Genomic DNA, 67,043 nt, shown 5'->3' with positions numbered 1-67,043 from the left:
TCTGTTGCCGCTAATTGTCAGCGAGTAGTGGGATCGTGCAGCACCTGCCGCAGGGAATGGAGCAGCATCGTGGCCGTTGACACGGCCTGTCAGAGAATAATGGGTCCGCCGCAGGGGGTGATGGAGCCGCACGGAATCCGCTACAGGAAGTGGAACAGGATCATGGTTGTTATTGTGATCTGCCAAGGGGCGCGGATCTGTTGATCGAGGCTCGGCAGTGGTCGGAGTTTGGCCTTTGTAGGAGTCCGGGAGGGGTCCTCCTTTCGGTTGAGGTTGTGGGTGGAGTCCGGCTCCAGTAGCTGATACTGAGGTCGGAGACTGAGGGCGAGCCGTCCTACTGTCGATGGCGGAGCCCGGCTCCCGTAGGAGTCCGGGCGAAGCTGTTCTGCTGTCGATGGTAGAGTCTGGCTCCCGTAGGAGTCCGGGCGAAGCTGGTCTGCTGTCGATGGCGGAGCCCGGCTCCCGTAGGAGTCCGAGCGAAGCTGTTCTGCTATCGATGGCGAAGCCCGACTCCCGTAGGAGTCCGGCTGAAGCTGTTCTGCTGTCGATGGCGGAGCCCGGCTCCCGTAGGAGTCCGGGCGAAGCTGTTCTGCTGTCGATGGCGGAGCCCGGCTCCCGTAGGAGTCCGGGCGAAGCTGGTCTGCTGTCGATGATGGAGCCCGGCTCCCGTAGGAGTCTGGGTGAAGCTGTTCTGCTGTCGATGGCAGAGCCCGGCTCCCGTAGGAGTCCGGGCGAAGCTGTTCTGCTGTCGATGGTGGAGCCCGGCTCCCGTAGGAGTCCGGGCGAAGCTGTTCTGCTGTCGATGACGGAGCCCGGCTCCCGTAGGAGTCCGGGCAAAGCTGTTCTGCTGTCGATGGTGGAGTCCGACTCCCGTAGGAGTCCGGGCGAAGCTGTTCTGCTGTCGATTTCGGCTGTGGGTATTTTATACCCAACACCAGTCCCCCTACTTCCGAGTTTGAATTTCAAGCGAAGGAAGTACACACAGAGAGAGATGCGCACAGCCGGGATCGCCCCTTCGAATTCTGCGCATTGCCGCCCCCAGACATTTTGACATTTAATGCGCGCATGTCAGAGTCTGCTTTTCGGTGAAGGCGATCCGAAGAGTCTTTTCGGAATCCCCGTTGAAACGCGATCCCAAGCGTCGTGCTGCGGGAATTTGTGAGCGGTCAACCCTCGATGGTGATGAAGGGGATAAGCGCGACACGTGGCACACACCAGCTGGCCCGGGAATACACGCCGCCATAACTACGCCAGGATCCGTTGGCTATTTAAACCCCTCAGTCCCTTCGTGGCTTCATCCTGACGCTTTCTTTTCGTCTGAGAGTTTTGCTTCTCTCGCCCCAGTCCTTGTCTCCTTCCCTCGCACCATGTCCTCTACTCGGGAGGCTGTTCTTGAGGGAATTTTTAGGGCTTGGAGGAAGGTGAGGAGGAGAACGGCGGCCGGTGAGAATCTCCGTCGTTCTAAAGGGAGCCCAAGGAAGAATTCCTTCAACAACAGAGGTTTAATAACGGGGGCTGTCGGTGAAGTTCTGCCCGTGAATTTCGGAGTGGCAAGGCGGGGTGATACCGGTCAAGAGGGCAGAGCAGTCGTCATAAGCCATGATGGGATCCTTGACGCCGTCAGGGCCGAGAGACTAGAGGCGGTCGGCGTCGACGGTGGGGCAGTAGAACTTGTTGTGGGGGCGATGGAAGTAACGCATGCCGACCTTGCCGGAGCATCTCGGGTGGCGGCCGTCGTGGTGCATTCGAAGATGAGGCACATCTCTGGTGTCGCAACCGCTCCTGAAGTGGCTACGGTTCTTCTTGAAATAGGTCTTCGCTACTGCCGCCGTTGCCCTCATCGCCTCCGGAGATCTATCCCACCCCTTTCCCGCTAAGGTTGGGACTTTGGGGAACAGAATGATGCGAGATGGGGCGAGAGTTGTTACACGCACTGGAGGATGCGACTGAGAAGGATAGAGATGGAGTTCGTAGCTCGGAGCGGCCTCCGGTTCGTCCTGCCCGAACCGTGCTCGCGAGACTTGCGATGACGTGTATCTTCTTTTTCATCTTCTTTTTTCCTGACCCTCCGGGTCTTGTAACGTGTACTTCTGTTAAATGAAAAAGTGATTTTGGTACCTTGTTTGTATCTTGTGTTAAATAGTTGTCTGTCGAACTTCATCATTTTCCTTTCCTTCTCTTTGTCTGTGTTACGTCGTCCCAAGGTCATCGACGACCTCTTCAGTTCATGTGGGGTCGTCATTCGCCGAACTCCTTTTCAGCTTTTATGCCGTTCGGAGATACCCACTTGTCAGGTTTGCTTGGATTTCTCTTCGCTGAAGTCGGGGCGAAGTTCGGCTCCCTTGATGATCCGAACGGAGAAGCCCTCCTAAAGTTGGAGTAGCTCGGCTCCCGTAAGAGTCAGGGCAAAGTTTTTCTGCAATCGAAATCATAAGCAAAGTCTGGCTTCCGTAGAAGTCCGGGTGGAGTTGTCCTGTAGCTGATGTTGGTGATGGAGCCCGACTCCCGTAGGAGTCCGAGTGAAGTCTTTTTTGTTGTTGGAACCCGACTCCCGCAGGAGTCCGGGTGAAGTCTTCTTTGGCGTAGAAACCCGGCTCCCGTGGGAGTCCGGATGAAGTCTTCTTTGGCGTAGAAACCCGGCTCCCGTGGGAGTCCGGATGAAGTCTCCTTTGGCGTAGAAACCCGGCTCCCGTGGGAGTTCGGATGAAGTCTTCTTTGACGTAGAAACCCGGCTCCCATGGGAGTCCGGATGAAGTCTTCTTTGGCGGCGGAACCCGGCTCCCGTAGGAGTCCGGGACTTCCACTTTGCTCATGTCAGGACGAGGTTCTCCTCCTGTTCCTGACAGAGCCGTGGGGGCACATTAGGGCGTTGCAAGGCCTCTCCCCCCATCCGGTCTAAAAGAACCGGGCCTTTGACTTTGCTCAAGTTAGGGCGAGGTTCTCCTCCTGTCCCTAACAGGGCTGTGGGGGCACATATGGGCGTTGCAAAGCCTCTCCCTCCATCCGGTCTAAAAGAACCGGGCCTTCGACTTTGATCAAGTTAGGGCGAGGTTCTCCTCCTGTCCCTAACAGGGCTGTGGGGGCACATATGGGCGTTGCAAGGCCTCTCCCCCCATCCGGTCTAAAAGAATCGGGCCTTCGACTTTTATAAGGTTGTCCTCTTCATTTTTGATACCGTCCGCTCGAATTGTCCCAAGACAAATGGGCACGCATTTTTTGATTAGGACGAAATTATTGGTAGTACATCCGTAAGTTTTCTGAGCTCCAAGGTCATGGAAGGTCGGCTCCTCCGAGCTCCTTAAGTTTCAGGCCGGACTACTTCTTTGACCTCATAAGGTCCCTCCCAGTTTGGGGCAAGCTTCCCCTGGCCCTGTGGTTGTGAGACAGCAGCTCGTCGGAGCACTAGATCCCCTACTTTGAATGCCTTGTTCTTGACTCGGGCGTTGTAATATCGGGCTACTTTCTGTCTGTAGGCTGCCATTCGAACCTGAGCAATCTCCCGCCTTTCTTCCAGTAGGTCGAGGTTGGCTCTGAGACTTTGCGCGTTTTGGGGTTCGTCGAATGCCACGACTCGTGCCGATGGGAGTTTAAGCTCGATCGGGATGACGGCTTCCATACCAAAGGCTAAAGCAAAGGGAGTCTCTCCTGTAGGCAACCTCTGGGTGGTCCGATAAGCCCATAGCACATGATAAAGTTCGTCCGCCCAAGTTCCTTTTGCTTTTTCGAGCCTGATCTTAATCCCCTGCAAAAGGGTTCTGTTTGTTACCTCGGCTTCGCCATTCGCCTGAGGATGAGCCACTGATGTGAAGTTGTGGGAGATGTTTAGATCTTCACAGAATTCAGCAAATCTGGCTCCCGCAAATTGCCGTCCATTATCAGTGATGAGGGTTCTAGGCAAACCGAACCTGCACACGATCGATTTTCAGATGAAATCATGTACTTTCGCTTCTGTGATTTTGGCTAGTGGCTCGGTCTCGACTCATTTGGTGAAGTAGTCGATTGCTACAAGGAGGAATTTCCTTTGACCAGACGCCATGGGAAAGGGGCCAAGAATATCCATCCCCCATTGCGCAAAAGGCCATGGGGCACTCAAGGGTGTAAGCTCGGTAGCAGGTTGTCTCTGGACGTTGGCGTATCTCTGGCATCGATCACACTTTTTGACATATTCGATTGAATCACGATGCATTGTTGGCCAGTAATACCTTTGGCGGAGTAGCTTGTGGGATAGAGACCTGGCACCCAAATGACTTCCGCAAGCTCCCTCGTGTACTTCCCATAAAGCGTAGTCAGCTTCTGAGGGTCGGAGGCATCTCAAAAGAGGCAAGGAGTACGATCTTTTGTACAATTTGCCCTCATAAAGGATGTACCGGGAGGCTTGATTTCGGAGTTTCCGGGCCTCTTTCGCGTCCTGGGGGAGAATCCCATCTCTAAGATAGGTTATCAGTGGGTCGACCCAGCTGGGCTCGTGGTCGATCTCCATTACGAGTCGCGGTTCTTCCGTACTCGGATGTTTTAAAACTTCAAAGAGGACGCCCTTTGGCAATTCGGCCGGAGCCGACGTCGCCGGTTTGGAGAGAAGATTGGCTCTGGTGTTCTCCGACCTTGGAATTTGCCTGATGTCGAAATTGCCAAAGGCAGGGGTGAACTCCTTCACCTTCTCAAGATATTTGGCCATACTGTCCTCCCGCGCTTCAAAGCTCCCGCTGACTTGCCCCACCACAAGTTGGGAATCGCTGTGCACCCGGAGTTGACCTATTTCAAGCTCCTTGGCGATCCTCAATCCTGCGATCAGGGCTTCATATTTCGCTCCATTGTTTGTTGCGGAGAACTCGAACCGCAGAGCGTACTCCGCGATGACTCCCTCCGGGCTAGTCAAGATCAGGCCCGCACCCACGCCTGCCATGTTGGAAGATCCGTCCACATGGAGGGTCCAAAAGCTATCGGGGGAACTGGCTTCTTCGTCGGGGGAGTTCGGTTGAGTCTTCAGGCCGTCAATTTTGCTTTGCTCAAGTTCGGCCTCCTCGGGGATGGTGCATTCTACTATGAAATCCGCCAATATTTGGGCCTTTATTGCCGGTCTAGGTTTGTAGTTGATATCGAATTCTGTGAGCTCGATTGCCCATTTCGCCATTCTCCCAGAGGTGTCAGCTCGGTGTAAAACCGCCTTGATCGGTTGGTCGGTGAGTAACGTCACCGTGTGCCCTTGAAAGTAAGGCCGGAGTCTCCGAGCTGCAATCAACAAGGCGTAGGTCAGTTTTTCTAATTTAGTATACCTGGTCTCGGCGTTCCTCAACACGCGACTAATGTAGTAGACCGGTCGCTGGACTTTCATTTCCTCTTTAACAAGGACAGCTGCAAGGGCTGTGGGAGAGACTGCCAGGTACAAAAATAATTCCTCCTTGGGCTCGGGCTTCGCCAGTAGTGGGGGCGAGCCAAGGTAGCTTTTTAATTCTTCGAATGCCTGTTGGCATTCAGAGGTCCAACAGAAGTTCTTCGGCTGCTTGAGGGTCTGAAAGAAGGGCAGACATCGTTCGGCCGACCTCGCGACAAAGTGATTAAGAGCCGCAACTCTTTCCGTGAGGCATTGAACCTCCTTGATCGACCTTGGGGCAGTCATATTTTGGATGGTGCAAATTTTCTCTGGATTGGCCTCGATCCCACGCCCCGATACCATGAAGCCCAGGAACTTTCCTGAGGTTACCCCAAAGGCGCATTTGGTCGGATTCAGCTTCATTCTATACTTTCGAAGAGCGCCAAAGGTTTCCTCGAGGTCGGCGACATGATTTTTGGAAGACCTGCTTTTCACGAGCATATCGTCCACATAAACCTCCATGTTTCGGCCGATCTGCTCCTTGAAGATTTTGTTCACCAGTCGTTGATAGGTTGCGCCCGCATTCTTGAGGCCGAACGGCATAACCCTGTAGCAGTAAAGGCCGCGATTAGTGATAAAAGCTATCTTTTCTTCATCTTTCGATGCCATTCTAATCTGGTTATAGTCGGAGAACGCATCCATAAAAGTAAGAAGCTCATGGCCCGAGGTAGCGTCCACCAGTTGGTCGATCCTGGGAAGGGGGTAACTGTCCTTTGGGCAAGCCTTATTCAGCTTTTTGAAGTCGATACACATCCTCCACTTGCCGTTGGCTTTCTTGACCAAGACAACATTGGAGATCCACTCAGGATAATTGACCTCCTTGATAAATCCGGCCTTGAGAAGTTTATCTACTTCCTCGGCTATTGCCCTCTGCCTCTCCGGGGCATGACTCCGGATTTTTTCTTTTGTTGGCCGATGTTTAGGGTCGACCGTCAGATGATGTTCCATGACTTCTGTGTCAATCTCCAGCATATCCGCCGGGACCCATGCGAAAACGTCCGCATTCCTTCGGAGGAAATCCACGAGATGCGTCCGCACCTCCTCCTCCAGGTGGGAGCCAATTAACACCACATGCTCCACATTCCCATCATTCAAAGGAATTGGTATTAGGTCCTCGATCGGACCGCCCCTCTCTTCAGCGAGGTCGTCGCGCGCATCCAACCCGTCGACCGGACAGAGGTCCGCTTGATCGCTCCTTTGCAGGGCGATGTTGTAGCAGTGCCTGGCCAGCGCTTGGTCTCCCCGGACTTCTCCGATCTCCTTGTCGGTGGGGAACTTTAATTTCAAATGGTAGGTCGAAACAACGGCTCTGAGGGCATTGAGGCCGGGTCGGCCAAGGATTGCATTGTAGGCAGATGGCGCCTTTACCATCAGGAAATTCACCAGGGCTCTGGACTGCTTTGGATGCTGACCCGCGGTCACAGTTAGAGCTATCATTCCTTCCGTTGGAACGGCGTCACCAGTAAACCCTATCAAGGGAGAGCAAATCGGCCTTAAATGACCGCCAAGAGTGGCCATTCTCGAAAAGGCACTGTAGAATAAGATGTCGGCCGAACTTCCGTTGTCGACGAGAATGCGACGGACGTCATAATTTGCTATGTTCAAGGAAACTATGACCGCGTCGTTATGAGGAAATTGGACTCCCTGGGCGTCTTCTTCAGTGAAGGCTATGGGTTCTTCAACTTTTTGCCGCTTGAGGGGCGCAGCTGATATGCTGATTGCCTCCTGCCAGGATTCCCCCGAGATGACATTGACGGAATCCGGCGGGGACTGGTCGCCTGGCCACCCTTTGTCGGTGACCAGAGCCGGAGGTAGTCGTGCAGAAACCTCGCGAGAGGGCATCGGACGGGGAAAAGAGGATTGGGTGCCGGAAAAGATGACCGGAAGTGGGTCCGCTGAGCGCTCCTTCAAGAACAAGGGTGCCGCGAAGACACAGCCCTTCCTCTAGCGCCAATCCTGTTGGTGCAAAAATCCGCTTGCACCGGAGAAGCTGGAGTCGGGGAAGCCGCGGTCACCGTCGGGACCTGCAAGGGAAGTCTAAACCGGAGATGGGGTTGCTCCGGCAAGACCCTCCGACGCTCAAGTCAGTTCTCTGCCTCAACAAGAATGGAGTGCTCGAACGGAGAATTTAGCAGAGTTTTGAGATAAGAAAAATGAGCTTAAAGAATAACGTATCTGGGTCCCCCTTTTATAGGTAGAGGAGGCAACGGATTGATGGCGACGTTTGTAACCGCCTGGTAGTGGGCTGCCCATGGTCAGGGGAATTGATTGCGAAAGATAGTGGGGTAGACCCGTGGCTATCGTCATAGCCCGTCACGTAGGGCCTGTTGCAAGTAGTGGAGCGGCTTCCGTTGCCGCTAATTGTCAGCGAGTAGTGGGATCGTGCAGCACCTGCCGCAGAGAATGGAGCAGCATCGTGGCCGTTGACACGGCCTGTCAGAGAATAATGGGTCCGCCGCAGGGGGTGATGGAGCCGCACGGAATTCGCTACAGGAAGTGGAACAAGATCATGGTTGTTATTGTGATCTGCCAAGGGGCGCGGATCTATTGATCGAGGCTCGGCAGTGGTCGGAGTTTGGCCTTTGTAGGAGTCCGGGAGGGGTCCTCCTTTCGGTTGAGGTTGTGGGTGGAGTCCGGCTCCAGTAGCTGATACTGAGGTCGGAGACTGAGGGCGAGCCGTCCTGCTGTAGATGGCAGAGCTCGACTCCCGTAGGAGTCCGGACGAAGCTGTTCTGCTGTCGATGGTGGAGCCTGGCTCTCGTAGGAGTCCGAGCGAAGCTGGTCTGCTGTCGATGGCGGAGCCTGGCTCCCGTAGGAGTCCGGGCGAAGCTGTTCTGCTGTCGATGGCGGAGCCCGGCTCCCGTAGGAGTCCGGGCGAAGCTGTTCTGCTGTCGATGGCGGAGCCCGACTCCCGTAGGAGTCCGGGCGAAGCTGGTCTGCTGTCGATGACGGAGTCCGGCTCCCGTAGGAGTCCGGGCGAAGCTGTTCTGCTGTCGATGGCGGAGCCCGGCTCCCGTAGGAGTCCGGGCAAAGCTGTTCTGCTGTCGATGGCGGAGCCCGGCTCCCGTAGGAGTCCGGACGAAGCTGTTCTGCTGTCGATGGTGGAGCCCGGCTCCCGTAGGAGTCCGGGCGAAGCTGTTCTGCTGTCGATGGCGGAGCCCGGCTCCCGTAGGAGTCCGGGTGAAGCTGTTCTGCTGTCGATTTCGGCTGTGGGTATTTTATACCCAACAGTAATCTAAGCTCCAGAAGTGTGTTGCCTTATCCATCACAGAAGCTAAATATATTGTGGTGACAGAGGCATGCAAGAAAATGCTTTGGATGAAGTGATTTTTGCAAGAGCTCGAGATGAAGCAGGATAAGTATGTTGTTCATTATGATAGCCAGAGCGCAATTCACTTAAATAAAAACTCTACATTCCATTCTAAGTCAAAGCATATTGATGTACGCATGCATTGGATTTGAGATGTGCTAGAGCAAAAGGAATTGTATCTTGAAAAGATTCATACTGACATGAATAGAGCTGATATGATAACAAAAATACTTTCAAAAGAGAAGTTGGAGGTGTGCAGAAAGGTTGCTGGCTTGCTGTTGGTGGGTTCCTACTCATAAGTTAGGAGGGGGAGTTTTGTTGAGTTTCATTCCTCCTTAATGAGGATGATTCAATTGATCAGCGTGAAGCCCTTGTGAAAAAATCTGAAGCTCGTCCAGAGGTCAAGGAGTAATGGAAGCAGCCTGTAGAAGGATCAGCCAAAGAGACAGAAGGTTCTGCATCTAAGTCGACTCGATCCAACGTGAGTCGACTCGACTCCATGCGAGTCGACTTGACTCCATGCGAGTCGACTAGATTTCAATTTGAGTCGACTCGATCTCAGAGGAGAAGTTATACAAAGAGCCATAGTTCGAGATCCTGTGGATGGCATGCAGACAAGTCGACTCAATTTCAGCATGAGTCAACTCGGTTCCAAATGAGTCGACTCGATTTTCTTAATGTAGTCTAGGCCAATTTTTTTAGGATTTCAAGGCCTATTTAAAAATGGGTCACGAGGGTTCTGTATGTATGCACTCAGAGCGACGTGAGGAGCCTTTCTTGAGATCAAAACCTAGAGATCTACTTTGTATGTGATAGATCTTTGCCCTCTATTTATTTTTGAGGGATTCTACTTGTAACTATCTTTGTATTGGATCTTTTGAAAGTAGTGATTGGTTTGGCTTGGCTCCATAATTTTTTCTCGATACGGATTTTTTCTCATAAAATCTTGGTGTTCCTCAATTTTTCTTTTACCCTATTGACTTTATCTCTATAATATTATCTCGCCTTCCTCCCAACATCATCATGGAGAGGAGTTATTTGAAGTTACTTATGAGAATCATAATGAGTTTGAGGGTCATAATATTGGCATGCATGATATATTATATGATATTGGATGTGCTAGCAGAATTGATCTCGAAAAAATAAATGGTTCAACGAGAGAAAAGAAATTTGCTACATTTGATCCAGAAAATCCAAATGAGGAAGCTAATAAATTTTATAAATTATTAAATAAAGTAGAGCAATAATTATATCCAAAATGTGAGAACTTCTCTAAGTTGTCATTTTTTATGGAGCTGTTAAACGTTAAATACCTTTATGGCTTAAGTAACACGGCATTTGATACTTTGCTAGCACTATTGATAAAAATATTTTTTATGAATAATAAGATCCCTAAGTCTTACTATGAGGTGAGAAAAATTATTCGAGACCTAGGGCTAGATTATGTGAAGATAGATGTTTGTATGAATGATTGTATTCTTTTTTGGAAGAAATATGCTGAGATCCATTAATGTCTGGTGTGTGGTACTTCAGGATGGATTAATGCTAAGGAAGATAGACAAATAAGTGGTAAGCATACTAAAGGTAAGTTGATTCCATAGAAGATTTTATGTTATTTTCCTTTGACATCAAGACTACAAAAGTTGTATATGTTATCAAAGATAGCATCAAAAATGAGGTGGCATAAAAATAATTCTAAAGATGATGAGTACATGAGACATCCAGTGGATTCTGTAGCATGGAAAAGCTTTGATTCTCAACATCCTTCTTTTGCAGCAGAGCTACATAATGTTATGCTTGATCTAGCAAGTGATGGATTTAATCCATTTGATAATATGAGCACTTCTTATAGTGTATGGCTAGTTGTTCTCATTCCTTATAACTTGCCCCCTTAGATGTGCATGAAAGATCCTTACTTCATGATGTCCTTACTTATCCTTGGTCCAAAAGCTCCAAAAAATGATATTGATGTATATTTCCAACCACTGATAGATGAGTTAAAAGAGTTATGGAATAATGGTGTTGAAACCTATCATGTTTCATTGAAGTATTATTTCAAATTATATACAGCAATATTATAGACCATTAATGATTTTTCTACTTATGCTAATCTATCATATTGGAGCACTAAAGGTAGATTGGCTGGTCCTTGTTACAACATGGATGCACGATCTTATTATTTGAAAAATGGGCATAAGACTTGTTATATAGGTACTCGTAGCTTCTTGCCACTTAATCATCTATGGCTAAAAAATACAAATCATTTGACGGTATGAAAAAATTATGACCATCATCTAAGGTACTATCAAGAGATAAAGTGCTCGAACAGTTAAATAACTTTGCTCAAGTGACATATAGTAAGACCGTAAGAAAAAGGAAGCGAGGAGATATTATTTTGCCTGGTAATTGGAGAAAGAAAAGTATTTTTTTGAATTACTATACTGAAAAACTCTCAAATTACGTCACAATTTGGATGTTATGCATATTGAGAAGAATATCTGCGATAATGTACTTGGCATATTGTTGAATCTCGAAGGAAAGACAAAAGATAATATAAGTGCTCATTTAATCTAGAAGAAATGGGCATATGACATGAACTCCATCCAACTCTTATTGATAATGGTAAGTATCTATTTCATCCAGCTTGCTACACAACGTCGATAGATGAGAAAAGGCTGTTTTGCAAATTTCTGATTGATTTGAAGGTACCTGATAGCTATTCCTCAAATTTCTCTCAATATATGAACACTAAAGAGTATAAAATTTTTGGAATAAAGTGCATGCCATGATTGTCATGTATTTTTGCACTGGTATTTTTCACTTGCAGTACGTGATGTACTACGTAAAGAAGTGTGTAAGATATTGATTGAGCTGAGTTCTTGTTTTAGGGATCTTTGTGCTAAAATATTATGTTTGGATGATTTAGAACAACTTGAAAAATCGATTGTTATAACACTATGCAAGCTTGAGAAAATATTTCTTTCAGTATTTTTTGATAAAATGATACATTTACTAGTTCACTTGACAGGTGAGGTGAAGATTACTGGGTCAGTATAATATCGATGGATGTATCCTATTGAGTGGTACTTGGATAGGTTGAAGTCATATATAAGAAATAAGGCTTGTCCAGAGGGATTAATTGCCGAAGGTTAGATTATTCAAGAATGTGTGGATTTTTATTCAAAATACTTAGATGGAGTTGAAACAAGATTGAATCGAGTAGAAAAGAATTATGAAGGAGGTGATGATACACCCCAATCAGGTCTACAGGTTTTTACAAAAATTGGCAAGCCACTACATGTAAGAAGATATGAGGAGTTAAATTTGACAGAATGGACACAAGCTACGATGTATGCGTTAAAAAATTATAAAAAAATTTTAAAATTTATCAAGTAAGATTTTTTATTTGTATGATTCTTTTCAAATATTATAAATTATATTATTTATTTTTTTATTTATGGTGCTAATTTTATAGCATGCATATGGAAGAAATCAAAAGAGAGAATCTTCATAATATAGAGAAGAGGCATGAGGAGTAATTTTTCCATTGGTTTAGGAGATGTGTGAGTAGATTAATATATATTAGCCTATTATCTTAGCTTATTCATATGTAAATATACTGATTCTTTTATCATTACTTTATAGGTTACTCAATTGCATGAATCAATGAATGAGCTTGCTAGTGACCAATTGCTATATTTAGCTTATGATCTTGATAGACGAGTGTCTCACTATACCACTTATCTTACCAATAGTTAGAAATTTAATACAAAAAAATGTGACATGCAATTAAAAATATAAAATTTTGGTGTATTGGTGAGAGAAGATGAAAATTCTGGTGTATTGATTGCATACTTAGCAATTGCTAGTCGCTAGCTGATGCATTATTGAGAAAATAAATCTTGACTTATGTTATGTTTGACGCTGATTATTGAAATTTAAATGAAGACTTGTATTATAAATATTTTAGAGATGGACATGCATGGATGTGGAGCTATATTTTTTATTGGATAATGCATATTTTATTTTTAAAAAATAATTATAATTATGTGAATGGATATAGCTTTTACAAGTTGTGTATGGTTATTATGTATGTCGATAGAATAAATTTTATTTGCAATAAATTGTACAGATAGAGATGGCTATTATGGATCCATAGATGGAAAAATTAGCTATTATATAAAATTAAAATAGTAACAAATAAAATTATATTTATAATAATAATTACTATCATTAATATTATAATTTTTTTATTATGACATTGGTAATTATCGTCATTAGAAACTAATCCCTTTAATGGCGATAAAAATGGTTACTAGTTATGATTGAGTATTAGTGGCACCAACAGGCTGTTATAATTAGCTCCATATTTAGTGACAAAAAATAGCATCGTAAATAAATTATATATTAGTGGTATGCTGTGTCGTCACAAAAAATAAAACTTATAGTGGCAATAATTCATGTCACCACTTGTATGCATATTAGTGACAGTATTTGATTGCCATATATAGTATGATTTTCTGTGGCGACGAAGCATTAGTCGTCACTAAAACTATTAGTGACAGTCGTTTTACTCACTACCATTTTGGTTGCCACTAATAGTTTTAGTGATGATATTTAGGACTTTGTGTGATGACTTTTGATGCCACTAAGAAACTAAAATCTTATAATATTTATGAGATAAATATATTTTTACCTAAGGGTTTCTTGCATGTATATCATTATAAATATTTGAAATTATATATGCCATTTCAAAAATCTACTATTTATATGAATCACGATAAATATATAAAATTATGCATATATTTTATAAATTTACTATTTATATGTATATCTTTATAAATTATTTTATTTTATATATATCCATTTTTATTGAGTTGAACCTACACATGGAAACAATAAATATACAAAGGCATATATACAAAGAAAGTAATTTATAAGGATACACATACAAATCATATATTTGTAAGGATTGCACATAATTTAGATATTTATAAGGATATGCATATATTTGTGAAAAAAATAAAGATATATACACAAAATAATTTTGTGATGATGTATATATAATTTTAGATATTTATAAGAATTTATACATGCAAAACACTCTTCAAATTCAAGAGCATGCAATTCTCACCTTGATCCACTAAATTCTAATGATCAATGGTATTGAAGTGACGGTGCTATTAATTGGAGTACCATACTCAATAACAAGTTGCCAGTCCCATAAAAAATCTCCTTTCTATAGGCTTCCACTTGTAGAGATAATTAGAGTATACAGTATTCAGATTGTTCTTTTTTCTTTTATTTTTAAAAGATATATTTTTTTAGAACATCCATCAAAAATTATTATGTATTGAATGTAGAAGAAATAAGGATCAAAAATACTAAAAATAGGAAATGGCTTCAAGGTGTGTAGCAATGCCACTTTTCTAAAGGCTTTATTTGCCCCCATCAAGAGAAAATTGATATGTAAAAGGTTACCACAAATAACCTCTATAATACAATGAAGCTCATTTCTATTCAATATTATTTTACACTAATAATATCAAACCATTGAGCAAATAAAAGAAAAGACAGAATTAACAATTTTATGCACTGAAATCTGCAGCAAGACAGCACACAGGATGTATAGAAAATAAACAGAAAATAAGAGGGCTGAAATGTTGTTGTTCCTTTTCGAAATTATTCAGAATGAGTTGTTTATAAATCAAAATAACTGCCAAAACCTTCCAATAACTGTCAAAAATAACTATTCATGTATCAGTTATATCTGATGGTAGTTTACAAAATCTTTAGCAATGATCACAACTTTTGATAATGGACATAACTATTGGCAACAAAAATAATATGAATTTCTGGCTATTTTAATAATCAGTGCCGGTGCCAAGCATCTAAGTGCCAAAAGTAAATTAAATATATACATATATATAATATTTAATTTATAATTAGTCTACTTGGATAATATTATTTAAACAAATTTATTGTTCGTCCAGTGTCCATTCATATAAGTATGTGTTTGATTTTTAGATTTTTTAATATGGGACTAAATTCCTCACATTTTGAAAATACACTTTTCAACATTCTTCCACCATTTTCAAAATGTACTGTATTTTGAAAATTCTAGAAATCTTATGCATAAGTAAACATATCGGCTCGATTTGAACTTTTATATAGTGATCATATATTATCGCTAGTCAGAATTACACAGTAGGCTAAGCTTTGAACTGATAATTCTTTTTAACTAGTTAAGCACATCTCACACACAAGACTTCAATATCTATTGAATGCTCAAAATATGCTGACATATTATGGTCTTGTGTCTGTATCCTTTTTATGAGTAGTGTTAGAGTCAAGTCCTTAGCTTCTAGAAGCGGCCTTACTTCACACTCATATAGATAGATTCTATCAGAAATGCCTCATAACATTTACACTTCAACAGATTATTGTTATAGGTCTATTAAGAGCACCAAGTCCAATCTTCTCTTATACATTACAAGTACCAAGCATTGAATTTTCTTGGGATGAATATATTTTGTACTTCCAATCACCTTTATAATGTACTTTGTCTCATTGAACTCAAGACTTGATGTCACGTTAAACGTTGAGTTGAGGTTCCATCATTGATGATTTTAGATAATGGGCTTGAGTCCCATCTCCATTAATGTTTTAAATATCAAATCTCTTGCAAGTCCTTTTGTTAATAGATCTGTCAAGTTTTGACTTGATCTCATAAAATTTACAGTTATTACTCCATCACTGATTAACTATCTAACATAACTATGTCTGGACTTGACATTATAAACTTGGCTGTATGCTTTTGATAATGTTGCTTCACTATCGCAATGTATAGATATAGGAGACATTTATTTAGGCCATAAAGGCACTTCATGTAACAAATTTTTTAACTATTTTGCTTCTTTACTTGTAGATGCTAGTGCAACAAATTCTACTGTTATGGTGGAATCTGTTATACATGTTTGTTTCTTGAAACTCCAAAAAATTGCTCCCCCACCGAGAGTAAAAATCCATCCACTTGTGGAAGAATGATCTTCTCTATTAGTAATCCAACTTGCATCTGTAAATCCTTCTAAAATAGAAGAAAATCTAGAATAACTTATACCATAGTTCATGATTTTTTTTACATATTTCAAAATTCTATAAACTGCATTCCAAAGAACCTAATTTGGATTACTTGTATATCTATTTAACTTTTCAACAATCAAAGCAATGTCTGGTCTTGTGCTCGTCATTACATATATTAAGCATCCAATTACCCTAGCATATTTTAGTTGTGCTATGGGCTTATCTTTATTTGAAACTAAATTCAAATTTGGATCAAAAAATGTAGAAACTGGAGTACAATTAGATTTACCAAATTTTTTAAGTACTTTCTCTATATAATGTGATTGTGATAATATAATAGAATCATTATCTCTTATAATTCTAATTTCAAGAATCATATCTACTACACCCATATCCTTCATGTCAAAATTTTCAGATAAAAATATTTTGGTATTTTCAACTTGCCCCAAGTCAGTACCAAATATCAACATGTCATCGATATATAAATAAATTATGATATTTTTTTCAGAATTAAATTTACTATAAACACACTTATCAGATTCATTAATCTTAAACCCATTAGCAAGCACAACTTGATCAAATTTTTGATGCCATTGTTTTGGTACTTGTTTCAGACTATACAAAGATTTAATCAATTTGCATACTTTATGCTCTTGCCCTGAAACTACAAACCTTTCAGGTTGTTCCATATACACTTTTTCATCTAATTCACTATTCAAAAATATTATTTTTACATCCATCTGATGAATTACCAACTTATAAATGAAAGCTATTGCAATTAGCACCTTTATAGTGATAATTTTTACAACTGGTGTATATGTATCAAAATAATCGATACCTTATTTTTGTGTAAATCTTTTTGTCACTAATCTTGCTTAGAACTTATCAATGGTTCCATGTACTTTCATTTTCTTTTTGAAAATCTATTTATAGCTTATTGACTTGGAACCAGGTGGGAGGTCTACCAATTTTCATGTTTTATTCTCCATTATTGAGTCCATTTCATCTTGGATTGCTTCTTTCCAAAATACAACATCATGAGATTTCATTGCCTCTTCATGGGTTGTAGGATCACTTTCTATACTAAAACAAAATGGGATATGAGTATTGATTTTTTTCTCTTGTTCCTTTTACTAGAAACATAAAGAAATCTAAACTAAAGGTTTTGGTTTTTCTAATTCTTTTGCTCCTTCTAAGTTTAGAAGTTTCAGTTTTTGATGTTTTTTTTTTTTGAAACTTGATCTAGATTATTTTCTAAAGTGACTTCTTTGGATCTAGGAATCGTATGAAATCTTGTTTCATTAAAGATAGCATCTCTTGACTCAATAACAGTATTTATTGCTATTATGTCATGAGGTTCTTTAACCATGAACCTATATGCCTTGCTATGTTTTACATATCCTATAAAAATGTACTCAATTCCTCTTTCACCCAACTTCCTCTTTTTAGATTCTGGAATCTTTACAATAGCTCTGCTACCCCAAACTCTTAAATAACTGAGACTAAGCTTTCTCTTGTTCCATAATTCATATGGAGTTATTCTATTCCTTTTATTTGGAACTTTATTTAAGATATGACAAGCTGTTAATACAACTTCACCCCAAAAATCTTTTTCTAAACCAGAATTAGAAAGCATTGCATTAACCACTTCTGTTAGCATTCTATTTTTTTTTTCTGCTATGCTATTTTGTTGTGGTGTATAAGGTGCAGTTATATCATGAATAATACCAGTGGACTCAAAAAAATTAGGATCATAATACTCTCCTCCTCTGTCAGTTCTTAAGCATTTTATAAATGTTTCATAGTATAATTCAAGTTCTGATTTATAAATTTTAAATTATTTTAAAACATCATCCTTAGAATGCAGTAAATATATAAAACAAAATCTAGAATAATCATCTATGAAAGTCACAAAATATTTCTTTCCACCCATTGAAAGTGTACTATGCAAGTCATATACATTACTATGAATTAAATCAAGTAATTTGAAACATCTATCAACTTTAAAAAATAGATTTCTTATTATTTTAGTTAACATGCAAGTTCTGCATTTTTTAGAATTATTATCAAAATTTGATATTAATTTTATTTTAACCATATCACATATTCTTCTAAAATTTACAAGCCCTAAACGATTATGCCATAAATATAAAATAGAAGACTCTGCAAAGTAAGCAATAACAATATTATTCTTATTATTAATATTAAGTTTGAACATGCCCTCATACATATAGCCTTTTTCCACAAACATACCACCCTTAGATAGAATAAACTTATTAGCCTCAGATACTAATTTGAAGCCATAATGATTCAACAAACTTCTAGACACAAGATTTTTTCTAACTTCTGGTACATAGTACACATCATTTAGAACAAGATTTTTTCTAGAAGTGAATTCAATTTTCACATTTTTTATGCCCTTAACTTCTGCAGTGGAAGAATTTTTCATGTATAAAACTATTCATTCTTCCACTAGTTCAATGGATTTGAAGAAACTCTTATCTTTGCATACATGCCTGATAGCGCCAGAATCTATCCATCAGTCTGCTTCATCTTGAATCATATTGATTTTTGAAATCATTGCCACAAACTTTTTATTTGCATTTGCTGCATGTTTCTATTTCAGAAATCTACAATCTTTCTTATAATGGCCAAGCTTCTTGTAGTAAAACTATTTGCCTTTCTTTTTTTGTTTAAACTTCTGATCATTGGTGGATACTTTCAGTTTATTCCTTCCAAGTTTGCTGGACTGTCCTTCCTCCACAACATTGATCTTTGACATATGAGCATTCTGCTCTTTGTTGTCATCTTGCTTGTGATACTCTTCTTCAATTTGAAGATGGTTGTCCAACTTTTGAAGAGAGATATCTTTTTGCTTATGTTTTAGATTGTTCTTAAAGTCTTTCCAAGATGGAGGCAGTTTGTCAATGATAGAGGAAACAATATGTCCATGTTCAGATTGTGTTGTTTGAAGTTATTTAGAATGTGTCCAATATCATGTAATTATTCCAAAATAGATTTATTATCAACCATCTTAAAATTATTAAATTTACTAACAAGAAATTTTTTACTTGTAGCATCTTCAGTTATATACCTTGCCTCTAAAGCATCCCATAATTCTTTACAGTAGACACATGTTGGTAAGCATTGAATAGTGCATTAGACATCCCATTTAGAATATATCTACGGCATATGTAGTCATCATGGTCCCACTTCTGCCTGTCATGAGTTTGTGCCATAGTTTCCTCCTCTTGTTCTAATGGTCTTGCTATGTTCAATACATAGACAACCTTCAATATTGTAAGTAGAAAGTGAATCTTCTTCTGCCATCTTATAAAATTTTCTCCTTCAAAGCATTTTAATTTCACAATGCTTGCAGCAATGTTGCCATTATGCAGTAGATAAAGCCTTAAGATTGTAGAAGAAATAAGGATCAAAAACATTAAAAATAAATGGCTTCAAGGCTTGTAGCAATGCCACTTTCCTTAAGACTTTATTTGCTCCTATCAAGAGAAGATTGATGTGCAAAAGGTTACAGCAAATAGTCTCTAGGATACAATGAAGCCCACTTCTGTTCAATATCATTTCGCACTACCAATATCAAACCAGTGAACAAACAAAAAAAAAAGATAGAATTAACAATCTTATGCACTGAAATCTGCAGCAAGACAGCACATAGGATGTACAGAAAATAAACAAAAAATAAGAAGGCTAAAATGTTATTGTTTCTTTCCGAAATTATTCAGAATAGATTATTTATAGACCAAAATAACTATCAAAATCTTCCAATAACTATCAAAAATAACTGTTCATGTATCAGTTATATCTGATGGTAGTTTACAAAATCTTTGACAACAGTCACAACTTTACATAACTATTAATAGCTAAAATAATATGAATCTCTGGCTATTTTAATAGCCAATGCAGTGCTAAGCATCCAAGTGCCAAGTGCCAAGAGTAAATTTTATATATATATATATATATATATATATATATATATATATATATATATATATATAATATTTAATTTATAATTGGTCTACTTGGATAATACTATTTAAACAAATTTATTGTTCGTCCAATGTCCATTCATAAAAGCTTGTGTTTGGTTTTTAAGTTTTCTAATGTGGGACTAAATTTCTCACATTTTGAAAACATACTTTCCAACATTGAATCATACACGGTGACACATCCTAGTTGTACCATCTCCAATCTTGTCCCTCTATTTATTAAAATCAAGTTTTTCATTTGAACAATGTAAAGAAACTAATTTTCCATCTCTAATTAATATAAAAAAATTTATCTAGTTAATTGGAACGATCAATAGCATTTGTGCATAAAATCTATCTTATTTTTATGCATGTAACCACCTCCTTAAATATTAATTACATTAAAAATACTCATAAAAACCTACCAGACACCGACATATATTATAAGAAGAATGGAAAAAGAAGATATTGTTCATAATTCAAGAAGATAATGTACCATATTAAAAACCAAGGAAAGCTGATATAAGCTTTAAAACTAAAGGCAAAATATAATTAAGTAGAACAAAGGCCAACTATGATAAGTGGTAGCCAGCTTTGCTACTAAAGGTCCTATCCATCGGCTAAAACCATCAAGGTTTCTTTGAAGAAGATCGCGGTCCACCAAAATCCGCCAATACATTGATGCACATTCCTAAATATCCATTAGGATTTGCCCAAAAATGCACCCAAGTTTGTGTAGTGTACACAAAAAAAAGGAGTAGCCGCAAGTTAACATGTACCAACTAGATATAAGCTTCATCAATGAAAATTTTTGAATTATGGGGGTATTCATTAGGTTAGGTTCTAGAATGAAGAAAAGTTGAGGTTTCTCAAAACTTGACCCAAGCTCAGCTATTTTGTTAAGCAAGACTTTTTGAATAAGTTTTGCCATAAAGGCATTGACTAAGATTTTAACAAGTGCTTCTAGAAAGAAGACAGACTAAAAATATCAAAAGAAATTATCAAATAATGATATTTTTGTAAGTACTCACCTTTGTAAACAATACGTTAAGGTAGCAATCTTCGATGAAACTATGATAACTTCCTCGTTCGAGCTACAATTGAGATCGCTCGAGATGTGTCGAAAGGATAACTCAATGCTAGATCAGCGAAAGGATAACTCAGTGCTAGATCAGAGAAAATGGAATGAGTGTCAAACTCAATCGATTCTAAATAAAGAGAAGCCATACTTTGGACTAATGATCATGGGATTGCGTGTTGACTTACTATCATCTAACTTTACAAAATTTATTTTTATTAACAAACTTTATATTGGCTAGTAGATCTTTTTCTTTTTTTTTTTTAAAGACTTGTTGTGTTACTATTCATGGCTTTAATAAGGGAATGTTATAATGGACATCGGAGGAATAGGGAGACTAAAATTAATTTTGAAGGGTGAAGTAGAAGAGAGAGGATGCTTTTATTTTTCATGATTTGATTAATTACATAAGTTTAATGAATCTATAATATATATATATATATATTAAAATGGAGGCTCTACATTGACAAAGCTCTTCACTTGCTATATGTTTAAATAGCTCAAATAAGAAAGTCAAATATTTTTCCTTCCTGATATATTTAGTAAATTTCATTCAATTGCTTCCACTCCACCATAATCCTAGTAGGTACTCTTCTTTCCTATTTTATATAATCTTCTAAAACAACAAGGTATGGTGAGGAGGGGCCGATGGTGATGGGAAAGGAGGGGGAAAATGGTGATGAAAAGGCAAGGGAGAAAGAAAGAGGAGATGGAGAGAAGGTCAAGGAGTGGGCACATGGATGGAATCACATTTTGATGGGAAGGATAAGGAAAAAAGAAGAGGAGATGAAAAATGGATCCACGAGTAGATATGTGAATCGAATTAGTTGCAACAGTAAAGAGCAAGACAATGGACAACAGTAATAGCAGCAATTGCTGGCAAAGAAGTGATACTATCATCACACTTCTCATTAGATTCAAGCAATAGAATCGTAAGATTTCTATCATCATTTTTATTTTTTCTCATTTTTTTTCTCATATTTTATATTTTTTTTCATTTTTTTCTTGAAAACAAAAAAAAAGAACTTTGGTTATTGTTTAATTTTCCATTTCTCAAGTTTTTAAATGATGTTAAAAATAGGTTATTTAAGTAATGTCCGCACCCTAATGACATACAACTGCAGAAAATAATATAGAGTAAATGAGGGGCCTATTTTTAGATATTTTATCAGATATGATTAAAATATAAAAATAATTATAAAGTTATATTATTTGCTTTTACAATTGCTATTACTCATAGTTCACTCCATGCGTACCATCTTGTATTCCATGTCCAACATAATACTAGTATGATACTAATGTGGGTCTATTATTGAAACCGTAAATCTTGTATTGTCGTGTATACAAGTTCTGTACATAAATAATTTCATAATTTATTTTATATATTAATATCGATCACTTACAATCATATGCGGTTAACTTCATATATAATATTTAATTTACAAGAATAAAACATTAAGTTTGGCACTACAAAGCAAATGGAACTGAACAATATTAAGTACTATTAAAATAGAAATATTAACTATATTTTTTTAGTAATGATTACGATGTAGAAGAGAAAATATTATTAATTTTATATTAATTATAAGCTAAAAAAATTTATAATTTATATAAAAAATTATTTTTATCATATGAGAAACTTTTTAAAAAATAAAATCATAATATCCATGAAACACAGTCGATAATATTCTATAGGCTTCTCGAAAGGCCGGTATGCAGGAGAAATGCTATTAAAAGTTGTACATTTACAATTTTTTTTTTTGTGTAGGATATTTTAGTAAAATCATTGGGCGTACGATCAAAACACATCCTATATGCCTTCAGGGTGCTATAAGTAGATTTGGACTCTTGTATGGATTTCGGAGCTCCACGGTTCTTCCTTTAGAAGTCCAACCATTCTTTCCAGAACCCACCGTCCTCGGCAGTTGGCATCGGTGGTGTCTCGTCTCTTCCTCTTCCGCCCGGATTCCCAAGCGAACTCCCTCTCCCTTCGCTTCTCCTCAATGGCGTCGGGGGTGTGGAGAAGGGCTGTCCTAGGAGCCTCCGGAGCCGCTGCCGCCGCCGCCGCCGCCCCATCCTTCTTGGGGTCGCCAATCCCTCGCCGGCGGTGGTTCTCGAGCGCGCCCCGGAGGTTCGCGGCGCTTTGGGGGAACGGGGATTATGGGAGGTTGGGGCTGGGTAGCGTGGAGTCGCGGTGGAGGCCGACGATCTGCCCCTTCTTCCAAGAAGATCTTCCAGTCTCGATCGCATGTGGCGGTGCCCACACTCTTTTCTTGACTGGTACTTTCTTCCTTCTTTGGTAGAGTTTCTTCTTGTTTTGTTTATGATAAAAAAACACACTGAAAATTGAAAGAAAAAGATAATCTTTGGAACGATAATGTTTGGCGCCAGCTTCGGGGCAGTTTTAGTGACCTGTAGTGCGATTAATTGCGTTAAATCTGTAAGAACTGTATCTTATACATTCGATATCTGCTGTATTTTTATGATTTTACATCTCGGGTGCCGTCTTGGTCTTTGAACCAATTGATGCGTTGGATTCGAATGTCTTGTAGTTTTTAATTATATTCACTTACCCCAATCCAAATCATGATATATCAATGAGATTGTGAGAGACCGTCCAGTTTGACACCCTGATCCTTCGATGCCTTTAAAATATGAAACATGAATAAGTCTATTTTTAAGGACCCTTTTCTTTGCACTAAGTAGACATAAGATTACAAGAACTTGGATCAGTTTATGGTCAAGCAGTATTGAACTGAGGCCGAGACAGAGAGAAGGTGGTTTGGGCTTGATATTTGCTGATATCTTTAATCCTGTTACCTTTTGTTTAAACGTAGGTGAGTCTGAATTCCTATTTGCTCAGTTGACATTGGATCTTCTTGACTATTTTGGGACTCCAGTTACGTGGAATTTGGAATCTAGAAAGATGATTTCTACCACAGTTGTACTTTTGAGGATGGTTCTGAGTAGAAAATACTGATAACTAATGCTTTTGTACTTAATATTTGGAAAGGCATGATTGATGCATTGTATATGTTCATAATACTTTTCTCCATTTGTTGGACAGAAAGTGGTCGTGTTTATGCAACTGGACTGAATGACTTTGGACAACTGGGCGTTAAATCTGTCAAAAGTCATACACTAGTATGCTTTTTCCTTGATCTTTTCATTTCATTCCATGTTTTACTCATTGATTGGCTACAAATAGTTGTTGTTTCATGTAGTGCAATAGTTTTTTTTGTTGCATCCCATTGCTACTTGCATGTTATTGGTAGGCATGATTCTTACATGCTACTTATAAAACTTGAAGAACAAACAATGGGAATAACCTGCAAAGTTGACTTTGATGAAGGCTTATGGAGATACTGAGATTCCTGTAGTTTATATTGTTATATAGTATGTAAAAAAAGTTATCTAAATCTGCATGGGATATTCCATGACAGTTTATTGCATTGTTGAGATAAAGCTATGAATGGAATGCTATTCGTACATATTGAAGTGAATCTAATTAGACAAAAAAAGTGGTCATGTTTTGTAGTATGTCCAATATCTCACTTCCATTTAACTACAAGTTATACGTGGCTAAGATTTGTAGGTATTGAATCAAGATTAGGTTCCTGAGGTTGGTTTTTAATGTTTGAGGGTTAATTGTTTAAAAGCTACATGAACGCACCCTCCCCCCAAACCAAAATAATAATAATAATAACTACTACCACCACCACCACCACCACCAGTCATGTACGTTGGTTCCTTTTTCACAGTCAAATTCAAAAAATATCAAGGTTAGGATGACTTACTACTATATGTTGAGCTAGATGGAGGTCATATGCCTTGGTAGTTGCAGAAAATTTGAACTTGTATAGATAGCACTATCTTAGAGTTTTACAGAGAAGCTTTTGTAGTTTGGAAATTAAGCAGATGAATACCAAATTAAGATTTATTTTGTAAATTATGTATGGCTATCAACCTAATGTCAACCCTTTGACCCCCTCTTCTTTTTTCTCCTTTTCTTTTTTTTTGGTGGGGGTGGCGGGTGGGGAATATGTATCCTATGCCTTTTCAATTGGGTTTTGGGTTGGCAATGGCAACCATATGGTTATGATTGATGTGTTCCAGTTAGTTGCAACAAAGCGTTGATGGTTATTGTTCTTGTTATGGAATTAAGGAGATGAAACATATTGACAGGGTCTTCTTGGGATTTTACCTTTTTTTTTTTTTGGGCGTCAAGTCCTCCAGTGGTTGTCTTTTGCTGATGGTCATGTTGCCTTATATGGTAGAAAGATGGAAGTGATTGAAGACAATTTGCTTGAGCAGGTGCAGCAGCCTTTTCTTTGAGGCAAGTGAATCAAAAATGGAGTAATCAAAAGGTGAAATGGTATGGTGACTGAAAGAATCTACCCTATTGCAACAATGGGTTGCTTGGGAAATAGGATGCAGATCCAAGTTGGTTAAACAATCAAATTAGTGTCTTGTATTGACATTTCTAGCCGGAACTTCACCCATAACATACAAATCATGTGTTTCGAGTTTGGAAAGATTAATTCTTCATCTAAATTGGATCTGTCAATATCATGCAAGGAATATAATAAGAATGAGATGCATGATAGATGAAGGAGAACTAGTCCATAGTTCAAGGAAGAAACAAAAATCTCTACATACCATGCTTCTGTTGAAGATGTTCAGTATATAACATATTATCTTTGCAGTCTCTCTTCCATGTTTGAATATTCTAATTCTTCTGACAGAATTTATTATAAAGATACTTTATGAAGGATGCAAATCATATATTAGCTGCATATACTCATGCTTCCTTGGTCTGTTCAAGGAACTAGTTAGCTGAGAAGTTCATACATGTATGCTTTCAGGAGCACAAAGATACTCATAGTACCAAATCAGGTGTTTAGAACAAAATTTGTCCAAAAGGAGCACCTTCACAATTGTCCTTTTTGGTTACATTATCAAGTCAAAAATCTGCTGAGAGAAAAAGGCTGACAAAGTGGCTTGTAAAGTTAAACACTAAAGATCATTAATTACTTGCTTGTCCTTTCCTGAGTTGTCCTGTTTTCTGGTTTGCTTTGTGGAAGTTCTTCATTGCTTCATAATAATTTTAAAACTGAAAGATATGTTTATCTTGAGTCCTGTAAACATTCTATCCTAAATGCTTCTATGAAGTCTCGTTGTAACAATTGCCCCCAACACCTTTTTTTTTTTTTGCAGGAGCCTGTTGAAATTTTAGGACTTCCTGAAAAAGTTGCACAAATTTCAGCTGGTTACTATCATTCCTGTGTTATTACTGGTGAGAGAAAAAGAAAACTTGTGAACCACCTTGCTTTCTTTTTGAATTGAATTTGTTTGCAATTTTAGGTATGAGGTGGCTAAGTTACGTCCATTTTGCATTCATCTCTCAGATAGCAGAGAGCAAAGCCGTTCTTTTATTTGTACGAACAATGGACTACATATGAGAAAATACCTTAGGATAACTTGAAAGAAATTTATTTATATCCTTCTATAATGCTTATGTATGTGCTTGTGAAAGAGTCGGGAAAATTGAGTTCATTTTGTAATAAATTTCTGAGATAAAAAAAGACCAACATGGTTTTCTTTGTGTCTTATCATATTACAAATATTTGAGTATGAACCAAGATATTTTGATGTGAATATTTAATATGCCCAGTTATTTCCATTTTTTTTTGTATGTGTGTGCACGTGCACACATGTGCATAGATATACATAAATCATATGGGCAACACTTGGGCAAGCTGTGACATTCTATCTTAATTTTAATGGATATTGCACTGAATAAAGTTTCTAGCTTTTTCTTTAGGTTACTTTCAGAATAAACTGACTTCTGCATGTTATAACTCAAAAAGGGGGGAAAAAACTTCTGCATGTTATATAGCTCTACCAGGGCTATGCTGGTTTTTCTAAATTTGTATAAGCTGAAGATTAAGATTTAAACACTGGAGACCTAGTAATTAAAGTATCACTTCAGGTTTTAAATTTTTTGAAAGACCATAGTGCTGGTGAGTTAACATCATTTATTAAAGAGGTTCTTCAGCTAGGATGTAAAGAAAGGAAATTTATGTTACACCATTTTACATTATGATATGAACACAACAAATTAACTTAACCTCCATGGGACTGATCATAAATTGAATATGGATTATGAGGATGTCGAATCACCAGTTATAGTCATGACTCATGAGTGTGCTAAACCATTCTTCTTGGGTGCTTATGGTGATTTTTTTTATTCCTGATATAACTTGAACATTACCCTCTAGTAGATTTACCAATGTGAACCTTTTTTTGTTTGTTTCATCTAGATTAAGTTTTTATTAAGAACCCAAATTTCCCATTTTCATTTAAGTGCTTGTTCAGCTCATTTTTGATTTGAGTTACTGGATAAATTTCTGTCGGCTACTACTTCTCTAATAATAGACAAGAGAATATCTCATTCTCAGTTTTTTTTTTTTCTAATTTTCTTTTTTGTGCTGATAGAAAATGGAGAACTCTTTGTTTGGGGGAAGAACTCTAGTGGGCAGCTTGGTCTTGGAAAAAGTAAATCCTCTTTACCTTCAACTCATATTGTTGTATTGGTTAATGGTGGTGATCTTGCTATGGTCATGGAATTTCATTTTCATTGTTTTTTATGTAATCATATTCTGTATCGTTTCAAAAGCTTCAGAGACAGCTGCAACCAATGATTAAAATTGCTTACCAGCTCCTATTATAGATTTCTTGAGAGGCAGTATGATTCATTTTGCTTAACTATCTACTCGTTCCATTGTGCATTCCTTTATGATCAACGTTCGCCGAATCGGTGTTGGGACTCATACTAGTTGGCGACCGAAAAGGGATGGTACAAGTCTGTATCGTACTATTCTAGTGGTGAACTATTATTTTTTTTTGAATTTTATGAATTAAAATCAGTATATGGTTTGCCAACTCCATCGTAGCAAGTCAACAAATTATTTGCTGGCTTCACTTAAAAAATAGCAAAAGAATAAATAGGTCCCCTGTTTTTGATCCCTTTCTCCCTCTTTCTGAGCAGCATCTCTCCCTTTGTTGGCTTCGCTCCCTCCTTCTCCCTCTCTCCCTCTTTCTTCCTCCCTACTTTCGTTCCTCTCTCTCTTTTCCTCTCTCTCCTCCTTCCGCTCCCTTCTCCTTGCCTGATTTCCCAAACCAAATGGTGGAATCAAGTTGGTTTGCCCTCTGTATGATTCGGTATGCCTCGAACTAGGCGGTTTGGGATGGTACTACCTTGTTTGTGTTTTTTTAAGGTTTATTTACATGCTAGAATCTGGATTTATTGGTTGATAATTATCTTTTCAGTTAGATCTAACTGGCAACATGAGCTTTCTTGATTTTTTCAAAAAAGACGTATCTGATGTTAATTGTGATAAAAATGTGCATAACTATTACTGCACTATATTGAATCTATTACTTCTTGGAGGTTACTTGTCTCAACATGAGATGTTATCAAAGACTTTGCAAATTGCAACCAAAAGCCAAATTGATAATATTGCCCTCAGGACTTGTTCCCTTGATTGCTTTTAGTTGTCATCAAATGCATGGCTGTAATATGCTTATTCAATTTCCTTTTGTATCTTCAGTGGATATCCAGACTGGACTGCTAATAAAACAGGAACTCATAAAAGCCTCAAAGGCTGTGTAATAGATATAAGCTTACTTAAACCATCTTTTTGAAATGCATATTATTTTGAATTGAGTAATACATATAGAATGAAGTATCTACTGTCAAGGGGATAAAGTGCAGAAGTCTCCTAAACAATATCAAAATTAACATGGCAAGCTTGATGAAGAGTTAACTCCCATTTTACACTTAAAATATGTGAGCATACTCCTTGATGGTATCTTGATCAAAACAACAGTTATTGTTAAAGACTTTGAACCCAAAAGCCAAAATAATTATATTGTCCTAGGGTACTTGTTTACTTGATTGCTTTTATATTTGAAATACATCAACTGCGGTACTATGCTCATTGAGTTTCCTTGTAATGGTCAGTAGGTTTTCAGGTCCAGCCATAAATGAAGCAGGAACTCAAGAAAGCCCAAAAGCATGGATTGAGGATCTTGTTGGTATCGGTCCCACACTGAGCATCTTGGATCAGATTGGTGATGGACCTATCTTGGAACTGGTTGGGACCTTGAAATATATAGAACCAGGCTTTCCCCATTGGTATTGGTGGGCACTGACCTGTGCAAAAGCGGGATGGGGATCGGCACCAAACTTATGGATCAATGCTAGTTGGGACATGCATTTTCACCTTGTTTCCCCTTTTTTAATCCTTTTCCCTGTTGCTGTTTGATCGAGAAGAGGAGGCAAAGGGAAAGGAGAAAGAAGGAAAACAAAGGAATAAAACAACAACAAAAGAGATTATCAGAATGAAAAAAAAAATAAAAAATTTCATCTAATTTAAATTTGTGACGTAAACAATAAAACACATCAAAACAAAATAAAACACAGTAAAACAAAGAAAAAAACAAGAGAATAAAAAACAAAAAATGGCATCCTCATAGTTATCATGATGCCCATACATCCCAGCTGGTATGAAATTGTCTTGTTATTGTTCTGACCATTCACTTGATATACGCATTGGGACTGGGACTTAAACCTTGCTTGAGAGGCTGTGGTATTAGTATATAAGTATAAATCAAGAGTCATCTTTTTAAAAGACATTTCTCTGAAGTGGTGTTAAACCTAGTTATATTGGGTTTCATGATTGCCATAGTGTTATAAGGTAGAGGGTCAGCACTAAAGTGCATAAAATTCAGATTAAAGTATGAAATTGAGAGGGTCATTGCTCACTGGTATGGAAGGCTCTAATTTATGGAGGTGAGTTATTTAATTAGCAGAGCATACAGGGATTTTCCAGTGCCTAGAAGTGGGGGAGGGAGACAAGGCCTCTCTTCCTCCTTGCTCCATCTCTATGTAGTAATTCATTCATGGTTCACTGAACCGTTCCGAATCGGACTATTTAGAGCATTCCGAGCTGTATCGACTGCAAATCGGGATGATTTGGCCTTTTAAATTGGAATATCGGACGAGGGAGAAGGAAAGAGAGAAAGAGAGAGAGAGAGGAGGGGAGGGAAAGAGGGGACGCCGCCATTAGAGGGCTGGCGGTGGCCCGTCGAGGCTGTAGGAGGGCCGTGGAGCCCTTTGCGGGTCCATGGCTCGCTAGGGCATTTAATTGAGAGAGATAGAGGAGGGACTAAGGAGCAAGGGTATCAAGGGAGGCGCAGCCGGCTAAGAGGCTGTGGGAGGGTGCTGTGGCCATCGGGCGGCAGAAAAGACACGGACAGAGTCGCGACCATCCATGTTCATTACATTTTTTTTAAATGATGAGGAATAGTGAAATCAGCAATGGATTTATTGGCTCCATTGCCGGCTTCACTTAAGTGAAGCTGATAAACCCATTATTGGCTTTACTATTTCAGAAATTCTTTTAAAAAATTAGAGAAATAGTAAGCCGGCAATGGATTTATTGGCTTCACTTAAATGAAGCCAGCAAATCCATTGCCCGCTTTACTGTGGTCGGAATCTTTTAAAAAATCCTATGGAATAAGGACAATTGCCCTAGTTTCACGCCCGTGGAGCCACGGGCTGCGATTTTGCCATCCGATGGCCATGGTGGCCAGTTGGAGGCCCTTCGGTGGCCTCTCCGCTGGCTTCCCTTCCTCTTTTTCTTTCCCTCTCCCCTCTTTCTATCTCTATCTCGGTCGTGATTTAGCGGAGGAAGCGGATGCCTTGGCAGGCCCTCTGAGTGTGCCTGCAGCCTGCCTGTGGCCACTGCCGGCATCTCCTCCGGCTATTCTCTCCCTCCCCCTCCCTCTCCCTCTCCCTCTCCCTCTCCTTTTTCTCTCTTTTCCTCTTTAGTTCCTTTCTTCGCTTTTGTGTCGGCTCGCATCGGTCCGATCTGGTATGAATTTGTACTGACTCGTACTGCTGACCGGCCGATACGGATCCCGATACCGGTTCCGCAGATCGTGAACTCATTTTTTCCCTTTTCGCTTCCCGTGACTAAGTTATTAGAGTAGTATACCATCTTGATGACAATTTTTCTAATGGATCCATCCGCATGACCTTTATGGTCGTGTTGGAGATCTTGCATTTACGTATTAGGATTTCTTCTTGATGAGATAGCTACAATCTCTCATAAGACCTGTTTTTCTGTTTTTTTAAAGATTTCATGCAAAATTCTGAGCCTATATTGAAGATTGAAACATTGCATCGCATTATTGCATACGTTATTATTTTATTTCTAGCAATTTACATTAGTTTTTTACCATCCATTTTTTCTGATTTACATCAAACTTTGAGCCTCGTCCTTAGAGGCATTGTGTTCACGGCAAGATGAGATCATAATTTTTATATTTTAGTGCCATGCTTCATTACAATTTATTATGTATTATTTTCTTTCATCAGAATTATTCATAGCATTTCCTATGATCATTGTATTTATTTATTTTTGTTCTCTTAAATTATGCAATTTCATTGACAATCATCGAAGAGACTGTAGAAATATTGAGGTTCCATATTGCATTGTAGGGGCAGAAAGTATAGTTTCCACCCCTACTAGGGTTGATTGCTTGGACGGCATCCGTGTGAAAGTAGCTGAATTGGGTTTGGAGCACTCCATTGCCATCACAGGTGATGAAAGAACAAAAGCAAAATTTTGATATCACCTAATTTTTCTATGTTATGTCTTCTATTTTGGAATCTTTTTCATCATTCATTATTCTTCCCCTGTAGATGAAGGCAATGTCTTGAGTTGGGGAGCAGGTGGCTCGGGTAGACTTGGTCATGGATATCAATCCAGGATTTTTGGATTCTCAAAAAGCTCAAGGTTTGAGTAAGAGAAATATGTGAATTATATATTATGATGTGACTTGATTTTCTTGCTGAAATACTATTTTATTCTTTTTCTTATGAGAATAGCACGAACTTAATAAGATATTTTTCTTTTCATGTTAAGAAATATTCCTTAAACAATGAATGATGAACAGCAGTGTTAAAAATCTAATCTATGCGATTGAATTGATAGCTTCAAGAACTACACACACACACACGCATGCATGCAAACACACACACACACACACACACACACATATATATATAACTTCAAGAACTACATATTCCATTTACTGCAGATCTCCAATTATCTACCAGGAATTTAAATTATCCGAAGATAATATTTTTTTCATTCTGATTCTACAGTGACTATACTCTCTACAATTGAAATTACTGAACAATAAATCACCCTCATGCTCGATGTCTATAGATTCTACTCCGGCAATACTTGATTTGTAATCAACAAATAGATGGAAGAAATAATAAATGACCCCAAAAATGTGCTCAATGACTTGTGGACGTATTAATTTACCTACACAGTAGAAGTGTTGTTGGCTATATGAGCTTATTTTCTCTTATATGACTGCATTCTCATATTTTCCATTGCTTAGCTTGGAAATGCCTGTTATGTGCTTAATCAATATATCCCCTTCCATTGATTTGTCAAATTTTATTTTCTTAATCTATCATCAAGAAGTCCAATGATGACATCTTGCATTGCTTTATCAACCATCTGGAAAATGATCAAAATTCAAGGATTAAAGTACCTTGTGCTCCTCTAGTGCCATGTTGCTCATTATTGTGCTATGACAAACTATGCTAGTCACATGGCCAATTGCATGCCAAGACTCGGGATTAGGAGAATGATTTTTCGCAGGCATGGAGTGACATGGATGATATAGGGGTACATAAATTTGGACCATGCCTATTACTTTGCTGACATGGTACATGCTATATTATAGAAACCAGTGTGGCAGGATACTTTGAACCATGGTAAATTCTTTTTTTTTTTTTTTTTGTGCATATATACCCCTCGAAAATTTCTGTTTTGTGCATATGGCCCTGTAGTTTTGGATTTTCCATAGTGCCCTTTGTTTTGCCAATCTCCATCAGTGGACTATAGGGTAGTTTTATTCCCATTCAAGGTTAACCTTTACCCATTATTGAATGACTCTAATCACTTTTTGGGTTGATAGCTGCTAACGAAGGAATGACAGGCATTGATTTAAAATCAAAATATTCGAATATTTGCACAAAATGCAACATGACAGTGTTGTACATGCAAAGTCACCATTTTAGTGGTCAATCGTGTGTTCATAGAGAGTTTGCCATTAAATTTGAAACTTATGAAGTACTTCTCTTAAAGATCAGTATCATAGGCATAGCCTTCATCCTATTTTCTTAATTTCATTTTTTGCAAACTTAGGTAAATGAAAGCCTCCTTCCCTATGAGGATCACTTGGATTTATGATCATGGTTGTAAGTGGACATGGTGTAAGAAAAAGAATATGAAGGGATAGTGGAAGGAATCTTAGCTTCCTCTTGATATGATTCAAAGGTAGACATTTTTGGAGATGGAAATGGTTGATCCATGATAGCGAGATGGTGATGTTTCTGTTAATTTCTCAATTGTGAGCATTTTAAAGATTATGTTACTTTGTCCATTTCTTGATGATAATCTTCTTGCAAAAAGTTTCTTATTCTTTTTTATTGGATCTGGCCCTCCCTTTCTTCTTTTTATACAAGTCATAGCGTGAACTTTGCTGTGGTTGCAAGGACCTTCATATTGAACTTACTAAAATAAAAACCTTAACGATTGGCATGATATAAAGATCCCTTAATTCTTGAAAACAATGATGGTTGGTCTTGCATCAGAATCATGAGTTCCTTTTTCATTCTTTAATAAACCATTAGATCTTTGAAAGAGCCTTTCTCTGCTGACTGTCATTGCACATTCTTTAAATATATCCCATCATAACTTGAAAGCCTTTATTAATGGCTCATGGGATGTTTATGTACATGTGAATATCCTTCTTCCCTTTTATGCATTATTTGTTAGGGCAACTTGCATCTAGCATCTGGAAATCCTCTCTGATTAGCAAGAATAACATTGTTTCTTATCATACAGAATGATATTTAAAGATCCATTTATGCAGTGAATATACTCCAAGACTAGTCAAGAACCTTGAAGGAGTTAAGGTACTTTTGCCTGTGAAATTTATTCTTGACGTTTGCTTCTGAAGAGTTAATTTGTTGTGTATGATTTGTTTTGTAAATCCATGTGTCTAAACATGCATTTATAGGTCAAGCGTATTGCTGCAGGAATGTTGCATTCGGCCTGCATTGACGGTAAATTTAAACAATTGTTACTGAACTAACAATTCAAGCAAGGTCTATTTCTATTTGCTTTAGCTCCTTCCTTACTGTAACTTACTGATGCACATTGCAGAACAAGGTTCTGTTTTCTTATTTGGGGAAAGGACAACTAATAAGCTGGTATCTTTGCTAGCCACATGACCATATATCCATTGTAGACTTGTAGTGCTTTGTAGAAAATTTATTTTCATATCAGCTTGATTAACTAAATTTTTTTCCTTTTTTTAAATGATAGAGCTTTGGAGCAGCAAAATATGCATCCACACCATCTGTTGTTTTGGATCTTCCATTGTCAAAAGAAGTTGCTTGTGGTGGTTATCACACTTGTGTTGTGACAAGTACTTTCTGAAACCAAATATCAGAATTTCATTGTTTTTATTTTTTTGGGGAAATTCGAAGCTACAATTTTTTTAGAACGATAAATTAAATTGTCTTGTCTGTTGGGATTGCGTATATGCTAGGACTCTATTGGTCCTACGGTCTTAAAAACTATCTATCCATATGAGTTGTATATGTATCTTAGTTGCTGAGTTTGACTACCAACTAATACTCTCTTGTGGGTGACATTGATGGATGGGGTGGTTGTGAGATACAAATGTAGTTGAAATGCAAATTTGCTAGTGTGAGAACAAATGAGAGAGAAGTACCTGTAGAACACAGATCAGTTTGTGTGGACCTGATCTGTGGAGGCTGTGGAGGATTTTAGAGGTCTAAAGCAGAGATAGGAGTTGGGTTGATAGCACAAATTGGATAGGTGATTACTTATAAATAAATGTTACATTTAAAGAAAGTGAGATCATCAAAGGTGGAAAACTGATGCTAAAAGAAGGCTATGTCACTTGAAACCCGTATGTACCTAGATGTGGTATTAGCAATTTAGCATTATATCGTTTATTCATGAGGATCTGCCTGCTTACCGTAAGATAAGAAAAAGAATATAGAAGAAGATAAGAGGAAAGGCGAGGTTGAGACTGTCCATGCCATTTTAAGGTTGTTATGTGATTCAGTTCAAGAATAGAAGGGATAAGAGATTTCAAGATCAATGAATACCATATGTGGGAACCATGGTCATAGAGATTCTACTTTTGAGAAGTAGCATACTTACAAATAAAATTAGCAATTGGGAAGCTTTCAATTAATATAACATGATAGCAACAATGTCCCTTAAAAGGAAAAATTGAAGATAATATTTAAGTGAGTTGACTCGGAATTGCAAAGAGACTAGGATCAGAGGGATAAACTCTGTTAATTTGTTTCAGAATTTTGCAACCATGCAAGGTGTCAAAAATGACCAAACTGTGAATTACATAACCAGGAAGATATGAAAAATGACCAAGTGTGTGATGCCAAATGCCAAAGGTTAAGAAAGGAGGAAGAAGCAGATACTTACCTCCATGAAGGTCCAAAAGGTCCTTATTATCCAGTCTCACAATATGATTTGAAATTAATAAACATCAAGTTATGCTTCTAGATCTAATAAGAATAATATAATGCAATAGTGCTACAAGTTGGTCGAGAGCATAATGTGTATGACAACCTATGGAGCATGAAGCATAAGAAGAGAAAAGGAAGGAGGTCCTAGATTTGATTGTTTTGTGTGAGAGAGCATTGATGTCAACAAAATGTGCTATTATATTTGAAATCTGAAGTGGACCCGGCAAAGATGGACCAGCCTTTACTAAATACATGATGAGATGGGGCTGAATCAAGAACCCGACTCTGAAAGATGTTTAGAATTGAAAAATGCAATCATGGTAATATTCCAAGTGAATTAGAGAATAGGCAATATGGCTACGGATTGGCTTCAAGTTCACTCAATTATTTTAATTGATCAACATGCTAAAGAAGTGGTTAATAGGCCTCCTTATGGTAGTTGATTGTTTTAACTGAAGCTTCCTCCTAGCAAGTGTGGTATGAATTGACTTTCAATGAGATGCATGAGAGAATAATGTTTTGGTAGAACTGTGATACTGAAAACAAAAGTGAACAATGAGGGTATTGGTATCAATATAAGGATGCTATCATAGCCTTGATATGGCTTCATGGCCCTCATCCATGTGTGCAAGAGTAATGTAACATCCAGCTTACAAAGAAAATTTGCCAATTTGTTGAGAGTTACATATGCCAAAATGCCTCCTCCACCCCCAGAGAGAGAGAGAGAGAGAGAGAGAGAGAGAGCACTTAAAAAAGGAGGGAAAGGGAACAATGAGAGGCAATATTCTTTAATGAAGACCTTTGTTTTTGGTATGCAGGGGGTGCAAAAGTGTTGGTCACAGCACCAAGCAATTTATGTGAAATGCCTCAAGGTATGCCAAAAAATCGAGGATTAAATATCGTGCTCATGTAGCTTGCAGCCACATTGTGTACCATGTCGACACCGGTCATGTGCTCAACCAACAAAATGGGTCTGTGCAGGCTGAAGTTCATCAGATAATCAAAGAAGGAAACCAATAGTTTCAAACTGGAACAAGAAGTGCTTCATTTAGGAGCTTACTAGCTAATTATTGGATATGTGAAGGGAAAAGTATGATTTTGACTTGGTGAAAGGAGCTACTTTTTCGTTCAGAAGAGGTGGATGTTGGGGGAGGAGTTGGATGTTAAAAATAGATGGCATGATTGGATATGCAGTTTTTAGCCACCATCCAGCAAAAAAATGGAGAAGAAAAATTGCCAGGGAAGGAAAGATTTTTTGAGCAAATGGATCTTAATTCTAGATGTATCTCATAGAGGTTGCAAAACCCGTATTGCTTCACGGAATAAGGCAACAGAGAATGAATATTTCATTGGATTTTAGCAAAGCTCTAATCAAATTGTCTACCAATGAGTCAAACATGAATAAAGGATTATCTAATTCTAAACATCCATAAGTGGAGATGAGCAATGAAGATATTATTTATTTAGCAAATTTGCTGATCTCAGAAAAGGCTGAAAATGCGCATTGTTAAGCTATTACCTGCTAAACAGGTCATTTAATAAAAGAATCGGGCATGCAATGCATCATTCAACTAATGGGAGCAACGAACTATGTACAGGATATGTAGTTGGTCTCCGCCACAGAACAGTGTCCTATTAGACAAAGGATGAAAAAGGAAAGCCATATATAATATGTTGACATATACTTGTTAACAAAACAAACATAGATTGTTTGAACATGTATTACAAATAGTTTATTTGAAGCTTTGCCTTGGAATTGTGGAAAGAGTTAGTAAAACATTTAATCAGAAAGGATGTAGCCCAAAATATTGATTAATGGTGAAGCAGGCCCCAATTACTTTGATTCTTCTTGCTAGTATAGTTATGCCATACATCTTGGTTATGCTGCTGTTTCCTGTTTGAAATTGTAATATGTCTCAGTATGCAGGTATATAGCAAAAAAGATGAATGGATGGAATCAGTTAATCTAAATATCTCATTACAAAATTCATCCACCAACAAAGTTCTGATTAGCTGTGAATGAGAAAATTGCTTCTATGTTTGCAGTCTGCTATGCAATTTGTCACAAAAACTGCTATCATTTGAAACTTTAGTGCAATCCTATTTGTACAACTCATTATCACATACCTTTGTTATTACGTCCTGAATTTTCCTAGGTAAATTGTGCTGTATCTGAATCTAAATGACTTCTAATATGTCCCCTCTTAAATAAAGCAATTGGTAGGATTTAAAAAAAAAAAAAAAAAAAAAAACTATTGTTTGATTCAAGCAATCCTACAAAATGAGAAATAGAATTCAGCAAATTAGTCATCATGTACCTTTATTATCATTCCCTGAATTTTCCTATTTATGTACTGTATCTGAAGCTAAATGACTTCTAATATATCCTCTCAAATAAAGTAATTGATGGGAGCAAACAACTGTATTATTTGCTTCGAGCATATTTTGTTTTATTTTGAGATGTCAAGAGTTAATTCAATTACTAGTGCTTGTACCTATCATATATATATATATATATATATATATATATATATATATATATATATATATATATATATATATATATATAAAATAAAATACATACTATGTTCATTTACTTCTTTTGATTAAGCATGTCTTTTTTCTATATTTCTGGTCTGGATTTAAATTCTGATAAATTATATGGCCTCCTACAATTTATTTTTTGATTGTTACACTTCCCTTTCTTTTTCGGCTACTGAAATATAAACAGTGAAAAGACTGAAGTTTCATAATTATTGCATTTTACAGGTGAAGGAAAACTATACACATGGGGATCTAATGAGAATGGCTGCCTTGGTCTTGGGTATTAACCTTATATTATTTCCTTGGAGCCTTCTCTGACTTTTATTGGTAGGATATAACTATTACTCCAACATCCATAATTACTAGCTGATAAATTTTCTTTCTTATGCCAGTGGCACAGATGTGGTCAAAACTCCAGAAAGTGTTGAAAGTTCTTTTCTAAAGTTTCCTATAACTGAGGTGGGTGCTGCTTTTGTTAATTCAGCAGTTTCACTATGTAATAAATAGGCTTCTGCTTGCATTGCCATGATCTCATTTCTTTGAGAAATGTGCTTGTTCCCAGGTATCTTGTGGTTGGAAGCACACAGCTGTGATTTCTGGTAAAATATTTTTTATAACAAATTTAAAAAACCAAAAATAATGCTTATATCTGTGTATGCTTTGCTTTTCAATTGTCTATGCTCTGTGATCTCATTATTCAGTGGCTCGTGAAGTTATGCTAGCTTTTCTCAATTTGTGGATTTTATGGATCCCACCATACTATTTCTGTTATGCTAGGTTAACTTCTCTGTAATGACAATCATCTGCAGGTCATTTTTCCCTTCTCCAATTATACTTGGTCCTCCCCTCATTTCAACCTTTAACATGTATTCGTAGACCCGGTCCTCTTAGTGTTCATCATGAGTTAATGCTGCAAATGTCAAATTATCTTAAGCGACCTTTTGTCACTCAATTGTTGCTATCCCTAACCTTCTGAAATGCAATCAATTCTAACTCATTTGTAGTTCTACCATGCATATGTCTCAACTCTCAACATCCTCAGCTCTACTAGACTTAGTTTATGCGTAGATTTTGGTGAGCATAACCTTTAAGTGAAACAAGTTTATTTTATATTATGCGAGGTCTGTGCACAGGGTACACCAATATGATGGAGCAATACATGTCATGTTTTGATAAACAATTTGAGTAGAAATCTCAGTAAAAACCTGGAACTGAGGACAATGGCCTTAAATCAAATGCAAGCCATGGGTTTACAAGTCTTTTCAGCTTACAAGCTAAACCCGCAAATCCTACCATGCTGGATAAGAATTGCTATTTTGTTGGTAGAATTCCATCTGTGCTTGAAAATCTTAACAACTCAACTCTTGAGTCATGAGATTTGCTGGAAAGATAATTTCAAGTCATGGCTTTTAGAGTTTTGGCTTTTAGAGCAATTCATGTACATCTTGCACATAAATCTATTCAGCTTCCAAGCTAAACCTGCAAGTCCTCTTTCAATTTTTGACTTTTTAGAAGTACTATTTATAGTGTCAGTCCCGCTTCAAGATGCTTGTAACTTTTTATGGGATGCACGTTTCATCACAACCATATTTGTTCAGACACCATGTTGTGTATTTTGAGCTACATCAACCAGGACATTTATATTAATTTCTTGAACTTTTTCTGATCATTATAAAAGCTCCACATCTCATTTCCTAAAGTGTTTGCTCCCATCTGATGTCTGAGTCAGCTCTCACCCTTAAAATTACTTCCAGTTCAAGTGTTTTGCTTGACGTTGAAATAACCATTTTAAATTGCTGACATTCAGGTGGCAATGTCTTCACATGGGGGTGGGGAGGTGCTAGTGGAACATTTTTTGAAGATGGTCATTCCTCTGGAGGACAACTAGTAAGTTTCTATTAAATTATCCTAATTACAACTATTTAACAATTTCATTCAATTTCTTGCAATTACAAAAACCAAGAAATTGATTGTTATGTGTGATCATGCTGCAGATTTCAATGATTTATTGCATTCACAATCTTTAATTTATTCGTGTTTTACTTCATTAAATCCATCTAATTCCCCTTATTCTATGTACAAGCAAATGGTTACCTTGAATAAACCTTGGTCATAAAAGAAGAGGAAGATTGGGGGGTGTATACTCAGACTGTGTATGAAAGATTTTAATTATGAAATCACTATTTTCTCTTTTTTTATTGAAATCAATTCCTTGGAAAGGTGATTTTTTAAATGAAATTAACAAGGTGTTTGGTTGTTAAAAGGAGAAAGATTTAAACTGCAGAAGTATTAGCATAGGGAGGAAAAACCATGCACTAGAATAATTCTACACAGTAGAGTTATCCAATTCCTTGATTTCAGGGATTTTATGAATTTCCGGTAAATAGACATACATGTAGATTTGTAGAATCATACTTCATCACTTGAAACATATTGGATTTGAATTGGATTTTGGATCAATCTTATATTGATTGACGGCTTCCATTATATTGTTGCTAGTAAGTACTGCTTTTTTTAGTTTTGGATCTTCCAACATCATTCCTGCAGCAGATGTGGAGTCATTTTTTTTTTCTGATCCTTCCGCAAAAAAGATTCATTCTCTTCATAAAAAAGAGATGATTTTATGGTACGCCTAACGCACCCTTGATATATTGACCATTTTTTATCATCAACTACCTGCTAGTGAATTTAATTGCCCTCGATCTTGTCTAACAGAAATCGTGTCAAACAATGCTTAGGTTTTTTTTTTCCCCCCACGTTATATATCAGCAGAATCAGGTTGTTTTTGCTATTTTATGCAAAAGACAGCTCTTTGGGTTCACATCCAAGTCATGGGCACGAGATTGACATGCATCAGAGCTCCATTATTCAAATGATAGCCCTTAATTTCACCAAATACACAGATCGGAGTAATCAGTATTTTTAGTAAGATTAGAGGATGTTCATCTAACCTGAGTGTCAAGTTTATAACAGAAGATTATCATTCAATCAGACAGCTTTATACACAGCTGTTGAAAATCTTCATCTATTTGCATGTCAATCCTTCAAGATGCATAGTTTTATAATGTCCTGTTTAATAATTGAATTGTTTAACAAGTGACAATTTAAATTGGATCTTCTTTTTTTATTCTGCTTAGAGAGAGAGAGAGAGAGAGAGAGAGTTCTTTTCTCACATATAGTGTTCAGTTCATGCAGGCTTTGTCCTGTGAATACTAACAACTGATCAAATTTCAGGGACATGGAGATGATGTTGACTACTTTGAACCCATGTTGGTGAGCATTGGTCAAAATGTCAAAGCTTTGCATGTATCATGTGGATTCAATCACACTGGAGGAATATTTGAGTACAATGAAACCTGAGAGGATGCAGGTTACACTACCATTAAAAGGCAGTTGCAGATATAACGTTTTCTTTGGATCCATTCATTTCTACACATTATGTATTAGAGAAAGCAGCCGCATGAGATAATAAGATGTGTGCCAAGCTAGACGTACCAATGTAAATTAAAGGCTACTCTCTGCATGAGTAATTAAAGAGGCATAGATTTTTATGTGACACATGTACAACTAGTAATAAATGAAAGCTTCTGCGGTGGTTCTTGCAGATTTTGATCAGACTCAAACAGTGTATTCTTAGAACATGCAATGCTATTGTCCGGAGGTGGGACAGTCTTAGTAATGCCATTTTGGCTATCCATTTCTTAATAGCTATTTCTATCTGTCACATTCGCATTGAGGTCGGCAAGAAATGTGTGAGGAGGGGATGTTCATTTATTCCATGAATTAACAGGATAAACAACTAAGCATCCTCTAAATTATCTTAATGGGCGGTGCTATGGCCATGCTTGGTATTTTTGGGAGAGTGCATGTCTTGACACTCTAGCAACAGATTTATCCTGATCAGGAAAAATCAATTTTGTACCTTGTAAGGATCTTAGATTGATATAAACTTAATATATCCAAAAATAGAAAAAAAAAAAAAAAACTACATTCATATTTTGCAAACAGACTGAAACTGGCTGGCTGGCACCATTGTCTAGCATATGTTAACATATTTTCTATTGAAAATACTTTATTTGAAATCCTGAAAAGCTCGCCATAGCTGAAAGATTTTCTGGTGTGCATCTCATTCTTCGCTTGGTCACCTCGATAATTATCCAAGATGGTGCTTCAAGTCATGCTCTTGTAAATATTGTTCATTCACTAGTCAAGTGGAACACACGGCACTACCTCATCAAACCAGCTGCTTTGATTGCTTTGACTGAACAATTCCACATCATTAGGTGATAGCTATGGTGTGCCAGAAAAAAAGCATTGGGGCTCAGTTACAGCCCCTGATAGCCTGAAACCAACCCTAGACCTGGTGATTGATGCTGAAGCTTCCAGTTATGTCCTTTGGTCTAGTGACCAGACATCTCGATGACATAAGTAGGAACTCAGGACGATTTTATGAGCAACCTACGCCCGCCTGGATCAAAGGCGAGCCGTCAATCAGGCCGATCATGCTTGGGCTTAAACCTTAGTGGCCATAAATCAGACCATGGGCAGACCTGCTAGCATATGATTCTCCAATAATTTTGCATGACTACGGGGTTTATTTGGTAAAGCGATCTCAAAATTGAAAGCTTACCTTCTCCGTGTGCTCCCATCTGTGTTTCTGGACGTTCTTGAAGGACCGTCCAGAAGGACAAGTATTTATGGAAAGAAGTACAATCTGGAATTTGTCCCATAGCAGGACCGAGAATAAATAAAGGAAGACAAATTTGTTAGTGTCTTTAAAAGAGTTCGTACTATAAAGTGCTGAGATCATGTTTGTCAGAAAAAGAAATGGTTCTGATGGTGGAATGGTCAGTCTTTTCTAGAAAAATCTAGATCCAAGCTTCGGAATTCGCCAAATATAACATCCTGAAATAAGATGATAGTTCCAACTAAATGAAAATTTTAACATCAAGAAGCAGAACTCCCATAGGCACTTTCCTTGCATCTTCCAAGAACCCAACAGTAGCCTGGTGGTCGCAACTCCCGGAAACTAAAACGGAGGTTCCAAATATTTGACATTTTTTCGTTCTCAAGCTAATACTAAAGGCGCGGTAGCATGAAACAAAACAAGAAAAGAGATTTCTATGTTGGTTGTAGTCATTAAGCCATCTGATAGAAATTGCATTTACAGCGAGTATGAGACTGAATGAAACAAGAGGATCCATTCTTAAACTACAAAGATCTCTGTATTTTCTTTTTCGTTTTTCTTCAAGAGGAAGCACAGTTCATCAGCCTTACCATCTTCAACCATACAACTGGCTCTAGAAGGGATAATTAGTAATTCTCCAGTACACAATAACAAAGTCATGATGACCATTACAAAATGGTGGTGAAAGAGAGAGAGAAGGATTGATTAGGATCACTGCATGCATGATATATATTATTCGTAATTATGTCAGCAAAGGGGCAAGGAGAAGGAAGAGGAGTGGAGGTGCAGCGACTCGCGCTCGATGAGCCACCGGATGTGGAGGAAGTCTTGGACGGAGCAAGGGAGCCTCAGTGGGCCTGGGGATTCGTAGCCGTAGACCTCTCGAGCCTTGTTGAGAAGGTTGGTGAAGAGAGGGTGGTGGAGATGAGATATGGGGATCATGAACTTCCTGAAACCAACATCTCCTTCTTCTTCGATCCCCACGCGCACCACCAACCATCCCTTCTTCACCTTCATCCTCTTGTCTCCCGCCATCTTTTATTTGTAGATATGGGAGGTCGATGGAATGAGAAGAGGAGGGGTTGGGGAGAGCTTTTTATAGGAGGGGAAGGGATGGAAAAAATGGAGGCCAGAAGTTTTTTTTTTTTTTTTTGGCAGGTACAGTGTACTTGACATGGAGTCTGCGGACCAGATTTTCCATCTGATTTTTTTTTTAATGAGCAATGATATGCCGCTTGTATAAGAGCATAGATCCTTCCTATTACACTGTAAAGTGATTTCTATAAGGTACAGTGTATAGATCCTGTACCTTCTATAATGGTGGGAACTGTTACTCACTGAATCTCGTTATTTCCTTTTATTTTTAATCAAAAGAAAATGGCGTTGCTCCCTCACGTGTCCAAACACGCGTGGCAAGTTTGGAGGTTGGTGAGGTGAATATATCCAAAGTTGTGGCAGAGCCGGCGAGACACCCTCTTCATTAAAATTTTTTTGAACGAATTCTTATTCACTGAAACTAGGGAATCCATTGGTCGATTCCTATTTGATTTGTTAGTCCCCTTCACTCTATTTTAAGAGAGGGAGCACTATCAGAAAGAGGATTAGCGCACTGATGTAAAAGGTCAACATTGGTATCATCCATTTAATTATTACATAGGTGTGCAGCTTTCGCATCCTGTAAGACTTTTCTTGTTCTGTTCATTTCCACTTGCAAGTTTTAATGCTGTGACCTTTTTTGAGTCGGGATTTCTTTTGGTTTTTAAAATGAAAAAAGAGAGACTCATTTGCAGTATAATTGTCGAGTGTTGATTTTCTATAAATGCATGTATTTCATGCACCAGGACATCTGCATCCTAGGTGATCTAGTGCATTGGTGAGGACTGAAAGCAAACCAGATAAAAATTAATTGGATACTAATATATAAAAATTTTTAGTAAGCAGGAATGTGTACGTGGATATTAAACAAGTTATTTCGATATTATTGCAGCCAGGGGTTGGATGGCTGGGTCGGTCTTCATTCCCGTATGTAGAAATATTGTCGACTTCGGCTTTGGCCGTCTTGAATTGTAGTGGGTCCGATGGCTTCGATGGCCTAACGGCTTTAGTGAACTTACAGCTTCAATGGGCCATATAGCTATAGTGGGCTACGATGGTCCTCGAAGGTTATTCCTATCGATTACAGTGGACCAAGCAGCTACAATGGGCCGCAGTGGCTATAGTGAGCCGGAGTCTACAATGTCCCATATAACTATAATGGGCCACGGTGGATCTCCAAGGATTATCCCTATTGGCAAACTGGGCCGAGCATTTACAATGGGTCACGAGAGTTGGCTATAGTGGGCTGAGCAGCTACAGTGGGCCACAAAAGTCGACTATAGTAGGCGCATTGGCTATAATGAGCCATGAGGATCGGCTATAGTGGGCTGAACGGCTGCAATGGGCCGCTTTTTCGGCTTCAATGGGTCATGTAGCTCCAATGGGCCGTGTCTTCGGCTTCAATGAGCCATGCGACTGCAGTGGACCACGTCTTCGGCTTCAATGGGCCATGCAATTGCAGTGGGCCGCATCTTCGGCTTCAATGGACCGTGCGGTTGTAGTGGATCGTGTCTTCAGCTTTAATGGGCCATACGACTGTAGTGGGCTGTATGGGCTCTCCAGAAGATTATGCCCTCTCTTCATCGCCAAGCTCCACTTCAACTTGTAGACAAGAAGCACCATTTGGCCCGATGAGGTGAAGTGTTGGCTCGGAATCCTTGGATATTCATGTCAGTAGGCCGTTTGTACTTAGGGAAGCTCCAGAGCACTCTTCACCCTTTCTTGGACATCGGGCTACCTTTAATCCTAAGCCTCGGAGAATTCAAGGCCTCATCTACACATTAGGTCTATCAGGGGACCAATCCCCTGATTGGGTCATTGCGAGCCTCATGAGTCTTTCGAGATTGTTTTGGTGGTGCCATCATTGGGATCAAGCCTCGTTCAGCTTATTCTTGGCTCTATCTTTGCTTCTCTTGAGCTGGCTCGCAATTTTTACCCTTCAAAGAGAGCATTATGAAGCAAAATATCAATTAAATTTTCATCATAAATTGAAATTATATTTACATTATGAATGGCTATGGTTGGTAGTGTGATGTTCACCCTATTGACTTCCCTTAAGAATTAAAAGAGAATGCAATGCCCCCTAGACATTGTCTCTTTCCCTTCCCTAGTCGAGTTTCCTACTCCCCATGCCACTAACAGGGGTGGTGATAGTGTTGATGACACTGGTTGTTGGTCAATTGTCATTGTTCTCCTCATCGGGTGCTTGATTTCATTGATCCCAAATATACTTGTCGAGATAGCCTCTTCGGATTAAGACTTTGATCTAGTCTTGGAGCTAGAGGCATTCTTTGGTGTCATGGCTGTGGTCGTCGTGGAAGTGGCAGTACTTCCTCTTGTTCCTTTAGTCGAGGAGACTTTATCGATTTGGATCATCATAGGTACCTCTTGCTCTCGATCTTTATCAAAATCTGAGATTGAGGGACAGATAGAGGAGTATAGTTGTTGAAGTATTGGGGTGGACTCCTCAGTCTGTGTTCTTTGATGGTCGTAAGACCTCCTTTCAGCCTGGGCTGCCCTAGGATCTTCTGATCTCTCTTTTTGATGGAGCATTTCTTTCTTTCTGCCTACTTGCGCATCTTTTGGGCTTTTTTCATATGAGCATACTTTCGAGCTTGAGCCAGCAGTTAGCATAGTCCCTTAGGAACTTCTTGTCGAGGAAGAAAATAAGGCATTCATTTAGTGGCCCTCATTTGAACACCGACATCGCACTGATTTGTTAAGGCTCCACACCTTGAGCATGCACGATGATATTGAAATATGATGTAGTTTACAATGGCTCACCCTCTTCCTATTGAAGAGAGAAGAGACTGTCAGAGTTCTTTGGTTGGGATTACAACTATCGAAATGAGTAACAAATAGCCTACCAAATTGCTCAAACAAGTGAATGGACCTTGACTAGAGTCCAGAATACCATGCTCTTGCCAACTTTTTGAGGGTGGCCAGAAAGGCGAGCTAGAGGAGGGTGTCTGAGTACTCTAAATATCATGAGGGTTCTATAACCCTGTAGATGATTAAAAGATTTGTGGAGCTGTCTTATGACTCCAGCTGAGGTATCTTGAATCAAGTTAGGATCAGTTTCTCTAGAATGATCTGATAAATAGCAGTCTAGAGTAGAAGTCAAGTCCATCATTGCTTTGGTGAGGCTCGTTCTGGACTTCGCCAAGATGACACTCAATGTCCTGAACTCTCTTCTAGAGCTTTTCTCCCATTGAGATCTTCCACAGATAGGAAAGTAGGTCGAGGTCGAATCTTCAAACAATATTTTTTTGGGTATACCCCTTCTCTCAAGCTTCAATAGGATGAGGATCAGACTAGAGTGGTAGGGGAACAACGACAATGTCGTTGGTAGGTGGATCTTGGGCTCTAAGAATGAGATCGCTAGCTGAGATAGGAGGAACCGCTTGGGGATTGATTTCTTTTGTTATTATTGCTGTTCTATCACTTATTGAAGTTACTGTACGGCATCGGTCAGTATTTAGATCTATTAAACCAAGACATCGAATCGTGCTGGATCTATATGGTCGGAGGTTAGCTTTAGTAGGTCTCGACCATTTCGGGCCTTATGATTTTATCTTTTAAAAAATACCTCATGAGGAAGAGAAATCCTATTTTATATAGGTCAGAGTCTCCTTGACTCAACTAATATGGGATTAAAGGTCCCCTCCTCTGCAACAGTAGCCCTCCCAATCAAGAGGAACTTATGTGTGGGTGGAGGTGAACCCTTTCTCTAGCACTATGCTGTTACAGTTAGGGTCGAATAGTTCGGATAGCTGGGTCGGTCTTTGCTCCTCCATGATGAGATATTGTCCACTTTAGCTTTGGCCATCTTGTGCTTCAGTGGGTTGATGGCTTCAGTGGCCTCGCCATTTTGGGCCTCATGATTTTGTACTTTAAAAGACATCTCATGAGAGAAAATAGTTAAAGACCCATATTTCATATAAGCTAGAGTCTCTTTTAACTCATAACCGACGTGCAATTAAAGGACCCTTCTGCAATCGATATATTTATTTCATGAATAATATTAAGCATTTCATAATTGTTTTAAACTGATGCAGATATAAATTAGATATTATTTGATATAAATCATATTTTGAGTGAAATTCAATAATAAAAACTAATATAAATGACATGATCTTAAAGGATGGGAACAAAATTCACTATCAAGATAATACATAATGCATAATATCTAGGTAATGACTTGAGGTGTAGGTACTAAACTTGCATAAAAATTGGTTGGCCAAAGGTCTTGGTTATTGATTTGACTAGAATTTGTATTAATAATATATTAAAATTTTAAATTATTTAGATAAATATATAGTATAAAATATTAATAAATTTAACTACTATTACTTACTAGTTGCAATACAAATAAATAGAATCATGAATTATCCATATTTTAGAGGATCTGTATAAAAAAATATATGCAAATATAAAAATATGTTAAAGTTTTTGATCTTTTTAAATACTTTAGAAAAGGTTGTGAAACTATCATAAAGAATAGAATGAAATTATTCATTTCCATTTTTCATCAAAAGAAAAAGGATCTTTTTTTTTATGGAAAGAAGTAATTATTAAAATATAAAATATTATAAAATATTTCAAATAAGTATATTTTATAACATGAATAAGTTTTGAAGAAATAGATTGTTTAATAAAGTAGAATGTGGTCATGGTGGTTGGCAGATTCTTGACCGCTAAGAGGCAAATAGTTTGATTTCCCAATGGTATGTCAATAGTTTTTAGGTATTTTTGGTTACAAGATTTCTATCTGAATCTGAATTAGATAAATATATACAGTCAGATAATATCTAACCAATTTTTAGCCCTAGCATAAGCTCAATTGATACAGCATTTGAGTCCTAATATGAGAAGCAATCTAATGTATGAGATATAGATGGATACAAGTGTCCTGGTATAGAGGATCCATACTTATAATTATTTACATTCCGATATTTGGAAATGCATCATTCAATATTCGAATCCAGAACCGCTAATTGCTAAGTAAAGAGGTGTGGCCATCGGGATATCCCCATTTCATAAATAGAAATTTTTTATTCAATAAGATAATTTAACTAGTTTTGACTCCGTTTAAGTCACATTTTTGAATTATGAATTTTTTAAATATTTTATTTGAATATTTGACTAGGTATCTTGCTCTAAGTTCTGAATAGGTTATCATTGGACTAAATCCATTACAAACTTCAAAAGGAGAATGTAATAATGATATGAGAGTTTGTGACCATCATTTTATATCCATCTTACTAGGATTCATGTTAAGCCAAGAGTCAACTAGGGATTTTGGCAACAAAAGATGCATTGAAAGATTCGAAGTTCAAATTCATCTTGTACTTCCTAATCCAACCTTTCATGTTTGCCCTATTAAAGTTGAAGTTAGGAAAGATGATTATAGAGAGATCTAGATGCTTTACTTGAATAGAAGTTTAAGATCATAGCATGTCCTTCCCATTGTCCACCTTTATCTTTTTATTATTTCTTCATCCTCCTTCCACTCTACAATTTCCTTGCCTCTTCACTTAAATCATTGACTAATGGACTAATAACCATTGCCTATCCTTCTACACTATCCATATATATTTTTATAGATTAACCGTGAGACTAAAATTTTGAAGGTTTGGATGACCATAAGGGATGGAAAGAAAAAAAATCCCATTATACTAAATAATACTCTAGATATATTACATTCTTTTCTAAAGGAGAGAATATCTATTTCTCTTGAATATTCCAAAATTAATTATAGAAAATTTAATAAAAATTTCACATTTTTCATCATAATTTATACTACTAAACATATCTAGAACCTAAAAATGACATATCTGAATGATCACCAACTTGTACATCAGATAAGTGAAAAAAGCAAGACCATATCAATTTTCTATAATCTAAACATTAAAATCTATTAATCCTCGCACATGGACTAGTGCTTTGTGCAAAGGTAAGCTTGTTTTGCGCATTATCATATGTAAATAATTACAAGGCAAAAATAGCCGTTAAAATAAAAACCAAGGCTAAAAGTTTTAGCCAACACCATCAAAACACCCCCTCGTAGGCTGTTTCTCGTCTTGATTCGCAGCTGATGGGAATGGATAAATGCTGATAACTCCGTGTCGTTAGGCATTCCAAAGCGTATATAATCCGTAAAGAATTCCATGATATCTCGCAACACGGAAGCACAGCCATCCAGTGATCAGTGGGTGGCTGGGACTGGCGTTCTGAGAGCCTACCAACTACTCCATAGCGTGGCCTCTTCCCTCGGTGGCGGGCTCCATTAATCCATATATCCGGTCACTTCGCCATTCTTTTGAGGAACTTATGGTGATGAGGTGCATGAACAGTGGCTGATAATAATTATGATGATGATGGAGAGAGATTCTCGCTAGCTAGCCCCATTTTATTCTCTATCTTTTGAGATTTTTGATTGGGAGGTGGTGTTGGGAAATAATGGAGTGCTTGTGTGGAATAATGGAATTCTGCTATCTATCCAGCCTAAAAGTAGAGTGGAGGAGCCTTTCTGCCATCGTAGTTTTGGACGGGTCATTGCCCATGTTTGTTAGAGGGTGGAGGGGTCGGAGGGCCTCTCTCTCTCTCTCTCTCCATCATATTCGGGGATAAGAAAATGGGGTCAATTCTGACTTCAGCCTCTAACTTTGCTTTTTGTCTTCTGAACTCATGAAGCCAAATGCCATTCAATAACTATACATGGTCTATCTTTGCCCCATTTTAACCTTGATTTGAGTCCTCTCTCTCTCTCTCTCTTTCTTCTTTCTTTCTATATATATATATATATATATATATATATATATATGCTATAGTAGTTTAGACGTGGAATGCTGGTGACTAGATTTTTTTTAATATATAGATACATCTATCTATGTGTGGATGGATGGATGTGTATATGTATTTGTGAAGTAGGGAAAAAACTTCGCAATAGTGATACCACATCGAATTTATCATAATCCAATAAGAACGCTTGTATTTCATCAATTATCATATATTTCACCGATTCTCTTGATGATACTCCATACTGTCCTACCGATTTTTGAATTTTGATTGGATTATTGTAAATTTGACATGATATCACCGTTGCAACGAAAATCTTCTCTTGAAGTAGGATGTGAGAAAGTTAGCTGAAATAAAAAACTAATTCAAAGAAGTGATCGTAGGCTATTTTTTTTAGCCCTTGAAAGGTCGGTCTTTCTCGGATTGTTTTTGTCCGAATTGTAAATCATACGTATCTTTGTAACATATTCTCTTCTCTTCTATAATTCTTTCTTCTCCAATTTAACGAAGTTTGATGATCTTTGACCTCTATTTTCTCTTTCAAAAAAAAAAAAAAAAGATGGTGTGTTTTAGCATTTTGTTTTAATTTTCATGAAATATGTGGAATGAAATTTTATATATGGAAAGTAATCATACGTAAATGTGATGCATATAGCATTTTAGTGCCATTTAAAAAAAAGCACAAAAAAAAAAAAAAATAAAGTCAAAAGGAAAAGCAAATCACATCAAACAATCACATGAGTCCAAGAAATGGAGGGACGTGCAAGCCTTCCCTTTACATTGTACCGTGTTTTGATGAGGTTGCTTGTGGTCGTGTGGGCCGTGATAGCTTAGTGGATACTTGTTTGATTGGTTTGCTCATCATTGGATTGCTTTACCATGCAATAATGCAAGAGCTATCGAAAAAATTATGAGATTTTGGAGAGTGCGTTGGCGAGGCTTTTAAAGGCGGATTCCACGTTCCCACCGAGGAGAGTGAAGTCCATGTTCCCACCGAGGATTGGTGGCCAATAAAGCATTAAGCTTTTCTCTCTTTCTTTATTATTTGAAAAAAAAGAAGTTTGCTAAGTCATATACATATATACATAAGGTAAGGTAAGCCACTAGTGTAAAACTCAGTATTCTCCTCGCGTCAGTTTCATGAAAGCAGTTAGCTTGCCATTTTTCTCTCTCAGGTAAGGCACAAATGTTACATTCTTTTTGAGAGAATAAGTTGGGCATGCGTTCGGACAAACTTCATCAATAACATTCAGTTGCTAGGTAAAAAATATTGCTAAGAAATTATATATATGGTATGTATCATATAGCCATCAAGCCATCAGTCACAGCCGCTAGTCATTTACGGACCCTATTCATCGGCTGCTCATCTCGGTGCATTATGCTACAAGAACAAGCAGCTATAATTCATGGTATGCATGGTCACATAGTGTATGGCGTGTAAATAAAATATAATTTCTCCATAGGCAAGTCCTAGTTCAATGCACTATTTTTTTTTTTTTTTTTTTTTGATGTCTGTTAAATTTTCAGAAGAAAATAATGGTAAAAATGATGCTTAAGCGTTTTGCATCACGTTATTGTGATCAAGTTCAATGGTAAACTAACCAAATTAATAACCGGCGGCATTTCCTCCCCACCCTTTCTGGTGCAGTATGTTTCCGAGCATGCATTTGATCTGAATTCTTCCTTTACTGGGAGTTGATTGCTCTCAACAGATAGCCATTTATAGTTTCAGACAATTGCTTAAATTTCTTATGTGGGTGAGTCCAACATTTTACATGGTCATGTATCCAATAAGATATTTTATGGATGGCATTCTATCTTTCCTGACAGCAACTGCCTAAATACCTCTTGTTAAGTATATTTTAGAAAAAAAAATCATTTCAAAAATCCTCAAAGATACTCTGAGTAGGCCACATGTAGGCTTGCATCCATATTTAACAAGTTCGACTAACAGTACTGTAAACCATGCATGAGGTGTCTTACCAAACAAAAAAAAAAAACATGCACGAGGTGTGCTTTAAAGTGAGATTATGATTTTTATATCCTTTTTTCCCTCTGATGTCACCACTTTCTTTGCAACGGGGAGCAGGCTTGCATAATCTCTGCATCAAAGTGGATTTGATGCCTTAAGATTGAACTCTTTCTTTTGGTGGACTGGTGGGGTTGTGTGTGGGAGGGTTCATCTCTATCTGATCATTTACTTTAGCAGTCCACATTGCTGATTCTGGCTTGAATTAAAGTCTCCAATCACTCACCTTGGGTACGTGCCATTCCCATGCATGTTGTTTATTCAAATATTGAAAACTATTTGATTGATGACTATAATCACATCAATTGTGAATATGATTTGAAATAGATTTCATATATATATATATATATATATATATATATATATATATATATATATATATATATATATATATATATATATATATTTCATATTCTAATTAATTTTATGTGTTTTTATTATCACTACGATGATACTTATTTTTCTTGGTCACTTAATTGGGACTTTATATCGAATTATGCATTTATTAAGAAAAGAGTATTTCCATTGGATGGAAATGTTAAGGCATGGTCTCGCGAACCATGCTTCTAACTAACTATACGAGGGTTTGCAATATTTGTAGCATGTCCTTTGATATTTGTATTTTTGGCATATGGCCTCTTTGTGACTCACTATGGGATAAAATTATAAATTAATGTATCTTTGCCTGATAAAAATGTTCATCTATAACACTCAAGCCTATGGTGGAAATTAGATTAGTGTTGCTCGGCAAACTAAGCTCACGTTCTAAATCATAGAAGCAGGATCATAGAGTTGTTCATGAGGGGTCATGTTACGCCAGATAAAAGCTATGTATGACAATCTCCTGATCATCGGCATGCATCTATGGTGCGCATAGTGCAAGGTTTACTGGTGAGTGGTGACATTGCACAAGAGATCTCCTAGAGTTGAGAAAAAACTTTCTTGACGAATGAACAATGAGTTGAGAAATTTTTTTTTTGATGAATGAACAATATTTTGGATGGCATAACGGAGAAAAATAGTGGCATGTTGATTGAATAGGCAGGCACAAATTATGGGACTGTGGCGCTTGTGTGCCCAAAAATAAAAATAGTTGCATAACATTTGGGACAAAATAGTATGGATAATATCCATTCGGATCTATTTTCATATCCGAATCAATTCAGATATAAATAAAATTTGAAGATCCATTAATATCTATATCCGTATCTATATTCGTCAAAAAAAATGGATATAGATATGGATAGACAATTATCCGATCCGTATCCGAACATTCGAACTTATCTGTAATCTTATATAATTTTATATATACTAATTAATTTTTTAAAAAAATATACAGCCATATAAATATTCTATTAACTTGATTTATTATCTATGTAGTAGTATCTTTGATTCTTTAATTATCAAACTTATATTATAATTATATCTATGCTTTCTATATCCAAATTATATTCGTATCTATTTAAAATAAATATGAATATAAATTTTTTCATCTGAATAATATTCATATCCGTATTCATATTCATCAGATAAAATAAATATGGACTTGCATACGATCCGATTTCAACCTTAAGATACAACCAAAAGCACGGGAGTATTTCTTTGGCCTACAGACTTCAGACCCTGTGCTATTAGATCTATAGGTTCTCTAGGGCTGTCCCATCGGTAACCTTGGATTTGGATCAAATCCCTGTCTATAAATGCACCCTCTCATGTATTATTGAATGCAACGTCACTATCGAATGTTTTGGTCTTGAACGCTCATAATTTCTTCCATGGAAACTGCAGGCTAGAAATAAAACCATGGAACCAAGGATGCAAGGAATTCTTTTGTTTCTAGATAAGGAGATCCGCTCCTACTTTAACTACTCAGTTTTAAATACTTTAATTGCATCATCCAAGACTCCCAGCCTCTGGCTGCAAAGCAGAGAAATGTTATCACCAGGACAACCCTAATTCTCATACAAGGGACTTTCAAACAGCTTAGAAAAAAAGGCCTTTTGGATAAAAAAGATTCAACTTTTTTAATTTTAGTAGGCAAAACTATTCACGTATTTGCTGAATCTTTATTGATTACTCTACATAAATTTAAGGTCAACTGATTGGAAGAAAAAATCATAAGTCGTAGGTAGCTGAGCTAATAAATAGAAATAATTGAAAAATATTCTCAGATAGGCTAGTGGAAAACAATTGGACTGAGTGGCTCACTCCAAATGCATTACATTTATGTCAAGACAAAATATTGAAGTAACTAATAATTATTTAAATATTTATTATATATTTAAGTAATTTTACTTACAGAATATGCTAGTAATAATTGGTGACACTAGATAGACCGATGTTATATTCATTACATATCCTTCTGAAATAGGATTAGAATCTTGCTTGGATTGTGACCCCCACTATAGAGAGAGATTTCAGGTGGGGAAGCAAGATATCACAAGGGTTGTCCTTGTTTCTATGGCATTGCTTAAATTTATAAGTGATTGTCTTACTCACTTCCTATGGTTGACTAAATGCAACCACCCAATATGGATGAGGAAGTCAAAGTCTCTCTGCATGCCACTCATCATGCACAAAAAGAGGGCCCTACTTAAACTTTCTAACATGCTGAAACATGGGTTGAGATTCCACCTTGACCTTAGGGAAAGCTACTAGCCCATAATTTCCAGTCCGTTGGTCTTAGACTGTTAGGCAACCCATTTGACTTCTATGTTTCACCATTGATCTTCTACGGAGTGTGCATGACTGCAGCACACTCCATGAAATTGGTAAAATCATCATATTTACAAACAACACACTCAGGACAATGGTTTTTCTAAGAGGAGACATGTACTTGTATCAACTTTGGGGGATGCCCATGCACTATGAGCATATTTAATGGTACAAATTTAACTGCAGTTGCATGCTGAATTATATTTGTTATGATCATTATATTGATGTCATGTAAGGGTCTTAATAATTGCATTTTAACATCATTGCAAATTTGGTACAAATTGGCAATAGTTAGATATAGAATATCCATAATATTGTCATTTGCTGTTACAAGATGTTCTACGTTCTTGTGATGGGTGATGCATCTGTAATTTAGTTATGTTTTGGATTTAAATTGATCATAATAGCTGAATAATTTTAGTTTGAGGGAAAGTACAACAATTGGTAGTTATTGGATGTCAGAAATAATAAATAGTTCATGTTGCCCTTTGATATTTGCTGAGATTTTTTAGGCCCCATAATTGGAGTTGTATGTCAGGTGTCATGATTCACATATGGGAGCCCTCATTTTAGATTTTTGAAGGTAAAACGTAGGGAAACAATAATGCCCTGAAAGTTGTTCAAAAAATTGAATGCAGATGCTCACACCAAAAATAATTGAATATAATGATGGTGTAAAAGGAGAAAAAAAGAAAGCAAAAAAAAAAAAAAGGAGGGGGAGGGAGGAGTAGGGGGGCGACAAAAGGAAAAGATAAGGAGAAGGATTGTCAAAGTGGAATATAGATTTGGGGGAGGGTTTTTGTCCCTTGATAGCTCGATTTTAGTTGTCTTTTTTTTTTTTCCCCTCTTGTTTCTTTTTTCTTTTTGAGGAAATATATTTATGGCCTATATTGGGTTGGATTTTCTATTGGATTCATGGAGTGGACAATCTATTTAGGTAGATCCCATATCAACCCAATATCTCATCATCCCAAATTCTTTGGGAGGGCAAAAAAAACCCTCCACGAGTCCTTTTTTTTTTTTTTTTGCCCTTTTCTACGTACCAACAAATCTCCAGATGGGATATAACCCAAAACTAGGATGGACCTTTAGAAGAATACAGGCTCGGCAGGCCATAAGACCCGATTCTTGTAGGAAATCCAGCCCAATTCCCTATGTGCCCTTAATAACTTGTAACTGTTGAAGAAATAAGAAAAACACTCATTAGAATTCAAAGCTAATTAAGGCAATTCCATCACTATTATCAAACTTGTGTTTTCAAGCAGGCATTCTACTTGGAAATTTTCCTTCAGAAGTATATGACGTGCAGAAAAAGATGTAATCACAGGCATTGGGGATCAGTGAATTAGACTTGGTCGGAAATGATATCATGGCTGGGTGAAATGAAAGGCAAGTGGACAATAGAGAATAAAAAGCATGAACGTAGGGCTTAATTTAATCAATCATATAAAGTGGAATTTTTTGTCCACCACCTCCGGTGGAAAAAAACTAAAGTGGGATGCACCACTTCACCGAATTAAGCCATATAGTGCAATTAATGATAGAAGTTTCAACGGTTTTCAATACTATAAGAATTTAATCCAGTTCATTTTTTTTTTTTTGACGATAATATCATTTTTTTTCAAAATATCATCTTTTACTTTATTTTGTTATACTTGACCATGATGTCATAGATAATAACATGATATCATAATAATCAACAAAATATTATAGAAAATAACAAGACGTTAATTATAATAATGATATGGCATCATATGCATAATTATCAGAAAGTAATATTATCGATACAGACATATCATAGCATATGACATCCAATTGATTTTTAAAATATCCTATTGATTATTATCGCTTCCTGTTATTCTCTATGATAGAATTTATATCCTATGAATAATTATTGAAAAATAATATTACGGACATAAGACGTCATACCAAGCATACGACATCTCATTACTTTTTGTGACATTTCATTGATGACTTCCTATTATTTTCTATAATATTCTGTTGGTTATTATAACATCTTGCTATTTTCTATGATATCCTATTGATTATTATGATGCCACGTTATTATCTATCATATCTTGATCAAGCACGAGCAAAATAAAATAAAAGATGACATCTTGAAAGAAAAAACTATTTTGTTGAAAAAATTTTAAAAAATAAAAAAATTGGGACTGCATTAAACCTCCATAGTGTTGGACATGCAGCCCCATTATAAATTGCGCTACAGTGAAGCAATGTACTCCACCTCAGTTTTTTTTCACCAAAGATGGTGGACGAAGAATTTTTGCATTGCACAAAATATTCTAAAGGGCTCTCCCTGAAGGGCCTCGATGTGTAAAGATATGCGATGCCGTAGGATCACATATGATGCAGGAGGTGCAACTAGAACTTCATCAAGACCTACAACTTATTTGGAGGCTGTCTTCAACTCATTTACCACTTGGTCTTGGACTTGAGCATTTCCTGGTGCAGCATCTCACTCGCTGATCCATAATATAATCAGAAACAGAATGCTTTGTTCTACAGCCACAGATCAGCAGTACATTCAATACAACCAAAGTGAAACTATAGAAGTTGGAAGTTTTTAAAAAATGCACTGCATGACAGAATGCATGATAATAATAAGCACCTACAGGCCAAGCCTAGGCTCTAGATGTGAGCATGAATTTTCAACACAAAGTCGATATAAACATAATCCATCACCTGTTTTCCAGCTCTTGCTACTTATTCTTTTCCATGCCAAAGGGCAGCTAGTTTACACCAGAAGTACTCTCAACATAAACCCCAGAAGGGCCACTGTGATGTCGCAGTCTATAATATGTGTCAACATGGCCAGTAATGTCGCCATGACTAGAAACAAGATGTAAACTGTACAACTTAATAGAGAAATCCGTGTTTGCATTGTTGTTAATTACCGGTATCCAAAAAAATAGTGTGAATCTTGTTGGGGGCTCTAGTACAATGTATATATATATATATATATATATATATATATATATATTTTTTTTTTTTTTTTTTTTTTTTTTTAAATCTCAATTCCAAGCTTTGAACTTCCCAATTTTTCTTTTATCAAGATTTTTAGTAACAACCTAGTGTACAGTAAAGGATTCAATTACAATGTATCTCAATTATAATTTTGCTAAAGGTAAGGTACATTGATCTGGTCTAGTGGTGGAATGATGACCTTTTTCTTCTCTTCTCTTTTTGAGGAAAAAAGAGAGATGACCGGATAGAATCTGATATTCATTAACTAGGAGAAAATCTATCACAAGAGAGCACGCCAAAGGCCATCATCTCCCTCACTGCATTTTTTATGAACTTCCATCATCCTCTCATCCGATTCGCAGATCCCGCTGCAACTCCAATCGAAGGATGCAATGCAGACATTCCCTGCCTGGGCCTTCCACTCACAGTCTGCAGAAAAAGAAAAGATAAACAATGAAGTACTGCATTATTTGAGAAGAGAATCATCAGAAAAATTAACAACCAGAAGCATTGATACTGCACCTGGTGGAGTTCCACAGCACATGTTACGCTCATCTATGTGCTCCACTTCAAGGCCAATAAGCCAAGCGCCAAGTGATACATCTTCATTAGCATATTTGTGCAGTATAGGCCTGCACCATGATCAACTTATCAGAATGCTATCATCATTTCCTGCATACTAAAATCTCTCTCTTTTGTCCTATTCTTACTGGTTGATGGAAATGTATGTGGCTAGATCTTTCGAGACGGCATAGATCTGCCCAGTTGCATGACGGAAGTATTTGTTTCCGTCCTCTCCAAATTTCCAGTATTCAGGTTCATGATACTTCACATCCCTGAAACACATATGAACAATTCAGACATAAAAATTGTTTTTTTTTTTTTTTTTTCTTTGTTTGTTTAAAGATAACCTTTTCGGTAAACAATAATTAGATGCTTACTTCTGAGAAAGAACTGGGCCGGACTTCATACACCCAATGTAGGTCCTGGGCTTTGATCTGTAACGGGCGAGTGTCCCAGCAAGCATACCTGCAATATGGATGAAATACTTCAGCATCTTCATCAACCATGAGTGCAACAAGAGAAAAAGTCTCCAATAATAGAAGCCCAAAGACAAACCTAGATTAACATGGACATCATCATCCACCTTGACATAAAAGTCAGCATCCCATTTGGCAACTGCAGTAGCGAAATATATTTTTGTTTTTGCAGATAGTTTGTGATAACCTTCAACATGATCCTGTAACAATGAAACACAGTCAGTTTGCATGTAAACTATGTTTCATTAAGTCTGGGATTCTTACTATCAGAATACTCGCAGAATATGCCTTACCAGCCTTAGAAAATCGTTATGCTGAGCCTCTTCTGCATCAATAGCTTGATCAAGAATGCTATCGGATGTCGCACTGCATAGAAATAACTGTGGTTAGTGTTGAATTTTCCAGCAGTACATGCACTGCCTCTATTTATTATTGTAACAGCTTATAACTAACAGCTAGAAAGTTTTCACAAGGATTATTGAAGATAAAGCAACATTATACCATGAAGGCATTGAAAAGAAAATAGTTAGGTAGAAAATAAACCCATTTCTAAATGAAAATCCATCTCTATCTAATTCATAAATTATCTTCTGTGTCATCAACACATCCGAATTTCATTTACCCATTCGCTATTTTAACTATCTTCCTTCCTAGCATGAATGCAAGCTGCCTAAAATTTGTTGACTTTGAAATTATAATTCCATCCCAAAGCATGGGTTTCTGAACAAATAATTAAATTCATCCACTAAAAATCAAAGATTCAGAAGTTTTTGTTTTGCTTTTTTTTTTTTTTTTTTTTGACTCAGAAACTAGCCTGAATTTATAAATTACCTGTGACCAATCATGAATCGGATGACAAGTCCTTTCTCACGTTCTAGTTTTTGGAGCTTTTCACCTGGGAAAGGCATACAATGTAAGGTCTATAAAAATAAATATAAAAACAGTAAAAGAGGTAAAGCTAACTAAAATGGTTGAAAGTTCTTAAAAGTTAAAACAATTTCAAGAATTTTGAGACTTTATTATACATATGAATGATCGAATGTTTACTTTGATTATTACTGCAACAGCCAAATATAAATTGCAGCATATTCATGCGCTTGCCATATGAGAATCACATTCAGTACTAAAACATCCATATACATACAAAAAATCCTTGTTCTTTCGCTCACTGAGACCAGGCAGTCCAAAATGAGCATATTCTCCATGAACTATTATATCTCGTTAGATTTAACATTTTGGATGTTTATGGATCCAAAAAATTCATGCGGATCACACAAGAAAGACAGCAAAACAAGCATAATTCTAACTGGAAAACGATGTGATCATTGAAAAGGATAATTTCCTATTTGTGAGGGTGGGGGGTGGAACAAACCTTGAGGCATCCAGGTGGCTCTGACCGAGTCCCGCCTCTTCCTGCTGCTAAATGCAGTGTTTATCCCGATCACGACGAAAGCCTTCTTCTTCTGCTGGTTGGATGAAGGCATTGACTGGAAACCATCCGATCCCATCAACTCTTTAGAGCTCCGTGTGGCTGTGAGCTCCATCTGGAGTGTAGCTATTGTTTTGTCCAGAGACCTGAACAACGATCAGATGACTGTGAGTTAATCTCTACTCGGTTCAAACAAGGGAGAAAGAATTACAGCAAAGCTACATTATTCAAGATTCTTATACGCACTGTATAGCTTCATGGGCCTTGGTCACGTCTCCCATTGTATCGTTATCCGGGACAGGCTTCTAATGTCCATAATAATTTACAATTAGAGAAGAATTCACCTTGGGGGGAACAGAATCTGCCACAATATTTACTTGGCTGTGAGAATCAAAGCTGACCTTTTTGGTGGTGCAGTCACCCGAGATGACCTCAAGCTCTTGCTCCTGCCACGGCCCCGAGATAACATGGCCATTTGAGTCTGCGGCGGTCCAGAACCTTCCACATCAAACCACCAACCATCAGACCAATCAACCGGCCAAAAAGATAGAAAGAACAAAAAAAAAAAAAAACTAATTTTCGGAAGAAAAATGAATCAAATGGACAAAGAAAGAGCATCTAATAATAGAAATAGCTCAAGAACTGAAGGAAAAATATACCGGTTTTAAACAAATGAAGGCAATCACTTCAAGGAACAGGGGAAAAAAGATTTTTTTAAAAAAAATAAAGACAAAAGGGATTTTGTCACGAATGGAGATCCTGATTCTGTTCGGTAAGTAACGGGGAAAGGACATTCGAGTTGAGAACGGGACCAGTCTGAAAACGAGAAAGAAGCCACCTGTCCGAGAACAGCACTCCAATGCCGAAGCCGACGACGAAGGCAACAACGATCAATCTCGCCGAGACTCTGCTCTCGCCGCAGCCACCGCCGCTTCGGACCTTCATTGGCTCCTCCCTATCTCCACTTCACTTCTTCTCCTCTTCCCTTCTCCGTTTCTTCCCCTCCTTCTACGGCACCTCTCTTGGGTCCCAGATCGAGCCAGAGAGGAGGAGGGAAAGCGAGGAGGAGGAGGACAAAATACCCGCAATGGAGCACCAGGATACGGCGAGTAATGCAGAAATGTAACGCCGTGAATTTAAAGCTAGCGAAACGAACCATGCAAGGTGACCTTCTAGAAAAAGAGTTAAGCCAAAATTAAGGCCTGCATCATGGAAACCATTATAACAACAGATAAGCCCACTTAGGAGATGCGATGGCATGACTTGTGACGGACGCTGCTCCTGCCGTTACCTCACTCTCGATGCTCGATGGACCATCTGCCGTCGTGTCGAAGAAGATCCTCTCTGCCCTCCTTGGTCGGCTTAATTACATCTTGATGAAGTTAGGTGTCTCTGGTGGATTTCCCCGCCATGTTACAAACCGGTCTGATAAAAGCCAGGGACCTTCCAGAATATTACCTCTCGCTTTTCTCGTTTTCTCCGATCTAATTAGATTTGGATGAAGTTAGGTCTCTCCCGCGCGTCTGCCGCGGTTCACGAACCGGCGTGGTAAAGGCCGAGACCTTCCGCGAACGTGTGGTTTGTAAACGGTGGGGGAATTTCGCTGGGGCAGTGGAGCGACGGTCCTTGGATTTTGGACAGATTACGGTGTCCAAGGCCGGTTAACTTTGTTGGTAGGTTGGAACTGAATTCAATTTGCCGTGGCAGCTTGGATAATTGAGAAGTCCTGTGCTTCGACAGGACCGCCTGAAACGTTTCTGCCTATTTCTCACATTGTATTTTGTGTACACCTTCTAGATAACATACAAGGTGACCTTCTAGAAAAGGGTACTTAAGCCAAAATTAAGGCCTGCATCATGGAAACCATTATACAACAAATAAGCCAACTTAAAAGATGCGATGGTATGACCTGCAATGAGAACAACTCATCCAAGGCCTAAAATAAAACCAAGATCCTCTTCCATATCTTGCAATAGAGATCTATTTATCTCCTTTGTTGCAGCTTTGGTTGAGATCTATGGCAAAATAGTAGCAAAGACCCTTTCAAGCCAAAGTTGATGCGCATGAAATTGAAAAGGTGCACATGTCGCCTCTGCCCAAGCAACTACTAGTTCTACAAAAGAAACAGGGGAAGAAGATAGAATAGTTTTTAATAACAAATCTGACTACCATCCAACACTGTCACACTGCACCATCCGAGTTGATTTTAAGGATTCCAAAGGAAAGAGACATCCATTGAGCTAGCTTCATCAGTTGAGGGCCAAAAGGCCTACTAGGGCCACCCAAGTTTCTTGCTAAAATCTCGGCAGAAGTCCGATGACAGTTGGAATTATTGTTCGATAAATAGAATTAAGCCAACCTTATCAATCTCACAACGAATTAATACGATCATGGTGTCCTCGAAACGAAGAGGAATATGCATATCAACTCTCTACCATGCTAGATTGGTATGGATGCACCCATGCAATTTTGAAAAGGGCGCTAGCTCATGCTAATATTAGTGTTGAGTCATCTATGCATGGCATAAGCCATACACTCCACCCACATATGGCAACCCTGCATCAAATTCTTATCATGTTTATATATTATATGAAGAAATTCATGATTCACGTTATATAGAGGCATGCTTGCATTTATGCCCGGTATTTATGTTTAAGATATGTATTGCTTAGGACCTTACCATCCTAACATAGCTAGTAAGATACGCAATAATTATATTGCTCTTTCCAATGAATACTATTAATAAAAATAATAGTAGTAACAACAATAATTTATTGAACGATAAATACTTTTATTGTTAGAAGCATGCATCATCCTCCTTCCAAGCCACCTTACTACATAATTATGACGGCATGAAGGTGAAGATTGTGCATACAAGTTTTGCCCCTAATTATGTAAAATGCATAATCTATAGGTTACATTGCACGCTTATTCTTACTTGCGCTGTATCAATTGATTTTAGGCTTGGGAATATTCTAAACTCAATAAGTTAACGATACCCATGCATCCTATCCGACCCTGCACGACATTAGCAAATAGCCAAAGACATAAGAATGTTGAATCTAAATCAAATCATAGCACCAGCACTTAAACTAGAAATGCAATCATTAGATCACTCATCTTATATCTTGATCTTTCACTAAACAAAATCAGACTAATAACAGAAAAAAGGCTAATGAATGGCGTATTGTGGGTTTTCTTGGGCTTAAATCGGCAAAATAACCAAGGCCCATCAAATACTCGTAGAGCAAGTGTATAGGGCCATCTCCTATGAAGCCCAATAAGGGAGACACTGGGCCATCATGCTTCAGGTCCACGTCAATTTATGTATTTATTTTTTGAAAAAACAAAAGCAAAAGGGAAAAACCAAAAGAGAAAAAACAGATCGGTGATGAGCGATGACTCGTGACTCATGCCCTGCCATCGCCGTCGAAGTCTTCGAGCTTCAGGCTTCCGATTCCATCCTTGTATCTTCTCGAGTCTCTTCGGTGGAGGTCGGTGATTGATCGGATCCCCTCCGTCCCCCTCTTCCAAGCCAAAGAATTTGGTCGATTGGAAGGCCAAGGCGGAGGCTTTTCTGAAGCGAATGGACGGCGGCGGCGGCTCCGACGCCTTTGGGTCCTCCATGGCCCCTCTCACATGGCACGACTTCCTGGAGCGCATGCGCCACCCCTCCGCTGCCGATTTCGTCAAATCCATCAAGAGGTCACCCCCTCCTGGAATCCTCTCTCTCTCTCTCTCTCTCTCTCCTCGCAACCCCTCTTTCGTCACTTGCAATGCAATCGAAAACTGGTTAGCTGATGCCGGCTTCATGGAGCTCATTATTCTTTACTTTCGGTCTTGAGTGGCATTTTTTTTGTATCTTGATTGAACCTTTTATTCGTTGCGATGATTTGTTTTGGTGCGTCAGGGGCTTCTTATTGGAGCCGTTTTGCCCATCCCAAGAACTGTAATGACAGTTGTTGTTAAGCTCATGATAGGAATTAGGATTGAAGAGCTTGCTAGAGATAGGAATATGATAGAATGATACTCTTTGAGATCACCAGGTACTTTCTTTTGTGTAAGCTCAGTCTATGTTTCATGAGTTTAGTTTATGGGAAACTGAGAGCAAAGATCAATTCCCACCATCGACCATTATTTTTGCGGAAAAGGAAAGTAAAGACAGTAGGTTTCTGGGAAACATCATCTCTCAAGAGACAAGTTGAAAAGAGTGACTCCAACTTGATTCTCATCCAAGATGCATTATGTCCTTCAAATCCTCATTTACTTGGCAGAGAATTTTGGAAAAAAGAAAAAAGAAGGATGACACCAAAAATGGCACTCTACTTCATCTGCAACTGGCTAATAAATCATCAAGTTTTGCCTCATTGTCTTATTGTCATGCTATAGCATTCCTCCTTTCTTTTGGAGTTTACAACAAGGAAGAAATGTTTGCTACTGTGACCTCCATGTCAAAGCCAGGACTTGCAACATTTTTGATGCCATGTGCAGTTGTAGTATCTGGTGAAAGACCCACCATGGCGTCCTTTGGGATCATTCCATGTCTTAAGATGCAGAGTTCAAAATTTCTTAGATCTAAAGGGAGATCATCCAGGCTTGTAGTATGTAAAGAAGAGGCGAATGTCAGATAAGCTTTGAGAAAGATGGTAGTCTCTATTTTGTTGCAACATATTCAGCCAGCAACCACTATAGAGACACCTACTATGTGTTTCCAAAGTAATGTTTCTGCCTTTTCAATTATCTACAAAATAGGGGCATTGCATTTGATCCTGTATATCAACCCTGCTATACTGTCAAATTCTTAAAGTTCTTGATTTTTCTAATTTTGGCAAACAAATTTAAAAGGACATTTTAATCCCTAATAGTGTAGTTGGGTTCCCATGGAGAGACTGCACCATGAGCCTCCTGGAATGCAATTGAAGTGAAATCAACTACTAGAGAAGGTCTACAAAATCACAACATGAGCAGCGTAGGCAACCTTGGTAGGATATACAACAACTAAGGTTTAGATATTATATGAACTATGGAGTATGAACCATTTAGAATGCAATATATCTTGGTGTCGCAACATGCCTTAAGTTCATTTGAGAAAAAGGCAATAAAAATATTCAGGTCATTTCATAGTCAGAGAATAATAAAAGAGGTGGTGTCACATGCAATTGGAGCAGGTAAATGATCCAGCTTTCTGTCAAACAAGTCTGTATTAAATAAGTCATGATGATATATCGAATTATAATTATAACTGTTTATGATGCAGAGTGGAACATATTCACAATTGTTTATGGTGCCATTCTTAAAAATTTCATTATTGTTAATTATTATAGCTTCACATAATGTTCTTCTTTTTTGTTTGTGCAGGCTTGCTCTTCTGTTCCTTCTTGTTTCTTTATGAAGTTTTAATTAGTATTTTCACATATTATAACTACGTTGTCATCAAACTATATAGTCTGGTTCATGTGGTGGTTCTACTTTACAAGATCACCTTTCCATGTTGTAAACTGGATCAGCCTAGGGTGAGTAATGTGACTGAGAAAACTTGTGTAGATACATTCTCATATCTTCTCTCTCCTATTTTGAAATATCCGACCATATTTAGGTGGTTTCTTTTGGATCTATTTTTAATTAATTATTTTTGATTAAGACCTTGTCTGGGCTTGGTTAGTGACATTCATGTCGCGCTGGACATCAGACCAACCGCTTGTTTGCAGCATACAAAAAGTGTTACTTCTGTAAATTAAAATTGCAATAAAATGCATTATGTAGATAAATTTGAGTTTATTTTACTTGGCAGTTTCATTGTGTCCTTTTCAAATAAAGCTCCTGATCCAGAAAAAGATAGTGCTGCTGTGCAAGCATTTCTTGCCAATATGGAAGGGGCTTTTAGGGCCCATACACTTTGGGCTGGTAGTTCAGAAGAAGAGCTGGAAAGTGCTGGTGAGGTAAGCTTTCTCATATTTATCTTTGTCCATAAAATGGAAATCAGCAGTATTTTCTTGATGCCTTTTTGGAAATATATTGCCTGGTGCTGAGAATGGAAAGCATAAGGATGAAATATGCCAAAGTCTGCACAATCAGGGAATAACTCTACATGCAATTTAAGGTCAAACAAGGAACATCTATGTGAGAAGATTTAACTTCTGTATAAGAAGTCCTGAGGTCTCATAGATATTCCATGCCATCATTATGAAGTATAATTATTCATAT

The 67,043-nt window shown here is 38.0% G+C and overlaps 3 protein-coding genes across 5 annotated transcripts in view; 2 read left to right on the top strand and 1 right to left on the bottom strand.

Moving 5' to 3' along the window:
• The first annotated feature begins 22,692 nt into the window (after window positions 1-22,692).
• On the top strand, window positions 22,693-41,673 carry LOC105048714 (ultraviolet-B receptor UVR8). Of its 2 annotated transcripts, none has more exons than XM_073261399.1 (15): window positions 22,693-23,111; window positions 23,899-23,975; window positions 26,049-26,127; window positions 27,330-27,389; window positions 31,402-31,503; window positions 31,606-31,699; window positions 33,861-33,903; window positions 34,008-34,053; window positions 34,154-34,200; window positions 34,316-34,418; window positions 38,284-38,338; window positions 38,451-38,517; window positions 38,621-38,657; window positions 39,866-39,945; window positions 41,293-41,673. In XM_073261399.1, the coding sequence occupies exons 1-15, from the start codon at window positions 22,835-22,837 to the stop codon at window positions 41,416-41,418; spliced, it is 1,293 nt and encodes a 430-aa protein (XP_073117500.1). In that variant the 5' UTR covers window positions 22,693-22,834; the 3' UTR covers window positions 41,419-41,673. The 2 variants fall into 2 exon arrangements, with proteins under 2 accessions (XP_073117500.1, XP_073117499.1); XM_073261398.1 differs by having other exon boundaries at window positions 31,606-31,705.
• A 16,765-nt stretch (window positions 41,674-58,438) lies between these two features.
• On the bottom strand, window positions 58,439-61,889 carry LOC105037034 (beta-1,3-galactosyltransferase 7-like). 2 transcript variants are annotated; one of them, XM_010912739.3, is made up of 11 exons: window positions 61,678-61,889; window positions 61,241-61,337; window positions 61,086-61,144; window positions 60,783-60,985; window positions 60,242-60,305; window positions 59,704-59,776; window positions 59,490-59,610; window positions 59,312-59,399; window positions 59,081-59,206; window positions 58,893-59,002; window positions 58,439-58,799 (listed from the first exon to the last, which is right to left on the bottom strand). In XM_010912739.3, the coding sequence occupies exons 1-11, from the start codon at window positions 61,782-61,784 to the stop codon at window positions 58,651-58,653; spliced, it is 1,197 nt and encodes a 398-aa protein (XP_010911041.1). In that variant the 5' UTR covers window positions 61,785-61,889; the 3' UTR covers window positions 58,439-58,650. The 2 variants fall into 2 exon arrangements, with proteins under 2 accessions (XP_010911041.1, XP_073117498.1); XM_073261397.1 differs by having other exon boundaries at window positions 59,312-59,610.
• Window positions 61,890-64,206: 2,317 nt separating this feature from the next.
• Window positions 64,207-67,043, top strand: part of LOC105048713 (vacuolar protein sorting-associated protein 9A) — a 10,267-nt gene continuing 7,430 nt past the window's right edge. Inside the window, 2 exon segments of the mRNA XM_073261396.1 lie at window positions 64,207-64,544; window positions 66,631-66,778. Of these exon segments, the coding sequence (XP_073117497.1) occupies window positions 64,426-64,544; window positions 66,631-66,778 (267 nt within the window). The 5' untranslated portion in view covers window positions 64,207-64,425.

This window comes from Elaeis guineensis, chromosome 7, assembly GCF_000442705.2.
Source record: "Elaeis guineensis isolate ETL-2024a chromosome 7, EG11, whole genome shotgun sequence".
NCBI classification, from domain to species: domain Eukaryota; kingdom Viridiplantae; phylum Streptophyta; class Magnoliopsida; order Arecales; family Arecaceae; genus Elaeis; species Elaeis guineensis.
The sequence above is the reverse complement of the archived record's forward strand: the minus strand, read 5'-3'. Positions and strand labels throughout refer to the sequence as shown.

Excerpts from the sequence above, each read along its gene's own strand:
- LOC105048714 (XM_073261398.1), top strand. The coding sequence starts at position 22,835 with ATGGCGTCGGGGGTGTGGAGAAGGGCTGTCCTAGGAGCCTCCGGAGCC. Across the intron at positions 38,339-38,450 it reads AATGGCTGCCTTGGTCTTGG|TGGCACAGATGTGGTCAAAA; the intron begins GTATTAACCTTA and ends TTCTTATGCCAG. Across the intron at positions 39,946-41,292 it reads ATTCCTCTGGAGGACAACTA|GGACATGGAGATGATGTTGA; the intron begins GTAAGTTTCTAT and ends ATCAAATTTCAG.
- LOC105037034 (XM_073261397.1), bottom strand. The coding sequence starts at position 61,784 with ATGAAGGTCCGAAGCGGCGGTGGCTGCGGCGAGAGCAGAGTCTCGGCG. Across the intron at positions 59,611-59,703 it reads ATAACGATTTTCTAAGGCTG|GATCATGTTGAAGGTTATCA; the intron begins GTAAGGCATATT and ends TCATTGTTACAG. Across the intron at positions 59,207-59,311 it reads GGCCCAGTTCTTTCTCAGAA|GGATGTGAAGTATCATGAAC; the intron begins GTAAGCATCTAA and ends TATGTGTTTCAG.